Source organism: Lupinus angustifolius, chromosome LG03, assembly GCF_001865875.1.
Source record: "Lupinus angustifolius cultivar Tanjil chromosome LG03, LupAngTanjil_v1.0, whole genome shotgun sequence".
Taxonomy (NCBI): domain Eukaryota; kingdom Viridiplantae; phylum Streptophyta; class Magnoliopsida; order Fabales; family Fabaceae; genus Lupinus; species Lupinus angustifolius.
This window is the reverse complement of record NC_032011.1, coordinates 29826800-29881448: the sequence shown is the minus strand read 5'-3', so window position 1 is coordinate 29881448 and position 54649 is coordinate 29826800. Positions and strand designations below refer to the sequence as shown.

The following is a 54649-nucleotide window of genomic DNA, read 5'->3' as shown; positions in this document are numbered from 1 at the left end:
CACCTCAGTGACCAAAGAAGGAATCACAGAATTGATGAGATGATTGTGTTGAATATCATTAGAAGAGTTAAACAGATTCATATAGAAATGAACAATGTGGCTGGAAATGTCATCAGGATCAGTTATGATATTATCATCATGTCTAATCATAGAAATAGCTTTGGTAGCTTCTCTGATCCTAGTGAGTTTGTGAAAGTAGCTAGTGTTCCTATCACCATGAGTGTGCCAGTTAGCTCTAGCCTTGTCTTTCCAGAAAATCTCCTCTAAATTAAGAGCATTGAGAAGCTGTTTTTGAGCTAGATTCTCTTGAGCAAGCAGATCATCATTATCACTATCCAGATTAACATCATTCTGAATTGACTCTAAAGATTGAAGAGCAATGGAAACTGCATGGTGTATATTTCCAAAAGTAGACTTATTCCAAATTCTTAAGTCCTTCTTTAGAAGTTTCAGCTTTTTGGAAAGAATCAGCATAGGACAACCAATAAAGTCAGTCTGCCAAGCTTCCAAAACAATTCTCCTACAGTCCAGATTCTCCAACCACATTTTCTGAAATTTAAAAGCAGAGACATGAGAATTCCTATTAGAATCAGATTGAAAGAGCAAAGGGTGATGGTCAGAAGATAGTCTAGGAAGAGTGCAACAAAACACATTGTTCCATAACAGTAACCAATCCTCATTGCAAAAAGATCTATCAAGTCTCTTGTCAGTTCTAGCAACCCCTCTTCTTTTATTAGTCCAGGTAAATTGAGCACCTCTAGTAGGAAGATTAACCAAATTGGAAGAATGGATGAAGTTAACAAAATCAGAGCAGGCAGTAGAGTTAGGCAAGAAGCTGCTGCTACACTCATGAGCCCCTGTGATGGCATTAAAATCACCAATTATGCACCAAGGACCAGGAAAGGAAAGAAAATTAGAAGCAGCCTGACTCCAAAGATCCCTTCTTCTAATGTAGGTGGTGTGAGCATAAACAACAGCAACATTGAATGTCTTATTATCCAAGCAAAGGGAGAAACTGAAATGCTGATCAGAAGAGGCAAGAGCAACAGGGAACAAGTCCACACTACAAAGACCCCAAAGAGAGGGATAGAGATCACCTCTATTATTCACAGCAAAAAACTTAAGGTTGAGAGCAGCCCAGAAAGAATCTCTTAAAGCAGATTGAGAGATCATAGGTTCAGCAATGAAAACCAAAGAAGGTTTATGAGACAAACACATATTCTTTAGGGTGAGTCTTGTGTTTTTATTCCCAATTCCCCTACAATTCCAATAGATGAGCTTCATTTGGAAGTGTTGAGGTAGCCACCCCTTCGGGTATGGTACACCTTGTCAGCTTGACTTTTCTTTTTCAGTTTCCTTTTCTGAGATTTACTCACCACAGCTGTATACTCATCCTCAGCCTCAGAATTTTCATCATCTGCCCAAAGCTTGCCAACCAATCTGAGATCATTGGCTGCAACCTCATCAAAGTCTTCTGTGTCTTGCACAATCACATTATCACTATCCTCATGATCAATTGCCTCATCACCTTGAACTGCATTCCTAGCTTTGTCAGCCATGTTATGCTTCATATTCTTCCTACAATTCGATAGCAAATGACCAATTGCATGACAACCTTGGCAATAGTCAGGCAAGTTTTCATATTCCAGAGAGACAAAGAAGGCAAATCCTTCTCTTTCAACCAAGATTTGCTCAGGGAGCTTATCCTTTAGATTGATCTCCACCATGACTTTTGCAAAATGACCAAAACTCCCATATTGGGTAGCATCATCCAAGGATATAGGAGTTCCAACACCCCCTGCAATGGAGAAAATAATCTTTGGGCTCCAATACTCTTGGGGAAGATTATGTATCCGAACCCAACACTAGAGAAAAAAAAAAGTATGCAGTAACGCTGTATATGAATTTTATATATTATCAATGTATTATTATTTTCATGTTTAATTATTATCGACACTTTAAAAAGTAATACAAATAAATGATAGATAATATAGTGATTGTGTATAAATTGTATAAATATTATACTCGTTTTTATATTATATGTTACTTGCATACTGAAATATGAATATCTATGGTTATCAATATAAACTAAATATCTATAGATTAAAAAAAAGAGGAAGAGAAGCATCTAATATTACACAAGTATATTTTCCTGAATAAAAAAACTGAGGTTAGGGGACAGCACCAAAGTAAGCCAGTATTAGTGGTGAAGCATTGAAGATATGCACATATTCCACCATTTCAATAATTTATCTGATTGTTTATGATTATAATTTAATGGGGTCGCACATATTTCCTCCAAATGTTTAGTATATGCTTCTGTTATTTAATTCTTAAACTCTACATACAAATTTATGTGATTCCAAATGTATATATGAATTAATGTTATATGAAACCTGAGTTGGACGTGAAATCAGAAGAAGTTCGTTATTAGATTTAACTGTTTTAAACAGTTAAATCGTCCTATTAGACTGAGTGATTTAATGTATAATTAATAATTTTTATCAATAAATATATAATTATATATCAACATAAAATTTTATATAATTAATTGTTATGTATAATTATATTAAAATAACATCTCTAATACTTTTTTTGGAACAGAGTAAAACAAAAGATTAAAGTAGCGTTCGTTTATTTTTTAATTTTAATTAAGCCGTTCGGTTTACTTCCCGGGTTATTCCGATTTAACTGGGTTTAACACAATCAGACTATAATCTTCCTGGTTCAAATCAATCTTCAAGTCCGGTCAGTAGTCAAACCAGTCGGACTGCCTAGTACAGTCCGATTATCACAACACTATGAACAAATACATTCTTAAAGTGTAATATCTATACATAACATAAAAATTATGCACAATTAAAATAGTATTCATTATTCATTTATTTTAATTTTTTTGAAGAGTAAATGATAATTAAATATGAATAGTAGACAACGTATAAAACTTATACACGTGCATATATTTTTTTATCTTTTGTTGATCTAAAGAATCCGTAGGTTGGAGATTATATATAGCCTATGATCACATTAAATTTTTAATTAGATTATGGAGTACATAAGAGTTGACATGATCGGTGACGAATATTATGAAAAAGAAGCCATTTGAAATGAGAATCTCAACGCACAATTAGCAAAGTTATACTCTTATAGGATATATGTTGAACCTTCATTAACAATATATCATATTTGAATTTGTACATACGTATAAACTATATATAATATGGATACTACAAATTTACATAAAATATATGTGAATATGGATTATGTCGTGTTTAGGACCTAATTAGGAAGATAATTTGGGCAATTCTATGAAGTTTTTCTATGTTAAAATTTTGAATGTTATTCTTAAACTTTTGATCTATTTTATTTGTTTGTTTACTACTTCTGTTGGTGTGTATTTTGCGTCACACATGTAGGTCGTAAAATTGGTTCTATTTTTTTCCCAACAACATAAATCATTACCATAAGGTTTAAGTTAAAAATTGATCTACTATAAGGTTTAGGCAAATATTTTTAGCCCGAATAACATTTGGGTTTTTTGATCGGGCTTGAAATGGCCTGAACCCAAACCAGACCTAATCGAACTTGATCACGTAGCCTAAGTTGATACCTCTACTTAAAAGTTTAAACAAATGGATAAAATACAAGTTAGTAACTTTGTTTGATTTTATAAGATTTTTATTAAAAGTCACCAACTTATAAATTATGATTTCATAAGTTAATGGCAATAACTTATAGCTTATAAACATGAGTTTTTAAGTCATTTATACCTATTAGGGCAACGACTAAACCAACCAAATTATGAGCCCATCCACTGATTTTTAGTATGTAGAAGTTTTCAAGAAATAATGGACATGACATTTTGTTTATAATTAAATAAGATAATGATGATTTAATCGCTTTATTAATGGGTTTAAGGCCATATTGTGTACCACTTTGAACCAACGCTCCAAACTATTGCAAATACATGACCATCATATTCAGGTTTACATTTGGGTTGGAATTCAGTCCATAAGAATCAATGATCGTGTATTTGCGATAACTAGGTTTTCTTATTTTTACTCTTTGAGTTTATTTGTTGTTTAAGGGTTGACGATGTTTGTGATTTCATATATTTATATAATTTCTTTTGTCGATAAAAATAAAACAGAACAATTTATATAACTAACATTCTTATCTTATGGGATCACAAGTTTAAATTTTATTTTTTTAGGAACTATTTTGACTAATATTTTTCAAGGATTGAAATAAGCATTTACTCTAAAATGGACAAAATAAGTTTGTAATCTAAAATTGGACAATATTAGAACATAATTAGGTATCCTGAAAAAATAGTGAGATGAGAGAGGTTAAAATATGTTGTGCAAATTCATATCAACTAGAAAATGTAAAACATAATAAAAGAAAATAAAATGACAAATATTCTCATACCTCAATCACAACATGAAAATATCACATTCCTATTTAAATCCCACAAACACTTTAACACAAGAATTTGAAGTCATTTACAAATATTTCTAATAACAACAAACCCTAATTCAATACTAGTTCCTATATTATTATCTTCCTTTCTTCAAAAGAGCCATTTTCTCTTCTTCTATAAGTGTACTATAATCTACATACAAATCCTAAATATTATTTTTCTTTCGAAGTCATTTTACAAAACAACCAAGAGGGAAACAAAGCTCATCATTGCACCAAAACCAATATGAATACGTGAGGATCTACTAGGAGTTTGTGCATTAGCAACATCATCATCACCTAGGCCAAGTGCCTCAGCTACTGGTGAGCTTGCTATTGGGGTTGGGGCCTCTGCTTCTAGGGCACCAGCTTCCTTCGGAGAGTCAGAGATGCCTTCTTCAGCCAAAGGCGAAGGAGCTCTCGCCTTCCTGGAGGAAGCTGGAGCCTTTGTAGACTGCGAAGATACTGTAGCTTTTGTAGCAACTGTTGGTGTCTTTGCAGTGTGCACTTTATCAGCCCCAAGGAAAATGATTAGTTTAGAAACTTTTAGAATAGAGATGTTGTAGGGCTAGTTAGTAACCATCCTCTCGAGCTCAGTTTAGAAACTTTAGAATAGAGATGTTGTAGGGTTGGTTAGTAACCATCCTCTCGAGCTCAACATTGATCGGGGAGCCTTTAACAACTGAGCCAAATCCAACGGTGCCCTCACCAACGAGGGCAACCTTGATAAACCCTTGTTGGTTAACAGCAAGACCTGAAGATTGATATATGGTGGTCAACTAATCACCACTACCTATAGCTTCGTTGAGCTTCTTCTCATCAAAGTAGTCGAGGACAATGTGGGTGCTAATGATGGCCTTGATGGCCGATTGTGACTTGCTAGAGATGGAAGAGGCGACACCGTTGTCAACGGCGAGGATGGTGATGGTGTTGCGACTATTGATTTGGTCAACAAGGTTGGTTTGTGTGAGGTAATTTTTGAATGTTGAAAATTCTGGGTATTTGTTTAGAAGTTTTTTAATGTAAAAGGCATGAATGGCACAAGAGAATGCATGCAAAAGAGCCAAGCAGAGAAGAGAAGAACTTTTGAAACTCATATTTTCACAATTTTTTTTGTTTTATTTTTTTCTTCTCTTCTCTACATCTTATTTTTTTATTTTTTACCTTTTGGATTTAATGGTTGAATCATGCTAGAAGAAAATGGGATGAATGAGGGGTTTATAAATTACTTGCTATGTGGAATTGAATTTGTGTTCAAAAAACAAATTTTTAAATTGGTAGCTTTTGAAGGAAATTATGATGGTTATGCATGGTTTACATAATGAAACAAAAGGAAGATAGTGGTTATTTGATGAATGTGTGGCATCTCTATATTAAGAGTTTTGTTATACTTATGTTTCTAGTGGTGTAATTGGTGTTCTAATCTAATCCAAAATGATGCGACTAAGAGCATTTGGTGGATCATATATAACCTAAATATATATAACCTAAATATGTATAACCTAAATATGTAGGGCTATGTATAGACAATCCTATAATGTTCTATTATAGATGACAATAGGTACCTAGACCCTTGGATACTCGCAAAGGGTTGGGTATGAGTCTATGTTTTTGGACCCACGAGTAATTGAGATCTGAGATTTTAAGACCCACTGTTGGATGGGTCTAAGTCCGGGTAATGAGGTACGCAGACCTATAGGTACCTGAACCTACTATTCTTTTCTATATATATTGTTAATCCATAATGTTATATTATTAATTTATAGATGTGATTATTATGTTGTTAAAGATTGTTAAGCAATGATGTTATATTGTCAAGTAGTGATGTTATGTTGTTAATTTATATATATAATCCAATATTTTGTTGATTGAACAATTCTTACTAAATCAATTTTACATCATAATATTGAAATAATAAATTTAAAATGTGTTTAAAACTTTAATATTTTTTATAATTTTTTTCTTGTTGATTACCTAAATAACATATAAGATTGTAGAAAGCAAATACACAATTACATGAATTACTCACAATTATTTGTAATGTTTTTTGAATTTGTGGGTACCCGCAGATCTGTTGGGTATCGAAGGACTCGTGGGTAGCAGACCCGATGGGTATCAACACGGGTCTGGGACGTCATAGTGAATGATGTTAATTGTTAGCAGATCCACAAAAGCACATATGCGCTGACTGACTTTGTTGTATGGTGTTAAATGAGCATTGACTTTGATGCAAGTTGTAACACGAGCATTGGTAGAGATGCAGTGGTGTGACATGGGCATTGGCTTGGATGCAAGGATGTGACACATACATTAGTTAGCATTGACGCAAGGTGTGTGCTGTGGGTATACTCTTTATGGTGAAGTATGATAGTTCTTTTGAACTAGCATTGTCAGAGTAAACAATGGTGGTAGCGGTTGAGGCTTTTCAAGGAAGATCCAAGGTTCAGTTTGGCTGAGTATTAAAGAGGATGATTGTTGGTGAACTTTTGTGTAGAAGTTCCAATATATCGAAAGACTTCATAGAAATAGGTGGCTAGGCGGTATGCTCTATTTGATGGCAGTATGAGAAGTTGCTCTACAATTTTGGAGAGCTAGACTCTTGGTAACATCATCAAGGATACTCAGAAAGTCTATGCTGTAGGGGAGAAGTTAAAGTGAATTAGACATTGAACAAGGTGGAGTCATATATTGCTAAGGTAAAGATTCTTGTGTAGATTTCTTAAGGAGCGAGATATTCGTCTATTTCAATCAAGGTGGAGATTGTTGGGGATACTTGAAATATTTATTATGTTAGTCCCACATTGTCTAGTATTGGAATAGAGTAGAGTAACCAATATTATATATTGGACTCAAGTCCCTTGTTATAACGTGCATCAGATATAAGCACCTCATGGGCAGGTGGGCCCATGAGTGTTCTAGGATTTGTAATCCTTATTCTTTAATAATATCTTGGTAGTCGCTCAGTGCTCCCAGGGATGTATGCACAATTGCCGAACCCCGTTAACAAATTATCTTCTTTCTTCTCTTCTATTTATTCTATGCACATTATTTGATTGCTTGTGGCCAACGCTGCGCAACGACCGCTTCTGCTACACCAACATCCTACTTTATGAGATTTAAGCTACAACCAGAAAGCCAACCCTTGCTTGAATCATGAATACAATTCTTTGTAGCCCCTTTGAGCTGAAGTATTTTTAAAAATCATGCACCCTAGCCAAAATGAAATACGTCAATTCTCATACCTATGAAGAAATATCATTAGTGCATATGGTTTTTAATTGTAATGCTGAGCAATGACTGAACATGTCCTTTATATATCTAGGTTGGAAAGTGAATCAAAGAATCTTCTTCTTCAAGTTTGTGTAAATGATGAGTATAATGAAATCAAATGAAAGTAAATAATGTATAAATCATGCCAAAAAGGCAAGACTCAAAAGAAAGGGTCATTTGAAGAAGAAGAATCAAATGGTTGATAGCATAAGCTATGGTTTAGTATCAAGAAATTTGGAAGTGAAATCCAAGTGAACAAGTGAAGAAAGTATGAGTATGCACTAATGTTCTACCTCCTTTTTGTATCCTAGAAAAACCAAATTTCCTTGAAGCCAGACCCCATTACAACCTTAAGTTAAGTCCTTGAGATCCATGGTTGAACATGTGTACATGACATAACTGAAATGAAAGGCAAAGTCAAATTGTATAAATCCAGTGAAGAATTGAGTGAAACACTTACCCTATGAGCATAAGAGAGTTCATTTGGTTGAATTGAGAAGTTATTCTTGCTATTCTATTTGAAATTGAAGTGCACATATGTCATATTATCACTTGGAACTCAGATCACTATGATCGATCGTGAAACATGTCTCTTTGAAAATTCTAGATGATTGCCATGATTAGATTGATTTATTTCAAAACCAGGTTCACTAATTTTGAATTGAACCCAAGTACTTTGCTTGAGGACAAACAAGATTCTAGGTTTGGGGCAGTTGTTAAGTGTCTTGTTGTAAAGAAAACCTATACAATTTTGGGCACTTATTGTTTAGTTATAATGAAATCCTTGTACAACTCTATACAATCTAGTGTAATTATTTCTTGCTTAGGAAACTTATATATGTTGTGTCATTTTCAAGCTAATGAGGTGGAAGAAGCTGAAAATTGAAGAAGATTTGTGAAAAATTTAGCATTGGTCTCTCGCCCAAGCTAGAGGACCTCGCTCAAGCTAGAAAAAATACCAAATTTTCTGTCATATACTCGCCCAATAAATTTCAAGGCATTTTCTTCATACTTTCTAGAGAGAGAAACACGAGAGAGAATGAGAGAAGTCGTGGGAACGACTTTAGATCTAGATTTTCTTGTATTTTACATCATTCTAGTGTTGTAATGTCTAGGACGAGTGACTAATTCTCTCGGTGTTGTGATTGAAATATAATCTTCTAACTCTTGTATTCTTGGATTCAATTCGAAAATATATTTTTGTTGTTTGATTTTGGAAAGTTTATTCTATGCTTAATGCTTGATTCTTCTTAATTTCTAGTTTGGATCTAAGTTTAACTAGGATGTTAAACTTGGAATCGAATCTGGATAATCTTTCTTGATTCATCATTGATCTAGGAATGGACAATGATGTATGAATTATTTTTACATTGAATTTAGTGCTAGATAATTGATTAAGTATACAAAGAAATGGTGTTTGATGAATTATCTAAGGATCTTGTAATCAAAGAAATGATACAAATGATTCAAAGAACATGTTGCATCAAGATCAATAACTTCGCAAGTTTTATAGAATTGAATATAAAGATTACAAAGAGGAGGAATGATTAAAGTCAACCCCAACCATTTTTATTTTGTTTTAGAAAACCATTTTAAATCAACCATTTTTTGATAATCTAAACCAATGAACAACACTATTTCCCAACTTTGTACATAATACTCAATTTACTATTTTATAAAATAGTATAGATCCAAATTGCTCTCTGAGGACGATATCCCAGTATTTACCGGTTTGTTACTTGAACGATACGATTCACTTGTCGTACTAAAAATATCAACAATTATCAACCACACCGCCCTAGGATAAAACATCCCATATCTCTACTATTAAATTCTTACTACACTGTAAGAACCAATCTCGAATACACCCACCACAATATGGCTACCACTGCCAATTCTCGAAATTCTCACAATATGACTAATAGTGCCAAATCTCAAAATTCCACAATATGGATTCTCGTGTCAATTTTTTTCCCACAATCTGACTACTAGTTTGAGTTCTCGAAATGCTCACAATATGGCTACTCGTGGCAATTATTTTCCCTTAGTACTGACTACTAGTGTTAGTTCTCGAAATTCCGCAATTTGACTGTCTGTGTTAATTCTTAGTACCACGGAAAGAAAGGAGGAGAGATTTGTCGGGAATGCATCGGCGAAAAATGTGAGGGAGAAAGAAAAAATGAATGAAAGTGTGTTCAACTTGGGGCAAGTAAATATGAAGAGATGAGACTTATATTTATAACATTGAGCTTTTTTTCAAGTTCCTCAATGTGGAATTTGACAGTTATTTTTTTAAAAACTCTTCTATGTGGGATTTATGAGTTATTTAGATTTTGCACCCAAATTTTTTTTAGATTTCACACCCAAAAGTTTTTTAGATTTTGCACCTAAATATTGATAGAATTTGTTATATTTTAAAATGATAATGAGATTTTGTATATTTTGAAGATACATTTTGTATATTTTAAAATGTTCTATTACATGATTAGGTTGGACTAAATTAGATCTTAACAAACATAGACATCACCCTCAACCATAACATTTCTTCCCTTTCCTTAAAAGAAACTAGGTACATTGATACATCTAGAAATTTTGAATGCATGTTTTATAAAATAATTGGTATTAGAATTGAAATTGAAATAGAGGAATGACAAATTTTACCTATACATATTATCCTTCCATCAAAACCATTACTCAAGCACTACATGGAAGCATTACATCCATCTAGTCCAAGTTGTTGTAGGTTACATTCCAAGCACTACCTTGCCAAGTTATTACATAAACTTTATTAGAATGAAATGAATTACTTTTATATTTTGTTTCTCTTCAATTTTAAAATGGTATCAGAGCTGTAAATCCCTAATTGACCTTTCTCTCTTCTTTATCCTTTCTTTCGTGTAGAATTATGGATATATTCTTTCCTTGTTCTCCATAACACTACCTTCTATCAGGCTTTTAACATTAATCCTTTTAATATGTGTTTCTTTCATTCCAACGATAATCTAGCACTTGTTCTTGCTCCCCTTTCTTAATGAGAAAAGTTTTCATTCTTAGCCTCGAGTTATGAAATTAGGTCTTCAGTCAAAGAAAAAATTGAAGTTCATTGACCAAAGTCGGCCACAACCCTCTTTAACTCATCTTCTATATGGACAACAAATTAGAGCAATATAATGGGCTTGTCATGGATACAACACTTTATGGAAGAAGCAATTTTGAAGTCTATCATATGGACCGTTGAAGCATTATGATGACTACACATAATAACTTCCTTACTTTACTTGATGACTACACATAATTTATGTGTTATTTTAATGAAATCCAATAATGAAACTAGACAACATATTGTTAATTTTATATCCTTTCTTGAAACTCAATTTGGTACAAAGTTGAAGTACCTAAGGAGTAATAATGGTGCTAGATTCTTGATATACGATTTCTTTTCTTCAAAGGGAATTATTCATCATAGAACATATGTGTGTCAACTCCTCACTGAAATAGTATTGTAGAAAGGAAAATTTAAAATATTCTTATCAAGCCCTATTTCTTTTCAACAAGTCAAGGGAGTTAACTCCATATTCACTTTTGACCTAAAATATGTAAAGAGTGTGGCATAAAAGATTCGATTTGGGTTTAGAAACTTATAATTTTATAATTAATATTTTGGCATTATATATTTTAACAATTATATTTGGTATTTATCTAATGAGTTATAAAATAAGTAATCAAAACTTGATAACTCATGACTTCTAGAAACTGGAACTGATATATACTTAATGAATAAATACACATGTTAGCACATTAGAAATAATGAGAACATTATACGTTAATATATCAAGAATAAGTATAGTCCTGAATAGACCAAATCATAAAATAGTTTACCTTCTCCTCATATAGAAAATGAAGGTACCTTGAGGATTTGACTTACGGAGATCATCATACCAAATTTATAAATGCATGCCACAAAAAAATCAAGAATATAAATTCAATTATACATTTATATTTTTATTTTAATTATGTGAGAATCGTGAAATTTAAGATTGTTAAAAATTTGGTAATTCTCCTATTAAAATATTTTAACAAACAACATCAACATTAGATAAATAAATTCAATCAAAGATAATGAATTTCTAGTTTATAATTAATGAGTGTACTTTTGGTACTATTAAATGTATTTTCTCACCTTATAACTAATAAATTAATCCATTTCAGGGTATATTATAAGGAAACTAAATGTATTATCCTAACAAATATTGTTCATGAGAATTGAATCATTGACTTTTTGATTTTTCTATAGATCTAACTAACATTATTAATAATTTATTGAGTGATTTTGTTTGTACTAACCAATGATATTATTGGTAAAGAATTATGTTATTTTTTTATTTCCCACATGTATCTTCGCACTAGAAACAATGATGTTCGAGTCGGGAACATCTATAGATACGTAAAAGGCTTCCAACGAATATTTTTTTCATCGACAAAACTCGACCCGAGTTATTTGTTTGATTAAAAATAAGATACCCATATAAGGTCATCTTGAAAATCAAATACAAAGTGGTGAAAAAATAAGCTCCTTAACAATGGTGGCTGCAATGGTTTCTCTCCCTAAACTCATTCACACTCTTTCTTCTTCTTATTCTTCAACAACATCAAAAACCATTACTAGATCCATTAGCAACAACATCATAACTCTCTCAAAGAAGGAGAAGCAACAATTAGGGTTAGTTAAGGAGAAGAGAAGAACTCGTTCTGATAAAGAATTCGATAAGGATTCAATAATTCAACGCTATGGATCTTCTTCTCATATACCTGTTATGCTCACTGAAGTTCTTGATGTTTTCTCAACTTCTTCATCTTTGAACTCTTTCGTTGATTGTACTCTTGGTGCTGCTGGTCATTCCTCTGCTGTTAGTATATTTATCTTGTGTTTTTTATTAATTAATTAATTAGGAAATAGTTCGTAAGAGTTTTTTATACTGTAGTTGCGGTAGTTGCGGTAATTGATACCTAGATTAAAGTAATAAGGATGAATGGTCGATGCTGTATTGACAATTTAGTTGGCGCTTTGGGAAGCGTGTGATGTTATGAAAAGAAGGATACAAAGGGGAAGTTCAATTCACGGGGTTAGCCGACTCCACCTAGTGAGTTTATGGCTCGGTTGTTGTTGTTGTTATTGTTGTGCACGGGGCTACGTAGACCCGTCCAGGTAGGAGCTTTGTGCATTGGGCTGCCCTTTATGTTTTACCATGTGTGGGCATTTCGCCATTGTTGTAAAAGCGGCTCTTAATGTAATTAAGTCGTGTGATGTTATGAAAAAAAACATAAAAAGGGGTAGTTCAATGCATGGGGTTAGTAGCTCCCATCGAGTGTGATTAAGACTTGGCTGTTGTTATTGTAGTACATGTGGTTGCGTACATCTATCCTCCCAGACCCCTCTAACTGGGAGACCTGTGCATTGGGTTGGCCTTTATGGTTTACTATGTGTGGGCATTTCGCATTGCTATAAGAGCGGTGCTCAATGTAATCAAGTCAAACTTCTGGACGATAGTGTAATTTTTCTTAACCTTTTGGTCCATATAGTTACAAACGTTTTGAGATGAATCCTTCTTTGGTACTTCCATTTGACACAAAATAGCAACATGCCACATGGTTGAGTAGTCTCAACAAATTCTAATGGTGTCATAGGTGAGAATAAAACATAACTTAATTGAAAATCTGTATCACTACAAAGACTCATTTAAGAAGAAAAAAAGTGTAGAAACCAGATTAAAAACCAGTTTATACTGTAAGCAACAAAAACTTATAAATTAAACTTATCATCTTTATGTACCCAAAACTTATTATCTTTGTGTTATTTCTATGATGTTATTAATTTGGATGAAAAATAAAACAGGTGATTAGTGGTCATCCAGAATTGAAGTATTTTATTGGGATGGATGTGGATCCTGTGGCACATAAGATGGCTCAAGCTCGAATCAATTCTGTTTTGCCTAGTGGTGACTCTAGTGTCAAAGTATTTACAATGTTAAAGAATTTTAGACATATAAAGTCTGCGCTTATAGAAACTGGTGAGGAAAAGTTAGTGGCTAACGGCGTTGATGGCATCTTAATGGACTTGGGAATGTCATCTATGCAGGTTTGTTTTTCCAAATTTTATCTGTAGAATTCTAATTCCGCATACATACATGTATTTTCTTTTTTAATGATAGCGTTATCCACTTTTTATAGTTATTATATTGCTTCACCAATTTGCTAGCTGTATTGTTTTATTTGGTATCCTATCTTACCGAACCAAAATTTGTGGTTGAGTATTTTGAAACTTTTTTGTTTGCTTTTGATTACTTTTTTTCTTCTGTTTCTTTAGGTGGATAATCCTCAGAGAGGGTTCAGTGTGCTTGGTGATGGACCGCTTGATATGCGTATGGATCCTCAGGTATAGTTTCAGATACATCGAGTTCAATGCAAAATTTGTGCACTTCAGGGAAACAATATATAGCCATAAAATGTTTTTTGGAGATTAAATTGCAATGATGTTGAGTGCTAACCTAGTTGTGTGAGTGACGTGTGGGGACGACACTGGATAAATGGTGTTTAGTGATTTCGTTTGTATTCTCTTAGCTTAACAATATATACTGTAAGTACAATGCAGTGAAGAAGGTTGGGATCTTGTGGTTAATTTTTTTTGAAAATCAGTTTAACTGATGCCTAATTGCTCAAAAGGCAGAGAAAAAACTGATCCCATGTTGCTAAATGAGCTTTGTTTATGGTAATTACGCAATAGGTACTATCTTTGTCAAATGTCAAACAACTAGATGGAGTAATTAGTGTTTTTATATATTTTCATAGTTTCGTCGGGCAAGAGGGTTCTCAAGAATGGATGCCTCAGTAATATTAGTGTTAGAATTGATTGCACATTTATATTGAGGAGTTTTAGGCATAAGCTATTCTTTCAGATCTCTGTTAGGACATGTGTCCTGCACTATTAGGGAGGCCTCTAGAAGGGTGTAGACATGTTGGTTCTGTGGAATATTTGGAAATAATTAAGATGGTGTAACCAAATACATGTTGTCTCGGGAAAAAAAAAGCAGAAATGGAGTACATATTTCCATTTCTTAGATACCTTTTTCTTGATATATGATCTGGCTTATGCTTCTATTAGTCCTATCTGAGACGCTTCTCCAAATTATAAATTTCTTTGACGGTTTTCGTCAATATTTCTTGTTAATTTAATGTTCTCTTTTCCTTTTTCACCGCACTAAAATACTGTCGTAAGTGTTTGGTTAACGAAGTTTCATGTGGAATGGTATTCTGTTGCCTACTTGCTGCAGAGTCATTCATAATTTTTGTTTCCTATTAACTGATGGACAGGCCTATGGCAGGCAAGTCTTAAAGCAGAAGACATATTAAATTCTTGGCCAGATTCTGAAGTGGGGCGTATCCTTAGGGATTATGGGGAAGAAAGTAATTGGCGTACTCTGCAAAAGAAGATTGCCCAAGCCCGATTAACCGGTGGATTCCATTCAACCGGTGACTTGCTTGATCTTATTCGTCGTGTTACTCCTGCAGCGAGAGGTACATTCCTCTCCGATTCTCTTTTTCAGTTTAACTAGAAGTATCATACATGTCGACAAGTATCAAATAGCTGGTAGGTGTGTTCTGTGAACACGTTAAAACAGTTAAATCATAAAAATAATGTTTTTGTGTAAATCAAATATCAGAAACAATCTTTTCGCTTACGAGGTAGCCTTGTGCATTGGGTCACCCCTATTATTATTGTTAGTGTTGTTGTTGGTCGAGAGGGAGAACCACAAAAAGTAGATTGCAAAGTCATACATGGAGAGAACTTGACAACCCAACATAGAGTATTGGTTATGGATGTAAGGGTTAAGGGTAGATTGGAGAGAAAATGTCAAGATAGAGTGCTAAGAATCAAGTGATGGAAATTGAAGAGAAAGGAACAAATGAGCTTTCAACAGAGGGTTTTGTGAGGCACAAAGAAGTGCTAATGATATATGGGATGAGATGGCCAAAGGAATTATGAAGATAGCAAATGACACACTAGGTGTATCTAGAGGCTTTAAACCAAAGGCTAAAGTATTATTGTGGTGGGATAAAAGAGACCAAGACAAAGGTAAGGTGAAAAGGTTATGATATGAAGCATGGCCATTGTGTGAAAATACTGAAGGTTGTAAAAAATTCAAGGCATCTAAGAAATGCACCAATAACGCAGTGAGCAGAACGAGAGATCGAACGTATGATGGGTTATACTTAGTGGAAAGCTTGATTCTTGTTCTAAATAAGAGCTACACTAATCCATGTCATTAATTGATATTATTTACTCTACCCCTCTTTTTTAAGGTGATTACTCTAACCTGTAATTTTCACTACAATGCCATTTCTGATCTTAAGATTTTCCAGTCCATTAGAAGAGAATCTGTAATATGAGTTTGCAGCCCCTCTGTAAATTTCTCAAGAAAAAGGTGTATACTATACTTAGAGTCCGTTTGATAAACAACATAATAAAACACTTATTCAATAAGAAAAGAACTTATTTTCATAATCTTATAGATACGCGAAGTTCGTAAGTTATTTTCATAAGCTTGTGAAAAGAAAGATTGTTCCTCAATTCATACGCTGATAAGTCCAAATAAGCTAACCCATAAGCTTTTCTATTCATAAACAAATTTCAATTACATTGTAACAGGTGGAAGACAAGGTTGGATAAAGACAGCAACACGAGTTTTTCAAGCTCTGAGAATCGCTGTTAATGATGAACTTAAGACTCTTGAGGATTCCCTCTATTCTTGTTTTGATTCCCTTTCACCTGGTGGTAGACTTGCCGTCATATCTTTCCATAGTCTCGAGGACAGAATTGTGAAGCAAACATTTCTTGATATAGTTAAAGGCGGTGAAGAAAATGTGGCTCAGGGAGAAGGTTGCAATAATGATTTGATTAAGGCTATTGATGAAATCAAAGAAAAAGAAGCATGGATAAGAAATGTAATACATGGTTCAAATGGAGCAATTCTTACAAAAAGACCAATCACACCATCAGGAGATGAAGAGAAGTTGAACCGCAGAAGTCGAAGTGCAAAGCTCAGGGTGATTCAGAAGATTTGACAGATAAAGCATGAAATTTTGTTGGTTCGGGTGATTGTTAGCCGCACCCAAATCTGGATAAAAGATGAAGATTGTGTTAGGTAACTGATAATTAACGTAGAACTTTGTTGAATCTTTATAATTCGGTGAAGTCCTTAGAAGTTTGTATTTATTCATAAACTTGTCTGTATTTGCAAGAGTTTAACTTTTCATCATAAGTAATGCTAATTTCACTAGTCATAACTTTTTTCATAGAAGAAGCTAAAAGCACTTAAAATACTTGTACATACTTCTCCTAACCTTATGAGAAGAGAAACAGAAGGTTCTTATTTGAAAAGCAATTTTTCTAGTTTGTTTCAAGGACTATTTGAAAAGCACTTTAACATTAATATTAATATAATTTATAGTCAGAGACAAAGAATTTTCGAAACACAGTGATTTTCGAAACACTTCAATGTAATGCACCATCCTTGGTAATGCTCCTTCTTCTTTGGTCTCCTTTTCATTAGGGTCGTATCAACTTGTCGAAAAGGGCTTCCTTTATTCTCGACCTGGTTAGTGACCCCTTAGTCTTGAAGCTCTTGTTCTAGCTTATCCTTCTTTGGTCTGGATATTGATAGTTGTATTCAAAACTATACTAATTTAAAGTTAAATAGGTACTTACCAATTTTCAATGAGTTGGGTCTAGGACTTCGTATTTATCTTCTTAACTTATATAGCATTTAGATAGGTACTTACAAATTATCTATCAACACAAAAGTCCCCACCTCTCAATATTGAGATTCAAACTCATGTCTAGGGTTGTAGTAGTCTAGATTGTTTTTCGTTTTTTTTGTGTAATTCAAAAATCAAACTAAATAGAAGGACATGGTTTAGCTCGGTTAATGTTGAATTTTTGTGTAGGAACCGAATCAAACTAATTATTAATGGTTTGGATCTGTTTAGTTCCACGATTTGCATGTTTTAAAAAAATACCGCAATATGTCAAATTATATTCTTTAAGAGATCAATTATGTATTGCAATTGTTTTTTAGCTAAGAAACAAACACTCTCACTCCTAAATTTAAAATACAATTCATATGGATAATTGCATAATACTAATCAAAACAAGTCATATCAAGAAATTTGACAAAAGACTAGTATAATGAAAACAATTCAACATTATCCAAATTGAAATAATAAAAATAACTTAACATTAACCGAATTGAAATAATGAAAATAACTAAATATTAATTAAACTAGAATAATGATAATAATCAATATGACATTTGGTTTAGTCCTTAACCTTATATGAAATAATGATTTTTAAATATGTGGTTCGATATGAATCCATCCTGAATATATGGAATCTCAAACCAATCTTAAATGATTTATTAAAAAAGAATTGGATCAAACTGTGAAATCTGATCGAACCATAAAACGAAAACAAATTACATTTTTTAGTTCGACTTCATTAATTTCGTGGTTTAAACTGTAATAACTTATATTGATACTTATGTCTTTGAGTTGTGTTAATCTTTATCAATGGAGTTCACCTTTATTCATAAATTTTATATTATTATATCATTTTATTTTATTTTATTTTGCCTATTTTCAAGGATATGGACAAGATGCGTAAATGTCTAGTCATTTACTTACTTTTTTCCAACTTACCTTTTATTGAATATACTTTCCAATCTACTTTAGAACAAATTACCTTTTTCTATTGTAATTTAATAATTAATTATTAATTACTATAACATTAAATTAAAATTCATTTAATTATTATTTATAAAATTTACTATTGCCTTAAAAGAATAAGAGCGGTTGAGCGAATAATACAAGGAAGAGAATCCCACCATTGAAAATGTATTTTTATTATGAGAAATAAAAATACTTAATATTAATTATTATATCTTATTTGGAAAAGTATACTAATATTCCTTAAAATTTTGGTTATTTTCAAATTGTCATTACAAACTTTTAAATTATCTCAATTACCCTTAAACTATTATAATTATGTCAATAAATCCTTCAATCTAATATTTATTATGTTACGAACGATATTAACCTTCCAACTTTTATCTTGAGTGTTGTAGTTTTGGAAAGAGATAAAAAAAACTAATAAAATACAAAGGACAATGATTCTTCTATATTGGTGGAAATTTTTTTTACCTACATCTTTCTCTATTAGAAACTCAACGAAAAATGAATTGAAGAATTGATTAGTATAATTACAATAGTTTAATGATCAAGATGATTTAAAAGTTCATAATACCTCTTTACAAATTTTCAAAAGTTTATGGGGGTTTTAATAAATTTCTTCTATCTTATTTGTAAAAGATAAATATATGTTATTTTATTAAGTAATATTAATTACATTTAAGTTTATTCATTAATTCATTTTATTTAAAATTTTACTTTTCTCACAATTTTTATAATTGACACCATTTTTAATTTTTAAAATTCCACACACGCATATGCATATGCATATACATATACATATACATATATATATACATATATATATGTATATATATATATGTGTATATATATATATGTGTATATATATATATGTGTATATATGCATGCATGGTGTAGAATTGAAGAGTGTACGTGGAAATGAGTAGTGTTGTTGTATGAAACAAAACAACCAAACAAGACTTGTTATTCCTTAGTTGTCATGTTTAATGTTTTTATCATTTTCTTAGCTTCTTTTCTCCAAACTGTGACTTTGAGAACTGAATGATCATGTCTCAGAATCGAAGTTATTCAACAATGAATATGGTTGATGATGGTAGCAGAAATCGTACAAGAATCTCTAGGAAAAAGAAGCTACTTGTCAATGACAAAGTTGAGGTATTTGATCAAGAAATTAACTTTTTTGTTTTTGAATTTATGGGTTTTTAAAAAAAAAATGGGTTAACCATTTTGTGTCTCGTATCCTTTGATTTTATGCTCCATAACGGTAAGGTTATTTGCGTTGTAACCCTCCGGTCGAAATCGTCAAAACAGTCTTATTGACTACAAGGATAAGACTAAGTATATCTACCTTTCCGGATTTTACTGGGTGGAAGTATCACGGGTTGTGTTGTCCTTTTGATTTCCCGTTTGTCAATTAAGGATTTTGATAAGTTTTCAATATGTCACCAATCCTCAAAATTGTTGGTTTTGTTGATTGAAGTATTGAACTTTTACTAAGATTTGGTTATTGTTTGTTTTCATTCTTTTAATCTTATACAAGTTTTGAATTATGGTACTGTTTATGATAACACAATGGGTTTTGAAAGTCCCATTATTTCTCTTATGTATCACTAGCCCTTTTCTAAATTGTTTTTTTGTTGTGAGAATTGAGAAACATAAAAGCTGTGAATTGTGATACATACATCTGAATTTTTCATTAATTATTATTTTTTATCGGCAAATAGTAGTATGTTAGTATTTACTTTTGACGACATTCGAACCATCAAGCTCCTTCATTCCACCCCTTCTCCCTAAGCATCGGACACCTTATAACTCTTCTTTTCTTTTTAATTTGCTATGGGTGAGACTCGAACCCACAACTTCTTGTATTCCAATCCTTAAACCGTTCCATGTAATCATTAGACCAGCTTACGACTCTCTTTTGGTCATGTTCTTTTGTTTTCAGGTGAGGAGTATGGAAGTAAGTTCTCTAGGCTCATTGAATCCTGGGACAGTTATCCGTTGCGGGAAGAAAAAACGATGTATAAGATATGACAACATTGTAGAAGATGATGGAGTAACTTATTGTGAGCAAGTGGTGAATGTTCCTGCTGTTTTAGATGGTGGAAATTTCGGCTCTTCGCATTCCTACGAACGAATGATCATTAGACCAATCCCTCCTATACTCGAGATTGCGGAACATGATCTTCAATTTGGTCTATGTGTTGATGTTGATTATGAGGAAGCTTGGTGGGAAGGAGTTATATTCGATCGCGATAACGAAATGAAGGAGAGGAACGTATTTTTCCCGGATTTGGGTGATGAAATGAAGATAAGAGTTCAGCAATTGCGGATCACTCAGGACTGGGATGAAGTTTCTGATAGTTGGAAGCAGAGAGGGAAATGGGTGTTCCTCGAGTTAATCGAAGAGATTGCGAGTGAATCGTATATTCCTGTCTCGATCAAACAAATTTATTATGATGTTAGGAAAAGAGATGATTTTTTTGATAAGATCAAGGATTGGACTTGCAATATCAAGGACTTATGGAGAGAGCCAGTAATGGAGATCATTAACCTCTACGCCGATTTAACGATATCGGAAATTTTACATGTCTTAGACCTTCCGAAATGTCTCTCGGAAAAAACATCAGAACATGAGTCAGGTGAACATGAATCTGCTGATAATGTTGCAGCCAATATTCCAATTGTGACTAAACAAGACTCAATTGGACTTAAAACAACAACTAATGTTGAATCAAATGTGAAAGATGTTTGTCCTGTAACAATTGCACTATCATCACCTCTTAAAGATGTTGTAGTTGAACCTGAGATTTGTCCACAAGCTGTTGTCAAATATTACTTATACGCGACAAGGAACGACATCGGCGATAAAAACAAATGGAGATTGAAAGCTAAGAAGCATTTGTTAGCAGAAGGATGGGTCCTCGAGTATCCGAATAAGAACAGGACGAGGGCCGTGTACAAGTCTCCACAAAATCATATCCTGAAAAAACTCAAAGATGCATGCCGAGTATACCTCGAAGCAACCATTCCTAGATGGACTATTGCCGGAATCAGAACTCTAAATGTCTCATCCATCAATGAGGAAGGTGTTGATAGCGATAATATAATCGAGTGTGTGACCAGAATTCTTCAAAAGGATCCTGAATTCAATCTTAGAGATGACTCTCTAGCGAATAGTTCGGCTCCGAATACAAGACATCAACACATGGAGATGCCTAAACTTAACCATTTTCATCAGAAAGCTCAAAATGTTATATCTTGGTTAATAGAAAAAAACAAGGTTCTTGCAAGATCCAAAGTTTATTACCAGGGAAATAGAGGTAGGGACCCTCCGGCGGCCGAAGGGAGGATAACTCGCGACGGAATCAAGTGCAGATGTTGTCACAATATATATGGTATTAATGGCTTTGCTTCTCATGCTAGTGGTAGTAGTGATTTCAGTCCTTCTAGTAATATCTTTCTGAAAGATGGAAGATCACTCTTAGATTGTCAAAGAGAAGTTATGTATGATGATAGGACAAGTGAGACAACAGAAAAACCGAGAAATGATTTCGATGAAGACAAAAATGACGACATTTGTTCTGTTTGTCGATATGGTGGTGATATCATTTTATGCGACAAATGCCCGTCTGCATTTCATAAGGAGTGTATTGGTTTGAAGGTATATTAATTGTTTTCCTTTCACTACGCCAAATATCACAATAAACCACTGTCGTTCAACCGTGTTTGCTTGAATGAGTGTTGTTGATGTTCTTCCACCTTGTTTTTAACATTATTGTTATATTTCACGATGTTTCATTTTTCCCATGTAGGAAATCCCTGATGGTCAATGGTATTGTCCATTATGTCATTGCACGATTTGTCGCAAAACCACAACCAAGAGCATTGAGGATGGACGTTTTCTTACTTGCACTCAGTGTCAACTTAAATGTAAGCTAATAAGTATATTCACTTCAATATTTCATACATTCTCTCTATGTGTACACCATTTTTATATGCATAATTGCATATGTTTTGTCAAAATTACAGTTAGGGATGTGAATTAGAATACCCTTATGTACCTACCTGAATCCAACTGAATTTAATGGAGAAAACCTGATATGATTAGATTTGGGTTTTACCCGAATTCAACTTTTGGGTTCAGGGTTTAGTGCAGTTGATACCCTATCCTGAACCCCATTAATATATGTAAAATTACAAAATTACACATAAATACATATATAAAACCTGTATATAGAGAAATTTGACATGTATATATAGAAATACATGTTTCAGGCGTGTTTCCATTGAGTTTGGAGATAGTATCATCATTTTCAACTCCGCTCAATTCAGGTCTAGGTTTGGGTTTTGGGTTCGGGGTTGGATAAGCACAAACCCGATCCCGATTCGTCCGTTGCCATTTTTAATTACAATGTTAATTGTCTTGTATTTATCAACCCTATGTAGATCATGTTGGATGCTTGAGAAATAGTGGAACAGATCAACATCTGGAACAATGGTTCTGTGGAAAAAATTGCGAAAAGGTACAATAAATTCACTTCCTCCTTCTCTTCATTTAGGAAAAAAATTAATATATCTTGCATGACAAATTAATAGTTTTGCTTCATTCTGATTTTACATTCCTTCTAAGTATTACATTTCCATTTTTTATTGCATTAAATTATTAATAATGACTTTACTTACTCATAAGTGATTTTGATTAATAGTTGCACATGAAATTTTTTAGAATTCATACAATATTTGCTTAGGGCTATGTTCATATCATCCCTTTCAATTATGATTCATTTAATAGTTAATTAGAGCAACCATAAAGACAAAATTTATCTTATTCTTATTTGGGTCTCACACATTGTTTTATAATTTATTACAATTTCTCATAAAATAAAAACAACATATACTTTTTTCACATAATAGCAAACATCATTATTATTCTTATTTGGGTCCTACAACATCTACATTTTCTCCACAACATCTACCTCTTTCCTCACTTTCCCTTGGCTAAGAACAACAAAAAATTGTTCGCAAAAAATAAGAATGACACATTGAAGAACAAAGTAAGAGTACTCTTATTCCGTTAACAACAACCTTAAGAACAACCACGGTGGTTGCGTAAGTAGTGGTGAATGCATGGTTTTGGTGATATTTATGATGTGATAAGCATATAGAATTTGAAGTTATTGTGATGGTTAATGCTACATTTTATGGTTCCTATTTTTTGCAGATATATTATGGCCTTAATGAACTATTAGGAAAGGCAATTTCAGTGGGAGAGAACAATTTAACTTGGACATTGCTAAAGTTTGAAAACCCTAAGAGTAGTGATATTGGTAATACTACTAATAATGACTTCTTGATAGAGTGTTACACCAAACTCAGTGTTGCAGCTTCAGCTATGCATGAATGTTTTGTGCCCCAACAAAACCCTTTCTCTAGAAGAGATATCACAATAGATGTTAAATTCAGCAGATTGTAAGAAATTCAATATTCTATTACCCTTTTTTTGCATATTGTATTTCTGGGTTATACTAATATTTACACAACTGACTTCGAGAATAAGTTTTTTAAATTTACTTTCTATCGTGACCATTAATTATAGGAAAATCTAATGATTTAGATCTACTCACCAATTCAAATCATCGGATTTCCCTAGAATTGATGGTTAGGATTAGGCGTAAGTTTAAAAAACTTACTCTAGGCGTAAGTGGATCCCCTCTCTATTTATATTGTCTTTGGTCATCAAATATGTCTCTAAATTGTGCTGCATTGTTATATGTACTATATAACTTTTTAGGTCAAATCTTCCAAGGTTAAATTTCCAGGGTTTCTACACTGTACTTCTCGAAAAAAATGAAGAACTAGTTAGTGTTGCAAATATTAGGTGAGTACAAGATCTACAAGATTTGACATTTCATTTCATGTTTGAGTTGTAGTTTTTTTATACCTTGTATTTCATGTTCATATGACATGCCATTATATTACATTTTGTAGGGTATATGGAGAAAAGGTGGCAGAAGTACCTCTTGTAGGTACAAGACATCAGTTTCGAAAACTTGGAATGTGTCGCATTTTGATGAGCATGCTTGAAAAGGTAGTCAAAAAAGCATTTAAAAGTATATATATATACAAAGAGAAGTACTGAACAATTCTCGTATAAAAACTGTGAGAACAATAGATATGGGCCTTTAAACAATCATGAATGGTTATGATTAAAAGTTAATTATTGGTCATATGATAGTCATGTGCATGTATCTTTTAATCTTAACCATTCAATCATGATCTAGTGGTCCATACTAAATATTCTCATTTCTCACAATAACACATTATTCTCACATACATTGTTCTCACACGAGTAGCTATATATATATATATATATATGTATGTCTACATTTGTCATTTTTTGTTCTTTATTATATATTCCCTATTGCACTTTTTTCTAAGATATTAGCGGTGTTCTAAATTGCTGATGCCGGTTAATGGTTGTAGTTAATGTGATTATGACCGTTGTGATGTAGATTATGGCCATTGCAGTATGAATTATTTTGTAATTAAAAAGATATATTTAAATTCGATTCGGCCTGATGTAAATTACAGCCACAATTGTTATCTGATGTGGTTGCAACAGTCACCATAACTGCAATATTACGATCGCATCAGGTGATACAATTTGCAATTTAAATTATTGGGTATTAGATCAAAACCATCACCAATTTTGATCAAGTTTCCTATTCTATCATTAATTATGTCATATATATGATCACCTTTTCCTCATTGCAACTTGCATTTTAGGCAATCACTTATCTACTCAACACCCTACTTCATAAGAGAAATTAGCATGCATGATCCTATGTTATGTAGTATATATATTAGCTATTAAAATTTACACACTTTCTCTCAATGAATTTTTCCTATCATGTTACATCATAGACAAAGCATTTAGTAATTTTATGATTTCTGATCATGATCAAATATATTCGGTTTATAAATGGTCCATTATGACATAATTCATGACAATTTATGTTATCAAACTTTACATATTTGGCATGGAGAGGGAGTATAAATCTTCTTTAATTCTTGAAACACTACATTTCTATAAATTTGTTGTATCTATAGTCATAATCCTTCTTAATCACATGCATATTAAATTGTCATTGCATTAAGTTCTAATGTAAAACTCATTTGTGTATGAAAATGACTTGAATTATATCAAGTTTGGTATGATTCTAACTTGAATTTTTCTTTTACTAGGTGCTCATAAATTTGGGAGTTAAGAAGCTAGTTTTGCCTGCCATTCCAGATACACTAGAAACATGGACAAAGTGTTTCGATTTTGTGAACATGACAAGTTCCGATCGAAAACAGTTTTTGGACCATGTTTTCTTAGAATTTCCGGAAACCATCTTGTGCCATAAGGTGTTGACAAGGAATACATCCCCGGATTCAGATTAAATGTACAATAATGTTACGAAAGTTATAATGCATGTTCCTAACATGTACAACAGAGAGAACCCATTCATTGCAACCAAGCAATTGCGGTCGTAATCGGCATCAAGCCTTTTCTATTTGCAAAGCCTAGTATGACAAGGACTCAATTCATTGCAACCAAGCAATTGAAAATTGTAACATTCAAAACATTATTAGAGAGGACAAGCATATTTGAAGCATTGCATACACCATTTCTTTCAAAAATGAAGTGAGACTTTTTATTCAAGTTATAGAGTAAAAAACTATTATAGTATGGACAATGTACATAATATAAACTATAGTGTTACTATAGAAACTTAACATATAATATAGGATAGGTGATATAATTTTCTAATGGTCATGCTAATAATGATGTACATCACATTAGTCTTATGTTAAGGTGGGTTACTATTATAATTTAATATTTCTATTTCTTTGTCTTTTGTATTATCTTTGTTTTAGAAAATTTTGTGAAGAGAGAACTTTTGAGTGAAAAGCCTTTTTGTCTAAAAAATAAGCTAAACCAACCATGTGCAAACCTATAATGTTTGGATTGTGAGTTCTAGAAGAATGAGAACAAGAATAATTAATCTTCAGTTGTAACAATTATACCAAGTAAAGTACATTTGTTCTACTTTAACTTCGATAGAATCAAAATATCCAAACATCAATTTTTACAATATAAGACACAAAATTGTCTTAGCTTTAATTATACTAATTATTTGATATATATATATATATATATATATATATATATATATTAATTTTTGGCAAACTTCTGTAACACATTGTTAATATGTTAAAAAGTAATGTATATTGTACAAGACTATAAAGATGATAGACATACAAAAAAAATAACAAATATATAACTTTCTAGTAAGTCCATCATGTTAAAATCAACCAAAATCAAATGATATATTCATGAGTTAACTAAGGCTAAAAAAGCTAGACAACAAATGTTGAAATCATATCTAAACAGAAACTAATGGTAAATACATAATTAGGTAAAATAATCATTGAACATTCGAAAAATTGGTTACCCATTTGCTGCTATAGCTCATCGGTGAATATTTGGGCCAGATCGAGGAGATACTACTTGGTGGCACGACCTGTAAGACAGCATGTATCAACATGTCTTGACGCGCCATCATATCTTGGATAATCTCTCTCAACTTGCAATTCTCATCTCTAGTGGCAGCCATCTCCCGTTTCAACTCAGCAATCTCGATCACAAGTTGAGAGCACAAATTGCAATTGGAAGATGCACTAACCAAGTTTGCCGATGAATTTTTGAAGGTTGAGTTTGTTAATGTAGAACCTTTTGGATCAAATGCACCAATTAAATTTGAATGGTAAATTGCATCGAGACTATGATCCTTCCACGATTCAAATTGCTCATTACTTGGAATACTTGTAGAGAAGACTCTCATTTGAGTGTGTATATCTGTAAATAAACAAGGACTTTGATTAGAAATTAATTTTCATATTCGTATTACTTCAACATCATTTTGATAACCATCTCTAGAAGATTGGAAATAAAGCTCACCTTCATTGTTTGTGTTGTTGCTTTGACCAGGCTGCTGTATGGATGTAAAAGACGACAACTCGTGCATATTCTGAGCAAGAGGATTATTTAGAGAACACTTTTGTTGATGTAACACAGAACTGCTCGCTCTTTTCAAGTGAAGTTTGTATTTCTGTTATAATCAACAGAATAATAAATCATTAAGGTTCTCTCAATAAAAAGATTATAAAGATTATAGTTATATTAAAAAAAAAAGAATATAAGTAAAGATTAATAAAAATAAAAAATACATACCTGGAGATGACTAGCTACATGTTGATATGTGAGGTTTTCATCATTCATCAATTCAAGAATTTTTTTAGGCAAAGCTTCTACAATCACATTAAAGCTATCATAAGTCACACACTTAATCACTTCATAGCATTGCATAAAACAAAATTGATAATTAAAGCATGATCTTCTCCACCATTCTACTTACGTTAAGGAAAAATAATCAAGAAAGTGTTGAATAATAAGAATGCTTTATAATAATATCTTGAACATTAGGGCATTGTTATATAATAAAAGAAAGAAAGAAACAAGAATGGACTAAGATGATTAGAGAGAGTGAAGAAAGAAAATGTTACATACTCTCAATGCCTAATTGGTTTACAGCATCAAGAAACTTATTGTGAAGTTCTATAGACCATACAAGTCTACCATTCTTCTTCATCTTCTTATTCTCATGCATCATCTTTTCAACAAACATGTTTTTTTGCTGTTCTTGTAGAGTGAGAGTGAGAGAGAGAACGAAAGAAAATAAAAAAATGGATAATATAAAGTATTATGTTTACTTCTTTGTTTCTTTATAAAAGAACATGTAAGTAATTCTTTAAATTAATTAGTGATATGTTCAACTTCATTATTTAATTTAGACTTGTTTTTCCTTAAACCAAATCTATCTATCTATCTATTTATTGTTAGTTGATTTGATTCTATTAAAATAATCACCAATATACTTGATTCATTTTTTCGGTACAAAAATTATATTGTAGATAGTCTCTCTAATTCAAATCTTGTCTTAAAGATTGTATATTGTCTATCTAAAAAATATTGAGTATTAGTTCGAAGTAAATATTCCACCCCTATATATAATGCACTTAAATACTGAAATCTAGTTGATTGAATTTTTGTTATATCTTCTATATGATCTATTACTTAGATGGCTATTATTTTTTAAATAGAATCTTAATTTTATCATTCAATTATGCAATAGTTGAAATCTTGTCTTAAAGATTTCCTTTTTCTTCTTATTTTTTTTTTGTTGATTGAGTGAGACACCTTTCAAATTATCTTTCTCTTTGTTAATTTATGGATCCTGTGGATAAAAGTACCACTTATTCTCCTAATTTTATTATCTCTTGATTAATAAAGTTTTTATTGATAAAAAATAATAATAATTGTGTTCAAATCTATACAATCCAATAGTATAACTAGTTTAAACTATAATTGTATGTTTATCTATACTACTCTACTAATCTAATCTATAACAATACATAGGACAAAATTAGCTAATTATTCCCAAGTTGTGTAATATGATCACTAGTGTCCAATGATTTCTCTTATCACGTGATATTTTCGCAAGACATGCTTATTATTTTGGTGCGATCTTGGCTCCTGTCCTTGAGCAATAGCTTTGTTAGTGTTACACAATAACGTAACTAGTTCTTCCAATGAAGGAACACCAAGTTCAGCTAGGAAGTTTTTCATTCAAACAGCTTTTGCAGCAGCTTCACTTGTTGTTATATACTCTACTTCAATAGTTGCATCAGCTATTTTATCTTGTCTGGATCTTTTCCAACTTATTCCGCCTCCATTCAAAGTGAAGACATAACCAGAAACTGATTTGGCATCATCCTTGTCAGATTAAAAACTTGCATCGTTATAACCCTTTAACTTGAGTTCAGACTCTCCGTATATGAGAAATTGGTCTTTAGTTCTTCTTAAGTAATTAAGAATGGTCTTAACCACTTTCGAATGTTCCTAACCTAGATCTGCTTGATATCGATTAGTTACACCCAATGCATATGCAATATCAGACCGTGTACAAGTCATGATGTACATGATAGCTCTCACTATACTAGCATATGATACTCTATTCATGAGTTCTCTTTCTTCAGTAGTCTTAGGACAATCCTTCCTACTAAGAGTAACTCCAGATCTATAGATAAATAACCTCTTTTGGAATTGTCCATGCTATACATCTTCAAGATGGTATCAATGTACAAAGATTGGGAGAGTCCAAGCAATCTTCTGGATCTATCTCTATACATCTTTATTCCTAGAATAAAAGTTGTTTCTCCTAGATCCTTCACGGAGAACGGTTTTGATAACCAAATCTTTGTAGATTGCAATGCTGGAATATCATGTCCTATGAGCAATATGTCATCAACATATAGCAATAGGAAGATGATCATGCTCCCACTCACTTTTTGTAAACACAAGGTTCTTCTTTACATCTTACAAAACCAATTTTTTTGATTGTGTTGTTAAAGTGAATATTCCAACTTCTAAAAGCTTGCTTTAATCCTTAAATGGACCGTTGTAGCTTGCAAACTTTATTATGATCAGACATAGGTGTGAAACCTTCAGGTTATGTCATGTACACATCATCTTTCAACTCTCCATTAAGAAAAGTGGTTTTCACATCCATCTATCATATTTCATAATCATGGTATGCTGCTATAGCAAGTAGAATTTGAATCCATTTGAGCATTGTCATAGAAGAATAAGTCTCGTCATAATCTATCCCTTCCTTTTGACGATATCCCTTAACAACAAGACAAGCTTTATAAGTCTCAACCTTTCCATTTGCTCTAATCTTTTTCTTCTAAACCCATTTACAACCAATTGGTTTTATGTCATTTGAAGCCTCAACTAAAATACATACTTTGTTAGTCTTCATGGTTCCTATTTCAGATTCCATGACTTCTTGCCACTTCTCACGGTCCAAGCTTTCCATGGCCTCTCCATAACATTTGGGGTCATCATCAATATGATAATCCTCATTTGCTATTGCATCTAGCACCATCAAATTTAATCTATCTGGTGTATGACGTGATCTTGCATATCTTCTTAGAGGCACTTGTGCATCCAAATTCCCTTATTCTGGATGCATTGGTTGTTCCATTTGTTTTTGAACTGGTTCTGTAACTTGTTCCTGAACTACAACCGGGTATTGAACTTCATCAATAAATTTACTGTGCAGTTCTACTGACCATACAAGTCTACCATTCTTCTTCTTATTATTCTCATGCATCATCTTTCCAACAAACATGTTTTTGTTGTTTGTTTGTTTTAAGAAAGAAACCTTTATATGAGAGAATAAAAGGAAATAAAAAATGGGTTATGGAGTTAAATGTATAGTTGCTGTGAGTGTGGAATGAGAAATATTGTTTACTTCTTCGTTTCTTCATAAATGAACATGTAGGAACTTATGAAAAAAGTTAACGTGCTTTCATAGTGATATGTTCCACTTCATTAATTATTTCAGATTTGTTTTTGCTTAAAGCAAATCTATTTAATTATTTATTGTTAGTTGATTCTATTAATCACCAATATATTTGATTCATTTTTTCAAACCATATTGATACATGATCATCATAAGTTTCAGTACAAAAATTGTAGATAGTTTCTCTAATTCAAATCGTGTCTTGTATATTCTTTTTCCAAAAAAATGTGTATTAGTATGGAAGTAAATATTCCACCCCTATATATAATGCACTTAAATACTGAAATCTACTTGATGAATTTTTTTTTGTATCTGTTAGTTAGATGGCTATTATGTATTAAATAGAATCTTATTTTTATCATTCAATTATGCAGTAGTTATAATATTATCTTATTATTTGTAGTATTACGTTTAGTTATTTAATTATTTAGTTGTAGAATAATTTTCTACTTTAGATTGACGAGGGTAGCTTATTATATTTTTAGTAGTAGTATTAAACATTGTTTCTAATTTAGTAGTAGTATTAAACATTGTTTCTAATAATGTCATTGAACAATATATTATTAATGTATGTAATATCTATGCATTGTTAATTTAAAAATTTATATACAGTCAGTATATCATTCACCATCCATCTGTATACTTTTATTTAAGTCAACAATAAGTAAATATGAATAGTAAATGATACATCAAAGATAGAGATCAAAAAGTTAATGAAAATTATTTTTTTTACCATAAGAATTTGTTCTAAGTGTAGTGTTTTGTACACTATTCAAACATAAAAAAAAGTTACATAACTCTTGAAGAGAAAATGATTGGGTTGAAGATAACCTTCCCCAAATATTATGAAGGTGCTAAAAGGATTTTATGGACTTTCCTCTTGGGCAAAAGATAGAGTGAAAGCTTTAGAATTAAATATGGTTGTGGTTTGAGTTTGGAGAAAATGGAGAAAAGGGACTTTGTTTCATAAAATTTCTTCAACTTTCACATACCATGTGTGTACATGTTTAATGGTGGAAATGAACTCTTTGTTGGACATTTGAAACATAAGATATTTATTTTAAACAAACAATTTAAGAAAATGAATACTAACCTAAAAATAAGGTAAGGGACCAATATATAGGTTTTGCCTTAATTTTATTTTGTCATGCATTTGCTTGATTTATATGGTACACTTCTTATTAATATATGTTTATATGGTTGACCTAAACCTTATAAGGTATATTAACATATGTTTTTCTTTAGATAATGATCTTTTCTTACTTGAAAGAGAATGTTGATTTTGTAGTTGTGGAGCATGCTAGTTATTGTTGCTCATCTAAATATGATGGTAGAAATATCATTATGATTCAATATTGTCAAGTTGAAGGTATAGTTCCACAAACCATTGTTTTAAAACTTATGACCATATTGCAAAAACTAAGTTGTTAGCTTGATAAGCATTCTAAATATATATATATATTTTCCCAATAATATTTAGAATGAGTCGTAATGAAACAGTAAATTTGTTTGTCTTGTGACATGTAAATCATTGATTCAAATCATGGAAATATTATATTTGTTTATGATGATAAAAGTGATAATAAAGTTGCATACATTTATTCTCCCTAAACCTCACTGAATGAGAACCTCCTACAATGTATAGTTGATCCTAAATGTTGGTCGGGTCATTTATTGCCCTTTACCCTGATTCAAATTGCTCATTACTTGTAGAGAAGACTCACTTAGTGTGTATATCTGTAAATGAAAGAGGACTTTGATTAGAAAATAATTTTGATATTCGTATTACATCAACATCATTTTGATAGCCATGTATGGAAGATTGGAAATAAAACTCACCTTCATTGTTTGTGTTGTTGCTTTGACCAAGTTGTTTGGATGTAGAAGACGACAACTCGTGCATATTCTGAACAAGAGGATCATTTAGAGAACGCTCTTGTTGACGTGACATACTACCTCTTTTCAGGTGAAGTCTGTATTTCTATTATAATCAATAAAATAATAAATCATCAAGGTTCCCTCAATAAAAAGATTATAGTTATATTAAAAAAAATATAAGTAAAGATTGAGAAAAAGGAAATATACATACTTGGAGATGACTAGCTACATGTTCATATGTGAGCTTTTCATCATTCATCAATTCAATAATTTTTTTAGGGGAAGCTTCTACAATCACAATAACACTATCATAAGGAACACACTTAATCACTTATATATATTAAATAAAGAAACACTTCATAGCATTGCATAAAACAAAATTGATAATTACATCATGATCTTCTCCTCCATTCTACTTATATTAAGGAAAAATAATCAAGAAAGTCTTGAATAATAAGAATGCTTTAAAATAATTTCTTATATCACATTATCTTGATCATAGAATATTGTTATTAGTCAAAAAAAATATTGCTCGATTATAATTTTTTAGTAAAAAAAGAAAGAAAGAAAGAAAGAAACAAGATTGAAGAAAGAAAAATGTTACATACTCATGCCCAATTGGTTTACAGCATCAAGAAACTTATTGTGAAGTTCTAAAGACCATACAAGTCTAACATTCTTCTTCTTCTTCTTAGTCTCATTCATCATCTTTTCAACAAACACGTTTTTTGCTCTTCTTGTTTTAAGAAAGAAACCTTTCTATGAGAGTGAGAGTGAAAATGAACGAAAAAAATGGATAATGTAAAGTATTCTGTTTACTTCTTTGTTTCTTTATAAAAGAACATGCAAGTATTTCTTTAAATTAATTAGTGATATGTTCAACTTCATTAATTAATTTTGATTTTTTTCCCTTAAACGAAATCTATATATCTATTTATTGTTAGTTGATTCTATTAAGATAATCACCAATATATTTGATTCATTTTTTCGGTACAAAAATTATATTGTAGATAGTCTCTCTAATTCAAATCTTGTCTTAAAGATTGTATATTGTTTATTTAAAAAAATTGTGTATTAGTTCGAAAGTAAATATTCTACCCCTATATATAATGCACTTAAATACTGAAAACTAGTTGATTGAATTTTTGTTATATCTTTTATTATCTATTAGTTAGATGGCTATTATTTATTAAATAGAATCTTATTTTTATCATTCAATTATGCAATTGTTATAATATTATCTTATTAGTGGTAGGATTATTCAAAAAGTTAATGAAAATTATTATTTTTTACCATAAGATTTTGTTCTAAGTGTAGGGTTTTGTATACTAGTCACACATAAAAAAAAAAGTTACATAACTCTTGAAGAGAAAATGCTTGGGTTGAAGATAACCATCCTCACATATTTATGCCCTTTCCTCTTGGGAAAAAGATAGAGGGAAAGCTTTAGAATTAAATAGGTTTTGACTTTTGTTGCCCAATTTTGATTGGTTTCATAAATTTTCTTTAGCTTTCACATACCATGTATGCACATGTTTAATGGCGGAAATGATTTTTTTGTTGGACATTTTGTCCATCCACAATACTCGAACTCGGGTTCTTGCTTAAGAGGAATCAAACATGTACCACTTGAACCAATGTCCGTTGGTAAATGGAAGCTAAAAATAAGGTAAGGGGCCAATATATAGGTTTTGCCTTAATTTTATTTTGTCATGCATTTACTTGCCTTATATGGTACACTTCTTATTACTATATGTTTATATGGTACGGTTGACTTAAACCTTATGAGGTATACTAACATGTTTTTTGCTTTAGATAATGATCTTTTCTTACTTGAAGGAGTATGTTGATTTTGTAGTTGTGGAGCATGCTAGTTATTGTTGCTTATCTAGATATGATGGTAGAAAAACCATTATGATTCAATATTATCCACAAACCTTGTTTTAAAACTTATGACCATATTGCAAAAACTAAGTTGTTAGCTTCATAGGCATTCTAAAAATATATATATTCCAATAATCTTCCAAGTAGAGGATGAGTGGTAACGCAACAATAAATTTGTTTGTCTTGTGACATGTAAATCATGGATTCAAATCATGGAAATGTTATATTTGTTTACGATGATAAAGTTGCATATATTTATCCTCCCGAAACCTCACTGAGTGAGAACCTTCTACAATGTATAGTTGTTTCTAATTATTTGTCATTAGTGTTGTTGAAGAATGACTTGTTAAGATGTTATTATCCTAACCCTGAACTTTTGTATGGAGGTGAGCATGTGATGGGAATGGTTTGTCCTTTACCTGCTCCTAAATATTGGTCGAATCATTTTTTTGAACTCGGATTCGACCTTAGACTCGAAGTTAACCCAACCCTAAAATGTCAACTGAATCAGTCTTTGAACCCGAACCTTAGACCCGATGAGCCTAACCCTATTCGGGTCTGATTATGATCGGACTAAACCAGGTGAACGAATAGGGTCGGGTCCTACTCACCTCGACTTTTGTATCCCTTGGAGGGCTTACTAGGATTGACATCAAGAATGTCTCTATAAAAACTAGTTCATCTATCAAATATCCCCTATTATTCTATGGGTGTGTTGTGCCACTACTATGGTTTGGTACAATTGAGAAAACATGTGGAAGGGAGGGAGAGGGAATATGAAAGTGTGTAAAGGTGCATAGGATTTGAAAATCTAAAGGTTATGGATCCATATAGACTTATTTTTATTTGCTATTCTAAAAAGAATATTATAATCTAACCTATCTAAACTTGTCCTAACAAAAAAAAAGCAATTCTTCAAAAAAGGTTTTATCCTAAAAACCATTAAATAAATGACTATAAAGTATAAACATTTTTGCCATAAAATTAACTTCTTCCAAAAAAAGGTTTTTTCCTTATAAGAACCATTTAAAAAAACATAACCAAAAATCTATAAAATATCATAAGCATTTATCTAAAAAAATTACTTTAACACATAACCCTAACCAAACACAATGGTAATCAACTCAATCCAAAAAACGAATCCCAAAAATCCATTTTGAACACTGTTTTTTAAAAATAATCTGAAAAATCCCTCAAATCCAAAGCAAACATATTTGTTTATTTAAAAATATTGATAAATAACTGTTTCTAAATGTGTTCAATGTTATACATAGTCGGTCCTAAACCTAGGTAAAATGTGAAGGTTTTGTTAAACAGTTGACAACCACCATAAAGTCTTGTCGAATTTCTAGGATAGCTGACATCAACTAACACGATAAAGGCTTGATTGTTTTTGTATTTATATATCTCCAACGTTTGGCAACTATGTAAAAACACACAAAATGCAACTCATGCCTTGTTCCTTAATCTAAGTCAAGTAGTGATATTCCTATATACCCCATTATTTACACTTTACCCTTATCTCTTCCTATCACATTTCTTCCTTATCCCTTCCTATATATCTCTCTTCCCTACATCTTCTAAACCTAAAAACAAAGAATATGAGAATAATTTTTCATCTAAGTCTAGATTTTAGATGATCACAACCCAAAAGGTTTTTGGCAGTTCATAGCACAGAAAAGAGCATAGCTTGACTAATGAAAATAATGCAAATCCACCATCTATCTAGAACTTCAAAAAAACACAGGACTAGATTTCTATTTAAACTGTCTTTGTATTATTTGGCTGATTTCTATATATCCACATAGAAAATATATATATATATGAAGCTAAGAATGAGGGAGATTTATACATATAGCCAGCCAAAAATTCATGGTCACATTGGAGCAGCAAAATCTCATCAACCTCACTGAACCTGTTTCTAATAATTGAAGTTCGCTATGGAATAATTATATAATGAAAAAAAGGCATAACTCTGAAAAAGTAAACCAGTCTCCATGTCTAGCAAAAACAATGCCAAGCCTACTTACTTGCCTTTTGCGGCTTCGCATCTCCTTCAACTGAATCCTCAGAAGCTTTCATTGCTTCAGCAGTCATAAGAGCAACGGCGGCCCTTTGAATTGCTGCATCCGCTATACTCTGCATTACAAGAGCCCTTTGTCTCATAAACTTGGCCCTGTTACGTGCATGCTGAGCAGCAGCGGAGGCGTCGCGCAATTTAAACTCTTCAAGCTCTGAACCATCCAAGTGTTCACTCCCATCCCTCTGAGGGCCATCCGGTAGGTGCTGCCTATTAAACCCATTCCGCTTCCCTGATGCCGACATTCTCTGACTATAAGAAGCCTTGAACTGTGAATCATTGTGATACATAAATGGTGCAAATTTGTTGGAATTGCCCTTTCGGAATTTTGGGACAGGATTTCTGTAGTACCCATCATTGCTCATAGAGTAATATCTCATGTTGTCAGCATCCTTCGGTGAGAATACCCTCAATGACGAATCATCCAAAGAATCATAACTAAGGCCTGGGTATTTAAACTTTTCATCACCAAAGGCAAAGCCTGATGAAAGTCTTCTTCCTGTATTTACAATAATCCGATGTAAGGAGAAAGTTCCGATTTTGTTAAAATGTAATAACTAAAATTATCAGCTTGTAAGTTGTAAACCAACTACTCACCGAAAGTGTGAAAGCCATCCTGATATAGACTACTGTTTGTATGCCTAGAGAGTGAAACTCTCTTTTGTGATCGATGTTTTAATCCCTTGTTCAGTAGTTTCAAACCCCTTGGTTTCATACAGAAAGCAAACATGGGTGGCTTCTCCAAGGTTGCAACCTCATTTAGGCCTCCATTACCGGGGTTGTTATTCTTACTCAGGGCTACTTCCCACTCTTTCACTTGTTTTTGATATCTTTTCCATAGAGGTGGCTGAACAGAACATAAGAAAGAGTTAAAATTTCAAACAAACAATAAGCAAGCAAACTCATCATGTACACAAGCAACTTGCGCAGGATCGACTACAACCATCGATTTAACAGCCAGCAACATTGAAATCATACAAAGCACCCTACTTTAACAATTAACAACAATGATCAGGCCTTATCATAATAGGTGGTGTTATTGTAATATAAAGATCAATAGCAGAGTTATAATATCACTGGCTGGATACAATAATCTCGTAAAATTACCAAGCATGGAATTCTTATGCAAATTCAATCTTTATTAGCAATGTCTATTTCTATGGTAGATGGTAGTATTTATTGTGCATTAAACATATTTCTTATTTAAAAAAATTGTGTATTAGTTCGAAAGTAAATATTCTACCCCTATATATAATGCACTTAAATACTGAAAACTAGTTGATTGAATTTTTGTTATATCTTTTATTATCTATTAGTTAGATGGCTATTATTTATTAAATAGAATCTTATTTTTATCATTCAATTATGCAATTGTTATAATATTATCTTATTAGTGGTAGGATTATTCAAAAAGTTAATGAAAATTATTATTTTTTACCATAAGATTTTGTTCTAAGTGTAGGGTTTTGTATACTAGTCACACATAAAAAAAAAAGTTACATAACTCTTGAAGAGAAAATGCTTGGGTTGAAGATAACCATCCTCACATATTTATGCCCTTTCCTCTTGGGAAAAAGATAGAGGGAAAGCTTTAGAATTAAATAGGTTTTGACTTTTGTTGCCCAATTTTGATTGGTTTCATAAATTTTCTTTAGCTTTCACATACCATGTATGCACATGTTTAATGGCGGAAATGATTTTTTTGTTGGACATTTTGTCCATCCACAATACTCGAACTCGGGTTCTTGCTTAAGAGGAATCAAACATGTACCACTTGAACCAATGTCCGTTGGTAAATGGAAGCTAAAAATAAGGTAAGGGGCCAATATATAGGTTTTGCCTTAATTTTATTTTGTCATGCATTTACTTGCCTTATATGGTACACTTCTTATTACTATATGTTTATATGGTACGGTTGACTTAAACCTTATGAGGTATACTAACATGTTTTTTGCTTTAGATAATGATCTTTTCTTACTTGAAGGAGTATGTTGATTTTGTAGTTGTGGAGCATGCTAGTTATTGTTGCTTATCTAGATATGATGGTAGAAAAACCATTATGATTCAATATTATCCACAAACCTTGTTTTAAAACTTATGACCATATTGCAAAAACTAAGTTGTTAGCTTCATAGGCATTCTAAAAATATATATATTCCAATAATCTTCCAAGTAGAGGATGAGTGGTAACGCAACAATAAATTTGTTTGTCTTGTGACATGTAAATCATGGATTCAAATCATGGAAATGTTATATTTGTTTACGATGATAAAGTTGCATATATTTATCCTCCCGAAACCTCACTGAGTGAGAACCTTCTACAATGTATAGTTGTTTCTAATTATTTGTCATTAGTGTTGTTGAAGAATGACTTGTTAAGATGTTATTATCCTAACCCTGAACTTTTGTATGGAGGTGAGCATGTGATGGGAATGGTTTGTCCTTTACCTGCTCCTAAATATTGGTCGAATCATTTTTTTGAACTCGGATTCGACCTTAGACTCGAAGTTAACCCAACCCTAAAATGTCAACTGAATCAGTCTTTGAACCCGAACCTTAGACCCGATGAGCCTAACCCTATTCGGGTCTGATTATGATCGGACTAAACCAGGTGAACGAATAGGGTCGGGTCCTACTCACCTCGACTTTTGTATCCCTTGGAGGGCTTACTAGGATTGACATCAAGAATGTCTCTATAAAAACTAGTTCATCTATCAAATATCCCCTATTATTCTATGGGTGTGTTGTGCCACTACTATGGTTTGGTACAATTGAGAAAACATGTGGAAGGGAGGGAGAGGGAATATGAAAGTGTGTAAAGGTGCATAGGATTTGAAAATCTAAAGGTTATGGATCCATATAGACTTATTTTTATTTGCTATTCTAAAAAGAATATTATAATCTAACCTATCTAAACTTGTCCTAACAAAAAAAAAGCAATTCTTCAAAAAAGGTTTTATCCTAAAAACCATTAAATAAATGACTATAAAGTATAAACATTTTTGCCATAAAATTAACTTCTTCCAAAAAAAGGTTTTTTCCTTATAAGAACCATTTAAAAAAACATAACCAAAAATCTATAAAATATCATAAGCATTTATCTAAAAAAATTACTTTAACACATAACCCTAACCAAACACAATGGTAATCAACTCAATCCAAAAAACGAATCCCAAAAATCCATTTTGAACACTGTTTTTTAAAAATAATCTGAAAAATCCCTCAAATCCAAAGCAAACATATTTGTTTATTTAAAAATATTGATAAATAACTGTTTCTAAATGTGTTCAATGTTATACATAGTCGGTCCTAAACCTAGGTAAAATGTGAAGGTTTTGTTAAACAGTTGACAACCACCATAAAGTCTTGTCGAATTTCTAGGATAGCTGACATCAACTAACACGATAAAGGCTTGATTGTTTTTGTATTTATATATCTCCAACGTTTGGCAACTATGTAAAAACACACAAAATGCAACTCATGCCTTGTTCCTTAATCTAAGTCAAGTAGTGATATTCCTATATACCCCATTATTTACACTTTACCCTTATCTCTTCCTATCACATTTCTTCCTTATCCCTTCCTATATATCTCTCTTCCCTACATCTTCTAAACCTAAAAACAAAGAATATGAGAATAATTTTTCATCTAAGTCTAGATTTTAGATGATCACAACCCAAAAGGTTTTTGGCAGTTCATAGCACAGAAAAGAGCATAGCTTGACTAATGAAAATAATGCAAATCCACCATCTATCTAGAACTTCAAAAAAACACAGGACTAGATTTCTATTTAAACTGTCTTTGTATTATTTGGCTGATTTCTATATATCCACATAGAAAATATATATATATATGAAGCTAAGAATGAGGGAGATTTATACATATAGCCAGCCAAAAATTCATGGTCACATTGGAGCAGCAAAATCTCATCAACCTCACTGAACCTGTTTCTAATAATTGAAGTTCGCTATGGAATAATTATATAATGAAAAAAAGGCATAACTCTGAAAAAGTAAACCAGTCTCCATGTCTAGCAAAAACAATGCCAAGCCTACTTACTTGCCTTTTGCGGCTTCGCATCTCCTTCAACTGAATCCTCAGAAGCTTTCATTGCTTCAGCAGTCATAAGAGCAACGGCGGCCCTTTGAATTGCTGCATCCGCTATACTCTGCATTACAAGAGCCCTTTGTCTCATAAACTTGGCCCTGTTACGTGCATGCTGAGCAGCAGCGGAGGCGTCGCGCAATTTAAACTCTTCAAGCTCTGAACCATCCAAGTGTTCACTCCCATCCCTCTGAGGGCCATCCGGTAGGTGCTGCCTATTAAACCCATTCCGCTTCCCTGATGCCGACATTCTCTGACTATAAGAAGCCTTGAACTGTGAATCATTGTGATACATAAATGGTGCAAATTTGTTGGAATTGCCCTTTCGGAATTTTGGGACAGGATTTCTGTAGTACCCATCATTGCTCATAGAGTAATATCTCATGTTGTCAGCATCCTTCGGTGAGAATACCCTCAATGACGAATCATCCAAAGAATCATAACTAAGGCCTGGGTATTTAAACTTTTCATCACCAAAGGCAAAGCCTGATGAAAGTCTTCTTCCTGTATTTACAATAATCCGATGTAAGGAGAAAGTTCCGATTTTGTTAAAATGTAATAACTAAAATTATCAGCTTGTAAGTTGTAAACCAACTACTCACCGAAAGTGTGAAAGCCATCCTGATATAGACTACTGTTTGTATGCCTAGAGAGTGAAACTCTCTTTTGTGATCGATGTTTTAATCCCTTGTTCAGTAGTTTCAAACCCCTTGGTTTCATACAGAAAGCAAACATGGGTGGCTTCTCCAAGGTTGCAACCTCATTTAGGCCTCCATTACCGGGGTTGTTATTCTTACTCAGGGCTACTTCCCACTCTTTCACTTGTTTTTGATATCTTTTCCATAGAGGTGGCTGAACAGAACATAAGAAAGAGTTAAAATTTCAAACAAACAATAAGCAAGCAAACTCATCATGTACACAAGCAACTTGCGCAGGATCGACTACAACCATCGATTTAACAGCCAGCAACATTGAAATCATACAAAGCACCCTACTTTAACAATTAACAACAATGATCAGGCCTTATCATAATAGGTGGTGTTATTGTAATATAAAGATCAATAGCAGAGTTATAATATCACTGGCTGGATACAATAATCTCGTAAAATTACCAAGCATGGAATTCTTATGCAAATTCAATCTTTATTAGCAATGTCTATTTCTATGGTAGATGGTAGTATTTATTGTGCATTAAACATATTTCTTAATTTTTTTGTATAGTTAGGAATTCCAGAGAATAGTCATGGTTTTAATCTGGATTCGTAGAAGCCATTAATAGCATAAAAACCATCTTAATTGTTAATTAGAAAACCAAATAACAAGTGTCACTATTCAATGGCTCAAAACACTTGGCCTTAGATTCAGAAGGCCTCCAAGACATCCTCCTCTCCAATTATATAACGAAAGCTAGCATTTCAATTCTTATGAAATCATTGAATGGAATCAGAGACATATTCCTAAACCAAAATGATTGAAACATGAATACGAAGGGCGGTTTGGATGGTACCTGAAAGTGCCGTATTAAAGCCATTCCCTTCTTCTGCCTTTTCTTCTGCCAATGGTCATAAATGATTTTGACTAAACACAAAGGTCCAACGTTAACCATGAGTTCCTCTATTTCATTAGGAGTAAACTCGTCACGCTTCTGAGCATATGCAGCTTTTTCAAACAAGTCCATTGTCTTCTCAAACATCTCCTCAGAGATCCCATTCAAGTCACAGTTATCTTTTTCAGAATTTTGAATGTTTGAAATCCACTGCTCATCATCACTATCCATGTCATAAAGGACACGCAATGGATCCAGAGCCATCTCAGAATCTGTTTCAACCTGTCGGAAATAGTTACAGCTCCTAACATAAGAAACTTCAGGTCCATCGTCATCATTCTCTTCTTTTAAGTGAACGCCAGGAATAGGTATGTTTTTAACTGAAGCAGCACGGATATTCCGATTGTAGCATTCCTCATACAACACCTTGAAAAGAGCCCACTGACTCCGATCAGGAAATTCCAAGGTCCAATCCTTCCCTCCTTTCCACGTCATAGCATGTGAGTAACGATTTATTGATCCAGGCTGCAAAACCTGATTTGCTTTGTATGAATATATTGTAGTTCCTAAATTTTTTACAGCAAGTTTCCACTCATTATCGTCAAGCAATTCGAGTACAACTTCGGACCTGGATTCTCTCCATCCTTTATCACCAGCTGTAATCAACACATTTGCATCACAAGATATGGATTCAAAATACTTTTCGGGGACCCTAGCAGCATCCGGTGATTTCTTCTCACTAGCCTTTATAATTCGTTTGTGAGAAAGCACTTTCTGATTATGGTTTTTGTACCTTGAACTAAACTCATAACCTGCAAATGGCACTGAATACGATACTTGCCTCCGCGGCTTTCTTGGTCCAACACTAAATTCACTGTAAAAAGAGTCGGCCTTGCCAACAGACCACCCAGGTGATAACAAGGAATTGCTCCTGTTCCGGTGCCAAGAACTTCTGGGAGCAGTTAGATTGGGTCTTGGAATGACACCTCCATCAATGTTCCTAGAGAAATCAGGAGAATTTTGAACAACATGTAAGTCACCATTAACAGGTTTCTCAAATTGAGGAATTTGAACACTGAGATTACAAAAATGGGAACCATCAGCAGCCTTATCCTTGTGAATTGAAGAACATAAAGGTAAAGAACTGAGCTCTAACCTTGAGGGATGAGATTGCCACTCGGAAATAGTACCATGCCTCTCAGAACCATGGGAAATAGAAGTTACAGCACCACTTAAATCAATGTCCTTGTATTTTTCAGAGACAATTTGATCGCTGCAGGTCGATGAACCAATTACCTGATCTAACTCAGCACAACATTGTTCATCAACAGCAGCACCTTTTGACAAAGTCATCATATCATTCTTCAGATTAATGCTAGGACAGTCATCTTCCACCAAACCAAACTCTTCCTGGACATCTATTGGTGCATGATCACAAAAGTTTATACGAGCTGCAGACTGCTTCATCAGCAAGTTAAGATGCAAACTGAGAAATAATGCAGGAGCAGCAGCAAAAGAAAGAGCAAATGGAGGAAATTTCCTCTCAATGGCATCTACAGACTGATGTTCGAGTTGAGTGGAAACTTTGGAACCACCCATAATGTAAATTCCTTGCCTGCTACTCTTCTGCCTAACCTGTTCTTTCAGAAGCTGCATGATTTGATTAAAGAAAACACCCAACATAAGTAAACTTGCAGACAGTTTTGGAAACATTGACGAGATAAATATTGAATTATGAGAATGAATGTTCAATATGGCAAATTATAAATCCTTAAAATTGGTTAAGGCTATGCAATTACCAAATAGGAAATATAGAAAATGAGAATAAGTACCTTGACCGAGGTGGGATCACTGATGGAAGTCATTGGAAACCGGTGTGATCCATTTTGAAGTGCCTGGATGTTATCATATGTGCATTCAGCGAGAGGGAGCTGCTTACTGAGTAGGCAATGTTTCTTAAGCTTGGAATCCAAGGAAATCCACTTTTTTGAGTTCTTCAATTTAGAGAAACTATAGAATGCAAACACAAGTGGTTTCTTAATCAGCTGAAGACTGGAAAACTTGAATCCAATAGATGTAAGTGGCCACTGCAAGTCAACAGGATTCCCTTGGGGAGCAGGTTGGTGAAATACCCTAAGGACCAAAAAGATAAAGGCAACAGCCGTATTCAGGCAGCCTTCAAATAATACAAACCTCAACCCAACCACATTGTCAACAAATAGCATCTCCAAAGAAACTCTTGGCCACTTTGTCACAACTGTGCCGTAGTTATGCAGCAAACCAGCACCAAGCAACCACAAACTCTCCGATTCAAAAGAACAGTTCAGCACCAAACGTATTGGAAAGTTTAAGTCAAACCTGAATGTTGATGACTTCATGTCCCAAAATATTTTTGGAACTCCTGCCTTGTACGTGAAGCACAATGGTCCCTCAATCTCAACCCTCCCGCCACTTGGTTCACTAACCACAGGTATTGGAGCTGCCCTTCGAAACCTCTTTCTAAAATATACAATATGTGGTTTGCCATCTTTAGTGTGAGCGGCTCTTTGCAATGGAGACTTCTCCCTAAGACTTTCTGACTTATCTTGTGATACAGGATCGCAGGACAGATTGTTTTTAGCATCCCCCAAGGAACCCTTTGCTAAATGTCTCTTTACTCCAACAGATTCATCATATAATAATGATGTGTTTGTACATGGAGGTGTAACTTTACTTTTCTGCTTCTTGTTCCCATGAAAAGAAGAAGATTTAACCTGATGAGGAGACCGAGCCAACCATGAAATTATAGGCTCTGAGTCCATACCGCTCCCACAACTGCTATCATCCACAGTTGTTGCTTTTCCTTGCCTTTTATTTCTAGAATTGCTTCCATTTTCCTGATCAGAACTTCTACCCTTCGTTGAAGATCTTCTCCGCTTTGGATTTCCAGGAACTTCACTATGAAGTAATAGGAGCTTGAACCTCTCAGTTTGGAGATTAATCCATTCTTCATCTCGGTCATCATATTTGATATGGTAAAGCCTTTTCTCTTCATCATAGTCATTGACAAAGCCATAATACCAACTCTGATCCAAAGGCCAAAAAACTTTAATTCTCCTTTTCAGTAGCCAACATGCATCCACATCACCCAATGGAATATCGTAAAAATGGCGCCTCTTCTTTGGCATCAAGTTCCTGCCAGCAGTATCAACTGATGCTGATTCTGAATCCAGCTGAGACTTGGATCCATGATTAACAATATTCTCACTAGAAGATAGCAAAAAGGAGAAACCATTTGTTGATGGCAATCTAGAAGACTTGCTACTGGAAGAAAACCCGGTACAGCTTGGATCAAACCTTGAAGATAGCATCCGAGCTGCGTTCTCTTCAAGATTCTCCTCATCTTCATCTTGTTGTAAATCATCAGATAATTTACAACTATCAATCAATGGCTCGGCCTCCTTGGCAACACCACTTCTATCTGAAGCCAAAGTCTTTCTCTTTCTATCCTTCCTTCGCAACTTTTTTAAAGAGGAGACACTACTATTTACAAGAGGATGTGAGGCAAGATCCTCACCCCCCTTGAAACGCTGAAGTGAATTTGAATTACTGCTCCTTTTTTCCTTGAGCTCGTCAGGATTCTTCTTTTGTTTAATCTTCGAAGAATCAATCCTCTTGCGCATATCATCCCTACCTAACTTCGGCACCTGCTCACCACGGCCATTTTGACAATTAGGCAGCCCATTCCGATTTGCTGCTTCACAATCTTCGATTTTTTTCCTCTCACTCCTCTTCCGCGTCGGAACATGGACAAGGTTGTCGCGTAAACAAATAAAAACTCCATCGGTCCGACTACTACTACTCAACCCGGACTTCAATTCCCCCAAATCCTGCCTACCAGAACTCGGCTCTCCATCAAGCGTCTTCTTGATTCCACCATCAGCATTGTCTAATCTACTCAAAGACACTTCCTTTCTCACCTTCTTTCGCTTGTTCGTCTTCTCATCATCACCGCCATCACAACTATGGTCCCTCTTTAAGCTCTTCTTCTTTAGACTCTCCTTAGTTAATTGTGATTTATATAAACTTTTGAGATCCAAAGACCTTGATTTTTTAGTAATTGAAGTTTCAGTGAAGTTCTCTTCTCTACCATCCATTAATAATAATAATCAACAACAGTATAAACACCAAAACTAAAATTCTCTTAATTCTCAGCTTCCATGCATCTTTTTAAAAGATCTGTAACACACACAAAAATGAAGAAAAATCACAAAAAATGCTTCAAAAAACACAAAACTATGATCATATAAACCTAATCCCAAAATGTATATATCTTACTGCATTCAACAAAACAAAACCAAAATCATTCAAAATTCACACACATACCTGAACAAACAAACCAGGAATTGCAAGGATCACGAGCTGAAAATCATGAATTAAGGTTTGGCAAATTCTAGTTCGGCGATTTGAAACCCTAACGGAACCCTCAATTTTGAAAATTCCCAATTTCTTATGCTTAACAAATGCTAGGGTTTTCTATTCGGTTCTAACAAGTAAGAGTGGGTTTTTGATCAAAAAAAAAATCAGATATTTTTTTGCATGGAAATGGAAAACGGTTTGTTTGACACGTGGCACGATTCTCTCCGTTGGATCAGAAATCATGTGTGAGAATCATGATCCTGTGTAACCAGGTGTAGGGTAACCAGGTGTAGGGTAACCAGGTTCAGATGAATGTAAGTGAAGTTAATGAATTTTCACTGCTGTGTGTTTTGACAATTCTAACCCTTCTTTTTAGTCAAATTTCGGATCTGCCATCATTGTTTTTTTTAAGGTTTCAGGCTTAGTTGTATTAGTTGCTGTTGGGACACGTGTCACACTTTTTGTCACAATAAGTTATACATGTGTAGTTGTGTGATTCATGTGTGTTTTTTTTGGCTGAAAAGTGCACGTGTCTTATGAAGATTCATGTTTTTTTTTGTTTCTGTGTATATATATTTCTCTAGATTATGTTGCTGCAATGTTTAGATTCACTGAATGGTTTTATTTAATGAAATTAATGAAACTTTAATGGATGAGTTTTTAAATTCATATGATCATTTTCTCCTTTTTTTGATTAGGGGTTGTTGGTGGAATGGTTTTGTTGTATGAAATTTTTGAAGGACTTAGTTTTAATGAATAGATTATGGATATTTTTCATTTAATGCAGGTGAATATATCTAATTGGTAGTTAATGTTTTCCAATTGAAATTAAAGAATATGGAAGTGTTTAATGTTATAATTAAAGGTAAAAAATGAGTCGAGTCGAACTTGATTCAGCTCACATTAAAATTTATACAGTAGAGATTGTCTACATGTATATGAAATTTTTGAAGGATTTAATTTGGTGGGTTGATTGTAGATGTTTTTTCATCTAATGTAGGTGAATTATACATATCTAATTGGTAATTAATGTTTTCCAATTGAAATTAAAGAATATGGAAGTGTTTAATGTTATAATTAAGGATAAAAATGAGTCGAGTCGAACTTGATTTAGCTCACATCAACTCGTTAAGGAATAGATCGAATCAAGTTTGATATCGAATATAATTATTTTTTCAAGTTAAGTTTGGTTCAATTAAAGTTCACGAACTTTCGAGCAAAATAATAAGCTCAAATTGATGTCTCTCCTCAAAATAAATTTAAAAGGCCTACAAGGTGTTGATAGATTATACATATACATGTATAAACAGCTTGTGAATATTAATAATAAATGTAGTTATCGATTAAAGTTTATATAGTAAAGATTGTCTACATGTATATGAAATTTTTAAAGGGTTTAATTTAGTGAGTTGATTGTGGATGTTTTTTCATCCAACGTAGATGAATGATACATATCTAATTAGTAATTAATGTTTTTCAATTAAAGTTAAAGAATATTGAAGTGTTTAATGTTAGAATTAAGGGTGTAAATGAGTTGAACGAACTTGATTCATCTCACATCGACTCGTTGAGAATTAGTTTGTGTCGAGTTTAATGTCTAACAATTTTTTTCAGGTCAAAGTCGACTCAATTAAAATTCATAAACTTTAGTACGAACTCAAATTTAAGCTGTTTATTAACATAGGTTTAGAAGGCCTAAAATGTATTGATGGATTATAAGTATACATATATTGAAAGTTTGTGAATGTTAATAATAAATATAGTTACTTTAAATTTTATGGAGTAAAGATTTATACATGTATATATAGGAAGTGATTTAGTTAAGAACAAATTTCAATATGAAAAAATGAGAACAATTAATATGTATCATTGTATGTCATTTCAATTGTCAGGATTAAAATATAAGCACACATAAGTTATCATATCACTAACTTTTAATCTTAATCATCTATGTATTTTTTCTCTAAATTAGGTTACTCTAATGTTAGATTCAGTAGATATTTCTAGTATTAACATGAATTTGTTATAATTCAAATGATCATTTTCTCTCCCTTGTTTGATGGGGGTTGTTAGTGAAATGATATTTGTCTAATTGTTAATGTTTTTCAATTGAAATTAAAGAATATTAAAGTGTTTAATGTTATAATTAATTGTGGAAATGAGTCAAGTCGAATATGATTCAGGTCACATCAACTTGTTAAGGATTGATTCAAGTTGAGTTTGATATCAAACTATTTTTCAGGTCAAATTCGACTGAACTAAAGTTCATAAACTTTCGAGTTGATTAATGAGCTCAAATTTTTGTCGGTCATCAATATAAATTTAAAGTTTGTGAATATTAATAATACAGGTGATTATTGTTTAAAACTTATATAGTAAATATTGTCTCTATATATATATATATATATATATATATATATATATATATATATTGAAAATAATTTTCAGTATGTGCAATTAATATGTACCATTAAATGTTATACCAATCGTGAAGATTAAATTATAAGGAAACAACTTTTTTTCAGGTGATTATATTAGTATTAACGAACTTTTAATTTAAAGTATATATGTACTGATTTACTATTCTCATAATTTTTATATAAGAATTTGTCATAATTTAAATGATTATTTTCTCCCCCTTTTGATTGGAGGTTGTTGGTGTAATGGTTTTGTTATATGAAACTTTTTGAAGGATTTAGATGTTTTTTCATTGAATTTAGGTGAATGATTCTATTTGGTAATTAATGTTTTTCAATTGAAAATAAAGACTATTAAAGTGTTTAATGTTATAATTGATGATGGAAATAAGTTGAGTTGAATTTGATTTAGTTTACATCGACTCATTAAGGATTGACTCGAGCTGAGTTTAATGTCGAACTATTTTTTTAGTTCAAGTTTGGATTAATTAAAATTTACGAACTTTCGAGTAAATTAATAAGCTTAAATATATGTCACTCATCAACATAAATTTAAAGGATATACAATATGTTGGTGGATTATACATATATAAGTATAAAAAATATTGTTTACATGTATATGTATGTATAGAATGACTAATTGAGAATAATTTTTAATATGAGAAATGAGAATAATTAATATGTGTTCAATTGTCAATATTAAAACATAAACATACATAAAATTTTTAAATAATCATATCATCATTATAACTTTTCATCTTAATCTCTATATATATTTGTATAATATTGATAATAATTTCTATATAGGATTTATTCTCACTTCAATCACTCTCATCTATATATAATAGATTGAGCTAATAATGTGTCTAACCAATTGAAGTGTATTTGACTCAAATTCAACTCATTTATTTAATAAGTTCAAGTACTACAATCTTATTCGGCTTTTAAAGTCAAGGATAAAAACTTGATGGTAGTTTTTGCTATAGTTTAATTTTATCCAAAGTACACTTCCTACTTTGTTAATTGAGTTTTTTAAATGTTTGCTTTAGGGTATATTTTAGATTACATAAACATGACATTTGTATTGAGTATTGATGAACATGCGTTTTTTATTCATGGACATGAATTTTACAAATGCATTAATTCCCTGTGTAATCATATAATTTTTAGGTAAGTTACAATGTGACCTAGGGCTCACATTAATTACAAAAACATTATTAATGTTAATTATTTATTTTGTCGACCTTATAAAACATTAAGGAAGTTGAGTTAATTAATATGTATAATTCATATGATCATTTTCTTCCCCATTTTGATTGAGTGGTTGTTGGGTGAATGATTTTGTTATATGAAATTTTTGAAGGATTTAATTTGGTGAGTTGATTGTGGATGTTTTTTTTCCAACTAATTAGCAGTGTACCCGTGCACTTGCACGGGTCGCTTCTTTGTTTATGCATAATGCAAATATAATATACATATACTTTATAATATCAATAAATCATGTATTGAAACATTATATTTCTCATTCATATAGGTGCAATATTAACATTTATTTTTTAGTATATATGTAGAATATTAACAATTATAAATGTGTTTGTATAAGCATTTATTTGTTGAAAGTGTGATTATAGAAAATATTTGATTCTTAAATAACTCAATAAATAAAATTCCAATTGTATTGGATAATATCTCACATCTATATTCTCTTTATAAAATTATAAATATAAGGAGTTATTTTTGCATCATATTTTTTGTGATTACGTTTATAAGTATCATATAAAGTCATAAGGATTTTTTAGCATATATCTTAAATGCTTATGTTTTATTTTAGATTAATGTTCATTGTGTATAAATATTTGAATATATTTTTAGCATTCAAATATTGTATAATTAAATGTTATTTATTTGATTATGTTTTAGCTAATAATCATTGTATGAAAATAACTCATAAATTAAAAACACACTAAGTTAGGATATGACAGATATTTTTTATGATAAATTTAATCAAAATAATAAAAAGAGTCTAATAATTGATTTGTTATATTACTAATTAAAATACATATATTTTTCATGAATATATATACCATTGTTACCTTTTAATTAAATAATGTAATGATAGTAATTAAATACATGTGACTCGTGCATATTTGCATGTTTAAGCACATAAGAAAAATAAATTGGTAATTTTTAATTTGAATTTTCTACAATTAGTATTAAATTATTATTAACATATAAAATATATAAAAAGTAGGAAAGAAAAAATGTGAGGAGGATGTGACATGTGACATGAAAGAAAAAATGTAAGAAGAAATTGACATGTGGCATAAGGGAGTTTTTTTTATTATGTTGTTAATAGAGAAAAATTAAAATTCAAAAAATCTGAAGTATAATATTAAAATTCAGTGCGAAAAATGTCAACAAACTTTGATGAGGTGAAAAAGTACAATTATTCTTAGATTAATGGTAAACATTTAATTATATAGATAGATTAATGTAAAGAAATATTTGAATGTGAAAAATGATTTCAATTTCATCTAATGTTCAATGACTATTACTTTTTAACATAACAAAACATAGATGTTGTAAACACTCAATTTTAGTGGGGTGGCGACATGAACCAATCACTAATTAATATTAGCATATAAAATATATAATATATAAAAAGTAGGAAGAAAAATATGTGAGAAGGAGGTGACATGTGACATGAAGGAAAAAATGTAAGGAGAAATTGACATGTGGCCTAAGTGAATTTTTTTATTATGTTGTTAATAGAGAAAAATTAAAATTCAAAGAATCTGAACTGTAATATTAAAATTCAGTGCGAAAAATGTCAAAAAACTTTGATGAGGTGAAAAAGTACAATTATTCTTAGATTAATGGTAAACATTAAATTATATAGATAGATTAATGAGGTTAATGATACATGTTTAATTGGTAGTTAACGTTTTCAATTGAAATGAAATAATATTGAAGTGTTTATTGTTATAATTAATAGTGAAAATGAGTCGAACCGAACTTGATTTAGCACATATTGACTCGTTAAGGATTCATGCAAGTTGAGTTCAATGTCGAATTATTTTCTCAGCTTAAATTCGGCTCAATTAAAGTTTACGAACTTTCAAGCGGAATAACAAGCTTAAATTTATGTCGCTCATCAACATAAATTTAAAAGACCTACAAGGTGTTGGTGGATTATATTATTCTGTATAAACAATTTGTGAATATTAATAATAAATGTAGTTATCGATTAATGTTTATGTAGTAAATATTGTCTACATGTATATGTAAGTAAAAAATGACTCAATTAAGAACAAATTTTTCATTTGAAAAATGAGATTAATACCTATGTATAATTCATATGGTTATTTCCTCCCTCTTTTAGGATTGGAGATTGTTGGTTGAATGGTTTTGTTATATGAAATTCTTGAAAGATTTAATTTGATGTGGATGTTTTTTCATCTAATGTAGGTGAATGATACATGTCTAATTGATAATTAATGTTTTTCAGTTGAAATTAAAGAATATTGAAGTGTTTAATGTTATAATTAAGGGTGAAAATGAATCGAATCGAACTTGATTCAACTCACATCGACTCGTTAAGGATTGATGTGAGTTGGGTTTGATGTCGAACTATTTTTTCACATCAAATTCGACTCATTTAAAGTCCTCAAACTTTCGAGCAGAATAACAAGCTCAAATTTATGTCTCTCATCAACATAAATTTAAAAGGTTTATAAGGTGTTGACTGATTATAGATATACTTGTATAAACATTTTGTGAATATTAGTAATAAATGTAGTTACCGATTAAAGTTTATGTAATAAAGATTGTCTACATGTATATGTATGTAAGAAAGTAACTCAATTAAGAACAAATTTTCATATGAAAAATGAGAATAATTAATATGTATAATTCATATTGGGAATGGTTTTCTTATATGAAAATTTTGAAGGATTTAATTTGGTAAGTTGATTATGGATGTTTATTCATCTAATGTAGGTGGGTGATACATGTCTAATTGGTAATTAATGTTTTTCAATTGAAATTAAAGAATAATGAATTGTTTAATGTTATAATTAATGTTAGAACATGGTTTATTGAAAACCATGAGTGAGAACTTTTGAATGTGAAATATAAAAAACACTCAAGTCCCACGTAGAAGAGTTTGAAAAAACAATTCTCAAAGTCCCACATGGAAGAATTTTGAAAAAATAAAAAACTAAGCTCCCAAGTCCCACATGGGAGAAATGAGGAACATGAAAAAAATCTCATGTTATAAATAGAGGCTTTCACCCTTCATTTTAACTTGCACCAAGTTGAAGGCGTTTCCTCTCAACTTTTCTTTCTCCCCCTAATATTCCGCCGACACATTTCCGACAAACTTCTCCCCCTTTCTTTTCGTGACACTTAAGAATTGGCACACGTAGCCAAAGTGGGATTTCGAGAACTGACACTGGTAGTCAGTATTGTGGGTAAAGAATTGGCACTGGTAGTCAGTATTGTGGGAAGAGAGTTGGCACGGGTAGCCATATTGTGGGTAATTTCGAGAATTGGTACGGGTAGCCATATTGTAGGTAATTTCGAGAATTGGCACGGGTAGCCATATTGTGGGTAATTTCGAGAATTGGCACTGGTAGCCATATTGTGGTGGGTGTACTCGAGATCGGTTCTTACAGTGCAGTAAGAATCCGATAACAGAGATCTGGGCTATTTTATCCTAGGGACGGCGTGGTTGATAGTCTGCTTGCACATTTTGGGCAGTGCCACGAAACGTCTTAAAGAGAGCGACCTGGTTGTGACTCAGCCAGTAAGTATTATTTCGTGTCATTTAGAATTGCTACAAGCTATGGTAACAACAATTAATGATCAAAATGAGTTGAGACGAACTAGATTCATCTCACATCGACTCGTTAAGGATTAACTCGAGTCAACTATTTTTATATATTCAAGTTTTAATCAATTAAAGTTCATGAACTTTCAATACGAGCTCAAATTTATGTTTTTCATTAGCATAAATTTAAAAAGCCTACAATATGTTGATGGACTATACATATACATGTATAGAAAGTTTGTGAATAATAATAATAAATATAGTTATTGGTTAAATTTTATATAGCAAAGATTTATACATGAAAAAATAAGAACAATTAATGTATCATTGTTTGTTATTTCAGTTATCAAGATCAGATTAAAAGGCAAGCCCACATAAGTTATCATGCCATCATTAACTAATGTTAATCATCTATGTATATTTGTATAATAATGATTTATTATTCCTATAATTTTTATATAATAATTATTTTCAGTAGGTCACTCTCATATATATATATATATTATATATATATATATA

The 54649-nt window shown here is 32.1% G+C and overlaps 3 protein-coding genes across 4 annotated transcripts; 2 read left to right on the top strand and 1 right to left on the bottom strand.

The window, feature by feature from the left end:
* On the top strand, positions 4266-17062 carry LOC109342496 (ribosomal RNA small subunit methyltransferase H). Its single transcript, XM_019580472.1, has 10 exons — positions 4266-4278; positions 4747-4961; positions 5089-5222; positions 5345-5432; positions 6531-6585; positions 12262-12638; positions 13625-13867; positions 14096-14164; positions 15111-15303; positions 16436-17062. The coding sequence occupies exons 1-10, from the start codon at positions 4266-4268 to the stop codon at positions 16849-16851; spliced, it is 1803 nt and encodes a 600-aa protein (XP_019436017.1). The 3' UTR covers positions 16852-17062.
* Positions 19588-26151, top strand: LOC109342495. Its single transcript, XM_019580471.1, has 8 exons — positions 19588-19668; positions 20459-22177; positions 22329-22446; positions 22963-23039; positions 23738-23985; positions 24308-24394; positions 24505-24604; positions 25762-26151. The coding sequence occupies exons 1-8, from the start codon at positions 19588-19590 to the stop codon at positions 25960-25962; spliced, it is 2631 nt and encodes an 876-aa protein (XP_019436016.1). The 3' UTR covers positions 25963-26151.
* On the bottom strand, positions 36513-47067 carry LOC109344446. Of its 2 annotated transcripts, XM_019583254.1 has the most exons (8): positions 46850-47067; positions 44317-46702; positions 43641-44134; positions 42446-43559; positions 41541-41790; positions 40919-41442; positions 39629-39633; positions 36513-36855 (listed from the first exon to the last, which is right to left on the bottom strand). In XM_019583254.1, exons 2-8 carry the CDS (start codon positions 46618-46620, stop codon positions 36777-36779), a joined length of 4770 nt encoding a protein of 1589 aa, XP_019438799.1. In that variant the 5' UTR covers positions 46621-46702; positions 46850-47067; the 3' UTR covers positions 36513-36776. The 2 variants fall into 2 exon arrangements, with proteins under 2 accessions (XP_019438799.1, XP_019438798.1); XM_019583253.1 differs by lacking the exons at positions 36513-36855; positions 39629-39633 and having other exon boundaries at positions 40622-41442; positions 42446-44134; positions 46850-47065.

Bases quoted from the DNA above. Each gene is read 5' to 3' on its own strand.
- LOC109342496 (XM_019580472.1), top strand. The intron at 14,165-15,110 runs GTATAGTTTCAG...GGCCTATGGCAG, and splicing joins ATATGCGTATGGATCCTCAG to GCAAGTCTTAAAGCAGAAGA. The intron at 15,304-16,435 runs GTACATTCCTCT...ACATTGTAACAG, and splicing joins TGTTACTCCTGCAGCGAGAG to GTGGAAGACAAGGTTGGATA.
- LOC109342495 (XM_019580471.1), top strand. From the start codon at position 19,588: ATGAATATGGTTGATGATGGTAGCAGAAATCGTACAAGAATCTCTAGG. The intron at 24,395-24,504 runs GTGAGTACAAGA...TACATTTTGTAG, and splicing joins GTTAGTGTTGCAAATATTAG to GGTATATGGAGAAAAGGTGG. The intron at 24,605-25,761 runs GTAGTCAAAAAA...TTCTTTTACTAG, and splicing joins TGATGAGCATGCTTGAAAAG to GTGCTCATAAATTTGGGAGT.
- LOC109344446 (XM_019583253.1), bottom strand. From the start codon at position 46,620: ATGGATGGTAGAGAAGAGAACTTCACTGAAACTTCAATTACTAAAAAA. The intron at 44,135-44,316 runs GTACTTATTCTC...CAAATCATGCAG, and splicing joins GTGATCCCACCTCGGTCAAG to CTTCTGAAAGAACAGGTTAG. The intron at 41,791-42,445 runs GTACCATCCAAA...TGTTCTGTTCAG, and splicing joins CTTTAATACGGCACTTTCAG to CCACCTCTATGGAAAAGATA.